This window comes from Lactuca virosa, chromosome 5 (assembly GCF_052849685.1).
Source record: "Lactuca virosa cultivar CGN04683 chromosome 5, Lactuca_virosa_CGN04683_v6, whole genome shotgun sequence".
In the NCBI taxonomy this organism is placed as follows: Eukaryota; Viridiplantae; Streptophyta; class Magnoliopsida; order Asterales; family Asteraceae; genus Lactuca; species Lactuca virosa.
In genome coordinates, this window is record NC_136430.1 from 91,691,464 (window position 1) to 91,763,552 (window position 72,089).

The 72,089-nt window shown below is 40.6% G+C and overlaps 1 protein-coding gene and 2 non-coding genes across 3 annotated transcripts; 2 read left to right on the forward strand and 1 right to left on the reverse strand.

Moving 5' to 3' along the window:
* Nucleotides 1-26,558: 26,558 nt before the first annotated feature.
* On the reverse strand, nt 26,559-27,740 carry LOC145111472 (uncharacterized). Its single transcript, XM_079047744.1, has 3 exons — nt 27,366-27,740; nt 26,907-27,217; nt 26,559-26,802 (listed from the first exon to the last, which is right to left on the reverse strand). The coding sequence occupies exons 1-3, from the start codon at nt 27,738-27,740 to the stop codon at nt 26,559-26,561; spliced, it is 930 nt and encodes a 309-aa protein (XP_078903870.1).
* Nucleotides 27,741-52,121: 24,381 nt separating this feature from the next.
* LOC145117859 (small nucleolar RNA R71) lies at nt 52,122-52,228 on the forward strand. Its single transcript, XR_013712853.1, has one exon. It is a non-coding gene; the product is annotated as a small nucleolar RNA R71 (small nucleolar RNA).
* Nucleotides 52,229-62,390: 10,162 nt separating this feature from the next.
* Nucleotides 62,391-62,497, forward strand: LOC145118010 (small nucleolar RNA R71). The gene has a single exon (XR_013712996.1). It is a non-coding gene; the product is annotated as a small nucleolar RNA R71 (small nucleolar RNA).
* Nucleotides 62,498-72,089: the final 9,592 nt, after the last annotated feature.

The window sequence follows — 72,089 nt, forward strand, 5'->3', positions numbered from 1 at the left end:
GAAGAGTGGAAAGGTTGAAGATGATGAGTTTCAAGTCTAGATCACTTGATGAACACACGAAGTTTTGGATGATCCTAAGAACGATTTTTGGTGTTGAGATATGAGTCGATGATCCAAGAGTGTTATGAAAACATGTAATAGCACTTGAGTTAGAAGGAAATACTTACCAATAAGTGAATAAATGACTCAAGAACACATCAAAGTGTGGCTGAAAGTTGAGAGAAAAGAGGCCCTTAAGAAGTGTATAATGTTTGATGGTGAAGCCAATGATCAAGGAAAAATCCCAGGCATTTCCTTATATGGAGGGTTGCTGGAGCAAGTGGATAAGGTGAAAGGATGTTTCCCTTGGTTTGTGTGATGTGGATAAGGTTGGACCAATGAGAAAGTGACACATAGGAGGCAAGTGGGCACACTTGACCCACTTGTGGTGTAGAATACTCTTCTTATTGTAAAATAATGATTTATAATTAATAAATCCTTGAAAAATAATTAAAATAATAGTTCTGGGGGTTGAAAATGATAAAAATATGAATTTGGTGAAAAAATCCCGTCAAAAACGTCAAAAACGGGCTTAGGAGGCGAAACTAGTCGAAAACCGGACAATAGGAACCGAACCTGCGAGGTTCGGCTCTTAGGAGCTAGGAACCGAGAGGAGGGAAGAAGAAGGACCGAGAGTAGGAAGGAAGATCCGAAGATCCGAAGGGGAGGCCGAAGGTCCGAAGTTTCGAAGGGGATGCGAGGGTCTCGCAGGGGGAGCCGAGGCTCGGTCCTCGCTGCTGATCTTCGGTCCGCTGAGGTTTCGGTCCGAGAGGCTTCTGACACTTTCGGTTCTGACAGGAGGGTTTCGGCTCCTAAGGGGAGTTTCGGTTCCTAAGAGGACTTTCAGTTCCTAAGAGGACTTTCTGTTCCTAAGAGGAGTTTCGGCTCCTAAGAGGAGTTTCGGTTCTATAAGGCTGTTTTTCGAGAAATCTTATCGTTTTGCGTGATTTTTGACCAAGTTAAGGGTCGGGATGACCCGGATGACCAGAAAAAGTTTGAGAGAGATTTTGGGAGAGATTTCACATACTTGGAGAGATTTGGGAGAGATTTCACATGCTTGGAGAGATTTCACATTCTTGGAGAGATTTGGGAGAGATTTCACATACTTGGAGAGATTTCACATTCTTGGAGAGATTTGGGAGAGATTTCACATACTTGGAGAGATTTCACTTTCTTGGAGAGATTTGGGAGAGAATTCATATACTTGGAGAGATTTGGGAGAGATTTCACATACTTGGAGAGATTTCACATTCTTGGAGAGATTTGGGAGAGATTTCACATACTTGGAGAGATTTGGGAGAGATTTCACATACTTGGAGAGATTTGGGAGAGATTTAACCTTAGCCTTTATTATAGCATAATCTCGCAAATGCAAGGTTCGTGAACCCCGTTATGCTTCGTTAATGATCGTTTTAAGTCCCCGAAAGGGTCCTTAGTCGTGTTTTGATGCATTTAACTCCCTCTTTAGGGTTTTTACGTTGTTATCACATAGAGTCTTCGAGACACATGAATTTTTGATATACGAATTCACATTTTTATACATAGAAATACTTTTTAACATACAAGTACTAGTTAAGTTTGACCGGTTTGACTTGTTGACTTTGACTTTGACTTTGACTTGGCCGAAATTGACGGTTGTCACACTGGCCGACCTCACCCCAACATATCGGGGTCCTGCACTTCCTCCCGTATAACATCTCGAAGGGAGGACGGTCAATACTCGCATGATAGCTATTGTTATACGAGAACTCTGCCAACGGAAGGTAGGTATCCCAGCTACCTCCGAAGTCTAAAACACATGCCCGCAGCATGTCCTCTAGCGTCTAGATGGTCCGCTCGCTCTGACCATCCGTCTGCGGGTGAAAGGCGGTGCTAAAATGCAGACGATTACCTAACTCGTCATGAAACTTCTTCCAAAACCTGGAAGTGAACCGCACATCCCTGTCGGAAATCACTGAAACTGGCACTCCGTGCCGAGCTACCACCTCTCGGATATAGATGTCGGCCAACTTCTCAGCCGAGATGCTCTCCTGGATCGGTATGAAATGGGCACTCTTGGTCAACCGATCCACGATTACCCAAATCGAATCCACTCCCCGTGCAGTCTTGGGAAGCTTGGTGATGAAATCCATGGTAATATCTTCCCATTTCCACATGGGAATATCTAACGGCTGCATCTTGCCGTGTGGCCTCTGGTGCTCGGCCTTGACCTTCCTGCAGGTCAAGCACCGCTCCACATACCATGCTACGTCCCGCTTCATGCAGGGCCACCAATAATCAAGACGAAGATCTCTATACATCTTCGTCGCTCCGGGATGGATAGAAAATCTGGATTTGTGTGCCTCCTCCATCAGGATGTGGCGCACGCCTCCATGATAAGGGACCCACACCCTACGGTGAAGAGTCAATAACCCTCGGCTATCATAGTCGAAGGAGGAAACCTGACCCACTATACGCTCGCTCTTCCGATGTTCCTCCTTTATAGCCTCCTGCTGAGCCTCCCGGATCCGCTCCAACAGTGGAGTCACCACTGTCATCCTCAGACAAATGTCCCTGATTGGCGCTGCCTTGCGGCTAAGCGCATCAGCCACGACATTGGCCTTCCCCGGGTGGTAGAGGATCTCGCAATCATAATCCCTAACCACATCAAGCCACCGACGCTGCCTCATGTTCAGGTTCGGCTGATCCATGAGGTACCTCAAACTCTTGTGGTCTGTGTAAATGGTGCAACGAACACCATAGAGGTAATGACGCCAAACTTTGAGGGCAAAAACAACAGCCCCCAGCTCCAAATCAAGCGTCGGGTAATTCGCCTCGTGGGGCTTCAGCTGCCTCGAAGCGTATGCAATAACATGCCCTCTCTGCATCAGTACCGCGCCCAAACCTGAGATGGACGCATCACAATATACCACAAAATCCTCTACGCCCTCTGGCAGGGCTAGGATCGGTGCCTCGCACAATCTCTGTCTCAGTGTCTTGAATGCGGCCTGCTGCTCAGGCCCCCAATGAAAGACCACGACTTTCCTCGTTAGCCTGGTCAGGGGTACGACTATCTTGGAGAAATCCTGGATAAATCTCCGATAGTAGCCGGCTAATCCTAGGAAACTCTGAATCTCAGATGGAGACCTCGGAACCTCCCATCTCATCACGGCCTCCACTTTGGCCGGGTCCACCGATATCCCGTTCTGGTTGACAAGGTGCCCGAGAAAATGCACCTCGCGCAACCAGAACTCACATTGGAGAACTTAGCATACAAGCTCTCCCTTCTCAAGGTCTCCAGAACCTCTCGCAAATGCTCTTCGTGCTCCTCCTGCGTCTTGGAGTAAACCAAGATATCATCAATAAACACTATCACAGACCGGTCTAACATCGGTCTACACACGCGGTTCATGAGGTCCATGAACGCGGCAGGAGCATTGGTGAGCCCGAAGGGCATCACCACGAACTCGTAGTGGCCATAGCGCGTCCAGAACGCAGTCTTCTGTACATCCTCCTCTCTGACCCTCATCTGATGATACCCTGATCGCAAATCAATCTTGGAGAACCAAGATGCTCCCTGTAGCTGGTCAAAGAGGTCATCAATCCTCGGGAGTGGGTAACGGTTCTTCACCGTTACCTTATTCAGCTCCCTATAATCTTTACACATCCGATACGACCCGTCCTTCTTCTTCACAAACAGAATCGGGGCTCCCCAGGGTGAACTGCTCGGTCTAATGAATCCCTTGTCTAGCAGCTCCTGCAGCTGCGTAGACAACTCCTGCATCTCAGGAGGAGCCAACTGATACGATGCCTTTGCTATCGGAGCCGCACCAGGGACTAGTTCAATCCTGAACTCTACCTACCTCTCCGGAGGTATCCCAGGCAACTCCTCGGGGAATACGTCCACAAACTCTCTTACCACAGGCACATCGCTCACCGTTGCCTTACCTATCTCCCGGGTATCCATCACATAGGCAACAAATCCTGCGCAACCCTGCTGAAGGTAACGCCTAGCTCTCGCTGCTGAACATAAAGTTGGTCCTTGCTGTGGCCTCTCGCCCTGAATCACCAGCTCTCCCCCACTTGGGGTCCTGATCCGCACCAACTGCTGCGCACAGTCAATCACTGACCCATTGGGGCTTAGCCAATCCATACCGATAATAACCTTATTCCCCCGCAAAGGTATGGGAACCAGATCTACTAGATAACGCTCCTCAAACAGTCGCAGGACGCAATCTCGGTAGACCTCTGATGCTCGCACTGACCGGTCGTCCGCAATCTCGACCTCTAGAGGGCAATCCAACATGCCCGACGACTCAGGAAACTTCTTGCTAAGCGCAAGAGAGACAAACGATCGGGTAGCACCCGAATCAAACAATACCTGAACTGGGATACCGTTCACATGGAACGATCCTAAACAGAGCACATACATAGCATATCAAGATCACATCGCCATAACATAAAAGCATAAGAAAGGAATCATACCCGTCACTACATCAGGTGCAGTGCGTGCCTCCTCGGCTGTCAACTGAAATGCTCGGCTCCGCACCACTGGAGCCTCTGTCTTGGCCTTCCGGCCATCTGCAACCCGCACTGTCACTGAAACCGGCGCCACTACTGGCGCTGCTGCTGACGCTGCTGTCAATCTCGGGTAGTTGGCCTTTTTGTGGCCCCTCTGATTGCAATGGAAGCAAATCAGGTCTGTCATCTGTACTGTGGGGGCGGGGGCAGTACAATCCCTGCCAAAGTGCCCCGTCTTGCCACACTTGTAGCAGCCTGACGATCCCGCTCTACAAGCTCCCTCATGCGGCCTGCCGCACTTCCTGCAGCGACTCTGGCCCGGCTGGCCCTTCGACCTAACGTCGGATCCCTTGGGTTTCTTCCCCGAAACCCCTGTAACCCGCTCAGACTCAGATTTCCTCTTCCTCACGTGCTCCAAATTGAGCTCCCTCTCCCGCGCCCTGGCAATCATGGACTCCAGGGTCGGGCAGGCAGAGTAGCTGACATGCTCCCGAATATCAGCCCTCAACATATCATGGTAGCGGGTCTTCCGCATCTCCTCATCCCCCGCATATTGGGGTACCAACAATGCTCTCTCCCGGAACTTGGCGGTGATCTCCGCCACGGTCTCCGTAGTCTTCCTCATATCCAAAAACTCTCTGGCCAGCTGCTGAAGCTCTACAGCCGGCGCAAACTCAGCCCTGAATCTGGTCACGAAATCTGACCACGTCATAGCCTCGACGGCTGGGGCTCCTAATGAGTCACCAATCGACTCCCACCAGTCTCTAGCTCTATCCCTCAAACATCCCGCAACAAATCGGACCTTCGACCCTTCCGGGCAGAAGCTCGTCAACTGCGCAGACTCAATGTCTGCGATCTATCTCCTGGCAGCGATGGGGTCTTTCACCGCGTGATAATCCGGCGCACCACTCCCACGGAAGTCCTTAAAGGACAGTGTGTGCGTACTCGTCTGGCTAGACGCCATATCACTCCTGAATGCCCGGAGGCGATCCTCCATCAGCTCAACAATCCCCTCCTTGATCGACCCGAAAATGATCGGGGTCGACTCAAGAATGCCTCTCGTGATCTCAGACGCGATGAACTCGCACAGCCCGTCATCAACCTGCTCGGATCCTGCACCCGAGCCTGATCCTGATCCTGATCCGGAACCTCCTGCTCCATGTCGTGTGGTCACCATACTGAAAAATACACGCATAAATGTCAGGGTCATACATACTCTCGAGAGGTCTAACACACTCACCAAGTTTCCCGGTTCTGTCTCAACCTTCCTTGATTCGAGTACGGATCCTCTGCTTCCAGTAATACGGGCCCATACTACCTTCCACATCTATCCGTACTTTCCTCAAGGACTGTCTCGACTTTGCCAAGTCCCTTAACCAATATCCCTTTCCAACTGGTCTCAACCCAGGCTCTCCTAGGGCACTCTCCGACCTACTCTCCGCCATCAGCTGCACTAGGAGTCCCTACTTCCCTTCCCTAACTAGCTTGCGAGTACTGTTACATATCCGCCCACTAGTTAGTTAAAGTTAGCCAGGACCCCTTAAGCACAAAGCAAGCAGCATTCGTGCATCGAGTGACCACATCAGGCATAACCTAATCAGGCTATCCTACTGCTGACTAAACAGTCCTAGCATACAGCTCGTACAACAGGCATATAAGGAATCCTTCCTAGATCCTTAGCCCTAATCTAGCATGCAGTTCTCGGAATCATATATATCAGGCATACAAGGCATCCTCCTAGATCCTTAGCTCTAATCTAGCATGCAGTTCTCAGAATCATATATATCTGGCATACAAGGCATCCTCCTAGATCCTTAGCCCTATTCTAGCATGCAGTTCTCAGTATCATGCATCATGTAACTTATTATAACAAGTATGGGTATCTTGGGGAAAACTTGTTGGATATAGTGTCTAAGTCCATAACTATATTTGGTATGTACTTGACCCGACCCGGCATGGTCCATTTGGGTTGCACTTCACCCGAACAATTTATGGATAATCGTTTGAGAATAGTATAAGTTATGATTTATTAATATATTATAAGTCCTAATATATTAATATAAAATCATATTATTTAATTAGTATTGATCTATAATTAATTTAGAATTAATTTAGAGATCAAAAGTATGACTAATTAAATATGGGCTCTTGTATTTATATAGTGTGGGCTAATGCTTATTTGGAATGGGCTAGGCTTGCATGGAAAGTCCATGGATACTCCATGGAGCTTTAACCCATGGATCTCATGGAAATGAAAAGACATGGGTATTAGGGTTTACATGGATGTAACCCTAATCCACCACACTATATAAAGGAGGCTTTGGTTCTTGAAATTGCACTAGTTGATGTGTGTAAACTAAGAGGGCCGATTTCAAGAAGTTTGTGACTATTCTCTCAAGTTTCCAAGTTTGTGGTGATTTGTGACTTCCATTTGAGGCATCCACATTATTGGTGCTAGGCTCTCAAACTCCAAGCAATCAACTACTACTACAAGGTAAGCAATTCTACTAGTTTTATTTGATTCAAGTACCCCATGCCATGCTAGTTAGGATAAGAACCTTGGAAAAATAATTATTTGCATGTATCTTAGTCAAACATAGATCCAAGGTTTCTAGGGTTGCATGTACACCATAGGAGTGTTAGAATGCTGAAACTCCATCAGTGGTATCAGAGCCTGGTTTGTTTATTTGATACTTGATGCAAAAAAAAAAAAAAAAAAAAAAAAAAAAAAAAAAAACTTGAAAATTGAAGTTTTGTTCAAAAGCTCGTATCAAAATTTCAAGTTTTGTATATGTACTTACGATTCTTGAAATTTTTGATATGAACATTCATAAACATATGAGTTTAGAAGATCATAGAAATTATGTGCTAATAATTGATTAGATTAATTCTTGATCTTTATGTGTTTTAATGGAGTCCATAACTAGTTCTTAAGTTATGGATAACCAAAAGTCACATTTATAAATAACCATTAAAAGAACACATGGGTTACAAAAAATGAAGAGTCTTCATTTTTAATAACCATTAACTCATAAGTTCTGAGAAATGAAAAGTTTTGAAAGTTTACAAAACTTGCCCTCAAGTTTTGGAACATGTAAAGTCATATTAAAAACTTTAGTTCCAACCCCTAGAATTTTAAAAGTTAAAATTCAACCCTTATACTTTATAATATTATAAGTTTAATAATATTTATATATGTATAAGATCAAGTCGTCTTACCGCTAGTACGCCTCATTCACGAAGCCGGTCTATAAGGGGGTATAAGGTTGTTGCCTATAAAATGGCAACTTAATGGGTGTCCACTCTCACCCACCGCTTCCTTGATCGGTGGAGGGTCGTTAGCCGAACGGGTAGGACAAGGACTTATAAATTCTCATTAAAAGTATAATGATAATACTAAAGTAACTAAACTTTATTGAATTCCCAATCTTAGTTATTTTAGGAAAATGTGAATAAGGTGCTAATCCATGAAATTATACTTTACACTTTGTTTAAGTCGTTAGTGGAGCGTGTGTGGTTAACCGGCACACTAACATGAACTTAACAAGGTAGGTAAAGGGTGACTTAATGTTTATCATAGTATCGATGGAGCGTGTGTGGTTAACCGGCACATCGATGGAGGGGTAATACATTAAGGGTACCAAGTAATTTGCATGGTTACTTCACACCTTGTTTTGTGATCCTCGACATTCCAGTCACAAAACTTGAAGGGCACACTCGAGATTGAAACATGCCATTGAAGAAAGTTCAATGAATCTCAAAGAATCTAGGAGTTTCTAAACCAATTAAAACCTAATTAAATATTTCATTTTTCATGGTGGAAATTGGTGAATCGTCATTCACCTACCTTCAAATATCTTATAGCTTAGATTACGGCATCCCTCTTCTAAGTTATAAAATATTGTGTTGGGTCCTAGCCTTAATATTACATTTGGGTGTTTTGTTAAGGACTATCTCTATATCTAATCTAATCTATTCCCTCTTCTTTTCAGATGTCTTCCAATAACAATGCTTCTGGCTCAAACCCTACTAGCTCCTTCTCTCTCATGAATCTTTGTGGGAGAGTCATCTTTGATGGGTCCAACTTTACAGATTGGATCAGAAACATCAGGATGGTCACTCGGTATGAGAACAAAGAATATGTTCTCGACAAGGAGCTGAAGGTACCCGAGCCAACTGCTACTCCTGAAGAGCTTGCTGAATATGAGGTACATGAAAGAGATGCTACAAAAGTGGCATGCATCATGATGGCCACCATGACAGCCGAGCTCCAAAAGTCCTATGAGGACTATTATCCTTTTGAGATGCACCAGGACTTGATGGACCGCTACCATCAGCGTGCTCGTCAAGAGCGATATGAAATAATCTCCTCCATGATAACAACCCGAATAAAGGATGGTGAACCCATCACGAGCCACATGCAGAAAATGCAAAGGTATGTGGACCGTTTACTGAAGCTGAATGTGAACTTCCCTGAGGAGTTAGCAATAGACATCATTTTGTACTCCTTGCCATCGTGTTATGATCAATTTCGCATGACATATCACATGAACAAGGAAGAAGTCACCCTCAGCAAACTTCAAGGACTCTTGAAGACCGCCGAAAGTGGTATAAAGGGTAAGTCGGTTGTTACTACTCCTACTCCTACTCCAACTGCGGCCAATGTCTTGGCAATCGGGCATGGCAAAGGGAAGAAGAGAAAGAACCCTTCTAAGGGTACCAAGGGTAAGACCCTTGAAGGCTCCTCTTCAAGCAAAACCAAGAAAGGTTTTGTCACTCCTTCTGCTAACCCTAATAAGGCTGAATGCTTCTATTGCCATGAAAAGTCGCACTGGAAGTGAAACTGCCCAAAGTACCAGCAAGATTTGAAGGATGGGAAAGTAAAACCCAACCATGCAGGTATATACACTATATTGTCTAATAACTCACCTCATTCTAAGTCTTGGGTCCTTGATACAGGTTGTGGTATTCACATATGTTGTGATTTGCAGGGACTAAAAAGAAGTGAGAATGTGGAGCAGGGAAAGATAAACTTGATCATGGGAAACAGGAAAGCTTCACCTGTCACCAAGATAGGAGTTTATTCCTTAGTGCTAAATAGTGGGTTTACATTAGATTTGAATAAATGTTATTATTCGCCAGAAATGGCAAGAAATGTTATTTCCTTTCATGCATTGTATAAACAAGATTTTACCTTTTATTTTGATAATAATAATGGTAGTATTGATGCTTTCTTTAATAATGTTCTTTATTTTAAAGCATTACCTTGTGATGGCGTGTATGAAACTGTATCTGTTGTAGATAATCTAGGAAATAATGTATTGTGTATTAACTCTTCCATTAGCTTAGATAAAGCATCCTTATGGCATTGTTGTCTTGGACATGTAAGCAAGAAACGCATAGGCCAACTCCAAAAGGATGGAGTCTTGGAGTCATTTGACCTAAAGTCAGATGATAGTTGTGAATCTTGTTTGGTTGGTAAAATGACAAAGTCACCTTTTACTGGCACTTGTGCTAGGGGTGAAGGTTTGTTGGACCTCATACACACGGATGTGTGTGGACCCTTCAGAACTGCCACAAGAGATGCTAATCGGTTCTATGTGACTTTTACTGATGATTTTAGTAGATATGGATATGTCTACCTAATCAAGCATAAGTCAGAAACCTTTGAGAAATTCAAAGAGTTTAAGCAAGAAGTGGAGAATCAGTTGGGAAGGAACATTAAGATGCTTCGATCCGATCGTGGTGGTGAGTATCTTAGTACTCAGTTCCTTGACCATCTTAAGGAATGCGGGATTGTCTCACAATTGACACCTCCTAGGACACCACAGTTGAATGGTGTAGCTGAGAGGCGCAATCGGACCTTGTTGGACATGGTTCGTTCCATGATGAGTCGAGCTTCGCTACCAATCTCATTTTGGGCGTATGCCTTAGAGACTGCCGCCCATATCCTTAATCTAGTCCCTACAAAGAAGGTTGCCAAAACACCTCACCAGGTGTGGACTGTAAAAGTTCCCAATCTAGACCACATCAAGATTTGGGGTTGCGAGGCTTTCGTGAGACGCGATACTCACGATAAGCTCGAACCCCGAAGCGAAAGGTGTATTTTCATTGGCTACCCACATAAATCCTTTGGTTACATCTTCTACAGACCCAGTGATAATGTGGTCTTTGTAGCAAGAAGAGGATTCTTTCGAGAGAGAGAATTCATGAGCCAAGGAGACAGTGGGAGGAAAATTGACCTTGAGGAAATTCAAGAGTCAAGTGGTGAAGGAACCTCAAACCCTAGCCCTCAACCTGAGGAGGAAACTCCTGTTGAGCCGACTGAAGAATCTATACCTCTGAGGCGTTCCACCAGAGTTAGGAATGCACCTGAGCATTATTATGGTTTTCATATTACTGCAGAAGGTGAGACACTTATCAGTGATAACACACTGGTAAATCTAGATGAGCCTAACAGCTACACGGAGGCCATGGCAGGCCCTGAGGCTGCTAAATGGAAAGAGGCTATGGATAGCGACATACAGTCCATGTATGGCAATCAAGTTTGGAACTTGGTTGACAATGTACCTGATCGTAAGATGGGTGCAAATGGATCTTCAAGAAGAAGACCGACATGGATGGTAATGTACACACTTATAAGGCACGACCGGTTGCAAAGGGTTATTCTCAAACTCCGGGAGTTGATTATGATGAGACCTTTTCACCAGTGGCCAAGATTAAGTCTATTAGGGTTCTGTTAGCCATTGCTGCATTTCATGATTATGAAATATGGCAAATGGATGTCAAATCCGTTTTCCTTAATGGAAAGTTGGCTGAAGATGTTTACATGGTTCAGCCAGAGGGTTTTGTCAGTACAGAGTACCCCAGTAGAGTGTGTAAGCTCGAGAAATCCATTTATGGATTAAAACAGGCACCTCGCAGATGGAACCTTTGCTTTGATGAGAAAATCAAAGAATTTGGCTTTTCAAGGAGTGAAGATGAATCTTGTGTCTATATCAAGGCTAGTGGGAGTATAGTCAGCTTTTTGGTACTGTATGTGGATGACATACTACTCATAGGAAATGACATCCCTGATGGGTTTTTGAGCATTCTAACACTTCCTAAGTGTACATGCAACCCTAATAACCTTGAATCTATGTTTTCTCTATATACATGCAAATTTCTTTTCAAGGTTATTTCCTAACTAGCATGGGATGGGGATTACATAGAACATAAAACTAGTAGAAATACATACCTTGTTGTTGCTTGGATTCCTTCAAGACTTTGTGAGCCTAGCACCCCAAATGTTGTGCTTCAAATGCTTCACACAACACCACAAGACTTGGAATAACTTGAGAGAATACTTCTAGCACTCAAAATCGGTTATGCCCTCTCTAGTAACACTAGGTCACGATTTTGCTAGCCATAGGGTTCCTTTTATAGTGTTGTCACAATTAGGGTTTACACATGAATGCCCTTAATTGTCATGACTCTTGATTTCTCATGACCCATGGGTTTGTAACTCCCATGGACTATCCATGGAGCTCCATATGGTTATAACCAAACCCATAAACCATGGATCATTAATCCACCATAAAAGAATTGATGATTGTCATAATCAACCCTATATATTTAATTAGTCTCACTTTGATCACCAAATTAATACTAGATTAATACTTGATCAATACTAATTAAATAATACTATTATTAATATATTAGAACTTATAATATATTAATAATCATAAGTGCCTTATTCTCTCATCTAGTTTATCCAAGTATTGCAATGCCATGCAACCCAAATGGACCATGCCGGGTCGGGTCAAGTACATACCAAATAAAGTTATGGACTTAGACACTATATCCAACAGTCTCCCACTTGGATAAGTCTAATAACTATATTTGCAAATATGACTTCAAAATCCGACTAGCAATCGTAGCTCTTTCAAAGTCTCTCGGAACTGAGATGATGATGATACACCATTTAAGATAAGTGATCATATAATCCTCTGTTCTCATGATATCAGCCGGACAAACACATGGAACATGGTCTTACTTATTGTCCAGCATTTGTTTCTCGATCTCTGATTTGTTTCGACATAGAACTAAATTGAACACATCAATTAGGTTCTGACCGGGCCCGGTACATAAGTCAAAACCAAATCATCGAGGGGCCCATATATCGCTTCTATTTTTAGAAGGAACAGATAAAATTCGACTGATATGCTTGTACTAACTACTTGTTGAATTATTCACAAAGGCACGTTTTATGACATCGAGTTACCAATGCGTTTTCGTGCAATCAATGAATAACCAACTCATAGTCAACAACTCATATCTCTAGGTTTGAAGATTTATATGATATTACCGTCTCACGATCACTCGAGATAAATTCCATGAAGTGATGCAAGTGAGCGTGGGTTGGATCCAATACTCAGCCCTTATGAGTACTCATGAATGTTGTAGCAACCATTGCATTGTCCAGAGCACTTTTAGACAAATCATACAAGCCAAATTCATGACAGTCTTAAATCAATACTTACTTCCAAAGTTTGACTGATTGTGGATGGTTTGAATAATAACATAATTATTCTGGAAGTAAAAACATGCAAAATTGAAACATAGTAAACAATCAACACAAGATAGTAACACCTTACTCATAAATAAATAACAACTTTTATTTATCATCAAATGTCAATTACATTTTACAAGTTTCAGGAATCTAATTATTGAAACTAATATCATCCTTCAGCCTAATGCGCCTCGCATGCTGTAAATGCTTAACCCTGCTCAGTCCCTTCGTGAGGGGATCTGCCGGGTTCTCATCTGATGATACCCTCTTAGCCACGAGGAGTCCTTCTTCTATTCGATGTCTGATGAAATGGTATTTTCTGTCAATGTGCCTAGATCTCCCGTGATCTCTCGGTTCCTTAGCCAAAGCAACCGCACTTTCGCTGTCACAGAAAATTTCCATTGGCTCCTTTATAGCTGGTACAACTCCAAGGTCTCCGATGAAGTTCTTTAGCCATATCGCCTCCTTAGCTGCTTCACTTGCTGCTATGTACTCTGATTCACAAGTAGAATCAGCTACTGTCTCCTGCTTGGAACTTTTCCAAGTAATTTCCCCTCCATTTAGGATAAAGACCCAGCCTGACTGAGAGCGGAAATTATCCCTATCAGTCTGGAAGCTAGCATCGCTATATCCTTCCACTCTCAAGTCATCACTGCCTCCGAGGGTAAGGACCCAATCTTTAGTCCTCCGCAGATACTTGAGAATGTTCTTTACCGCTGTCCAGTGTGCTTTGCCAGGGTTCCCTTGATATCTACTGACCATGCTCAAAGCAAAAGCCACATCAGGGCGAGTACAAGTCATAGCATACATGATCGAGCCCACAGCGGAAGCATATGGTATATGACTCATCTCAGCTATCTCAGCCTCTGTACTCGGACTCTGAGTCTTACTCAGCTTGGCATTACTCTGGACGGGTAATTCCCCTTTCTTGGATTCTTGCATGCTGAACCTCTTCAGCACCTTATCCAAGTAAGTACTTTGACTAAGTCCAATTAGTCTCTTACTCCCATCTCTCAATATCCTTATCCCTAGGATATAAGCAGCTTCCCCAAGGTCCTTCATAGCGAAACACTTCCCAAGCCAGGACTTAACCTCCTGCAAGGTTGGGACGTCGTTTCCTATGAGAAGTATGTCATCCACATACAACACCAAGAAGCTAACTATGCTCCCACTAGCCCTGACATACACACAAGACTCATCCTCACTCCTAGAAAAGCCAAACTCTTTGACTTTCTCATCAAAGCAAAGATTCCATCTGCGAGATGCTTGTTTCAATCCATAAATGGATTTATCAAGCTTACACACTCTATTAGGGTATCTTGTATCGACAAAACCCTCTGGTTGAGCCATGTAAACATCCTCAGCCAACTTTCCATTAAGGAAAGCGGTTTTGACATCCATTTGCCATATTTCATAATCATGAAATGCAGCTATAGCTAGCAAAACCCTAATAGACTTAATCTTCGCTACTGGTGAGAAGGTCTCATCATAGTCAACTCCCGGAGTTTGAGTAAAGCCCTTCGCAACCAGTCGCGCTTTATAAGTGTGTACGTTCCCATCCATGTCGGTCTTCTTCTTGAAGATCCATTTGCACCCAACTGTCTTACGACCTGGTACATTGTCAACCAAGTTCCAAACTTGAGTGTCATACATGGACTGAATCTCGCTGTCCATAGCCTCCTTCCATTTAGCAGACTCAGGGCCTCCTATGGCTTCCCTGTAGTTATTAGGTTCATCCAAATCTATTAGTGTACTATCACTAATAAATGTATCACCTTCAGTGGTGATGTGATAACCATAATAAAAATCAGGTGTGTTCCTCACCCTAGTGGAACGTCTTGGAGGTACAGACTCATCTATCGGATCAACAGGAGTTTCCTCCTCAGGTTGGTCGATAGCATTTGAGGTTCCTTCACCACTTGACTCTTGAAGCTCTTCAAGGTCAATTTGCCCCCTACTGTCCGCTTGGCTTATGAATTCTCTCTCACGAAAGACTCCTCTTCTTGCTACAAAGACCACATTATCACTGGGTCTGTAGAAGAGGTAACCAAAGGATCTCTGTGGGTAGCCGATGAAAATACACCTCTCACTTCGAGGTTCAAGCTTATCATGAGTCTCACGCCTCACGAAAGCTTCACAACCCCAAATCTTGATGTGGTCCAAATTGGGAACTTTCCCAGTCCACATCTCGTGAGGTGTTTTGGCAACCTTTTTAGTAGGGACTAGATTAAGGATATGGGCGGCAGTCTCTAAGGCATACCCCCAGAAAGAGATTGGTAACGAAGATCGACTCATCATGGAACGAACCATATCCAACAAGGTTCGATTGCGCCTCTCAGCTACACCATTCAACTGTGGTGTTCTGGGAGGTGTCAATTGTGAGACAATCCCACATTCCTTAAGATAGTCAAGGAACTCAATGCTAAGATACTCTCCTCCCCGATCGGATCGGAGCATCTTGATGTTCCTGCCCAATTGATTCTCCACTTCCTGCTTAAACTCTTTGAACTTTTCAAAGGTTTCTGACTTATGCTTGATCAAGTAAATATATCCATATCTACTGTAATCATCAGTAAAAGTCACATAATAGCGATTAGCATCCCTTGTAGCAACTCTGAAGGGCCCACACACATCCGTGTGTACAAGGTCCAACAAACCTTCACCCCTATCACAAGTACCTGTGAAGGGTGACTTTGTCATTTTTCCAAGTAAACAAGACTCGCAACTATCATCTGACTTGAGGTCAAATGATTCCAAGACTCCAGCCTTTTGGAGTTGGCCTATGCGCTTCTTGTTAACATGTCCAAGACGACAATGCCACAAGGATGCTTTATCCAAGCTATCTGAAGAATCAATATACAACACATTATTTCCTAGATTGTCTATAACATTCACGGCTTCATATACACCATCACAAGGTAATGCTTTAAAGTAAAATACATCATTGTAATAAACATTAATAGCACCATTTTTATTATCAAATGAAAATGAAAAACCTTGTTTGTACAAGCCATGAAAAGAAATAATATTTCTCGCCATTTCGGGCGAGTAACAACACTTATTCAAATCTAACATTAACCCATTATTAAGCAATAAAGAATAAACTCCTATCTTGGTAACAGGTGATGCTTTCCTGTTGCCCATGACTAAGTTTATCTTCCCGTGCTCCACTTGCTCACTTCTTCTTAGTGCCTGCAAATCAGTACAAATGTGAATACCACAACCTGTATCAAGCACCCAAGAATTAGCATTAGATGAGTTATTAGACAATATTGTGTAAATACCTGCATGGGTGGGTTTAACCTTCCCATCCTTTACATCTTGCAGATATTTAGGGCAGCTTCGCTTGAAGTGTCCCTTATCCTGGCAATAGAAGCACTGTGCTTCCTTTGGGTTTTAAGAAGGAGTAATGGGACCTTTCTTTGTCCCACTTGAAGAGGAACCATCAAGAGTCTTACCCTTGGTACCCTTCGAAGGGCTTTTCCTCTTCTTACCCTTTCCCTGCCCAATAGCCAGAACAGGGGCTCTTGAAGGAGTAGAAGTAGCAACCGCTTTACCCTTAAGGCCATTTTCAGCTGTCCTTAAGAGTCCTTGAAGTTTGCTAAGTGTGACTTCCTCCTTGTTCATATGATAGGTCATACGAAACTGATCATAACTTGGAGGTAAGGAATGGAGAATGATGTCAATCGCCATTTCCTCAGGAAAGTCAACATTTAGCTTTAGCAACCGGTCAACGAACCTTTACATCTTCTGCAAGTGACCGGTGATGGGTTCACCATCCTTCATCCTTGCGGTTATCATGGAGGAGATGATTTCATACCTCTCCTGACGCGCGCTCTGATGGTACCTTTCCATCAGATCCAGGTGCATCTCATAGGGGTAGAAATCTTTATAGGATTTTTGAAGTTCAGGAGTCATGGTGGCCATCATGATGCATGCTACTTTAGTAGCATCCTTTTCATGTGCAACAAACTCCGCAAACTCTTCAGGAGTAGCAGTGGCTTCATTCACAACCTTAAGCTCCCTATCGAGGACATATTCTTTGTCCTCATAGCGGGTAATCATTATGATGTTTCTGATCCACTCATTGAAATTGGATCCATCAAAGATGACCTTACCACACAAGTTCATAAGGGAAAAGGAGCCTGTTGGATTTGAGCCAGAAGCATTGTTGGAAGACATCTTGAAAGGAAAGAAAGACAAGTTTCATTAGATTAGGAATCCTTAATAATTCACCCAAATGAAATATTAAGGCTAGGATCCAACAAACTATTTATAGTTGGAAGAGGGATGCCGTAATCCATACTATAAAATATTTGAAGGTAGGTAAATGACGATTTACCAATTTCCACCATAAGAACGAAATATTTTATTATTAGGTTTTATTGGTTTTGAAACTCCTAGATCTTTTGAGATACATTGAACTTTTCAATGGCATGTTTGAATCTCGATTGTGCCCTCTCAAGTTTGTGACTGGGATGCCGAGGATCATAAACAAGGTGTGAATAACCATATAAATTGACTTGGTACCCTCAACAATATTACCTAATCGATGTGCCGGTTAACCACACACGCTCCACCGATCTATAATAAGGTCAAGTTACCCTTTGCCACTCTTACTAGTCCATGTTAGTGTGCCGGTTAACCACACACGCTCCACTAACGACTTGGTAAGGTACAAAGTGTAATTTTATGGGCTAGCACCAATTTCACATTTTCCTAAAGTAACTAAGATTGGGAATTTATAATGTATAGTTACTTTATAATTCATTATACTTTTAACAAGTATTTAAAGTCGTATCCTACCCGTTTGGCTAACGACCCTCCACCGATCAAGGAAGCGATGGGTGAGAGTGGACACCCATTAAGTCACCATTTTATAGGCAACAACCTTATACCCCCCTTATAGACCGGCTTCGTGAATGAGGCCTACTAACGGTAAGAATGACATATTCTTATACATATCTATATAATAAAATTATAATAATAGTATAAGTATTGATTTTTAAACTTTTTAAAAATCTAAGGTTTAATTTGGAATTAAAGTATTAAAGTGTAAGACTTTTCAAATTCCAAAACTTGAGGGCAAGATTTGAAACTATTCCAAGTCTCTTCAATCTCTTCAATTTGTAACTTATGAGTTTTAATGGTTCATAAAAAGAAGACTCTTCATTTTATGAAACCTCTTTAGTTCTTTAATCATAATTAAAAGAAGTGACTTTTGGTTATCCATAACTTGAGGACAAGTTATGGACACCATCATAGCCATTAAGATCATGAATTAAACACACATGGAGGTTACACATAATTCCTATGATCTTCTAAACTCATATGAACACAAATTCATGTCAAGCAATTTCAAGAAAATCATATAAACATATACAATACTTGAAAATTGATAAAAGTCATGTAAAATGGGTTAACATAATCATTATCATTTTGAAAAACAAATTTTACAAGTCCAAAACAGATTGGGATAATGATCTTAATCCATTTCCAGCAACAAAACTCGAAAAAACTGCCCAACACGCTCCTACTCGCCGAGTGCATTATTCTACTCGTCGAGTAGGATGAATTTGTTCATGGACTCGGCGAGTCCTCCCCATGGACTCGGCGAGTCCAGTCGTCAGAGTGCAGAATTTTTCGATTTTTAAGCAGTTTTGCAACAAGTATACAGAAAACAATCCTAGGCTCTGACACCACTGATGGGTTTTTGAGCATTCTAACACTTCCTAAGTGTACATGCAACCCTAATAACCTTGAATCTATGTTTTCTCTATATACATGCAAATTTCTTTTCAAGGTTATTTCCTAACTAGCATGGGATGGGGATTACATAGAACATAAAACTAGTAGAAATACATACCTTGTTGTTGCTTGGATTCCTTCAAGACTTTGTGAGCCTAGCACCCCAAATGGTGTGCCTCAAATGCGTCACACAACACCACAAGACTTGGAATAACTTGAGAGAATACTTCTAGCACTCAAAATCGGTTATGCCCTCTCTAGTAACACTAGGTCACGATTTTGCTAGCCATAGGGTTCCTTTTATAGTGTTGTCACAATTAGGGTTTACACATGAATGCCCTTAATTGTCATGACTCTTGATTTCTCATGACCCATGGGTTTGTAACTCCCATGGACTATCCATGGAGCTCCATATGGTTATAACCAAACCCATAAACCATGGATCATTAATCCACCATAAAAGAATTGATGATTGTCATAATCAACCCTATATATTTAATTAGCCTCACTTTGATCACCAAATTAATACTAGATTAATACTTGATCAATACTAATTAAATAATACTATTATTAATATATTAGAACTTATAATATATTAATAATCATAAGTGCCTTATTCTCTCATCTGGTCTATCCAAGTATTGCAATGCCATGCAACCCAAATGGACCATGCCGGGTCGGGTCAAGTACATACCAAATAAAGTTATGGACTTAGACACTATATCCAACAATCCCAACCCTGCAGGAAGTAAAGTCCTGGCTTGGGAAGTATTTCGCTGTGAAGGACCTTGGAGAAGCTGCCTATATCCTAGGGATAAGGATTTTGAGAAACAGGAGTAAAAGACTAATTGGACTTAGTCAAAGCACCTATGTGGACAAAGTGTTGAAAAGGTTCAACATGCATAACTCCAAGAAAGGAGAGTTACCTATCCAGAGTAACGCCAGATTGAGTAAGACACAAAGCCCTAGTACTGAGGCTGAGATAGCAGAAATGAGTCGAATACCTTATGCTTCAGCTGTAGGATCGATCATGTATGCTATGACGTGTACTCGACCTGATGTAGCCTTTGCTTTGAGAATGGTTAGCAGGTATCAGGGGAACCCTGGCAAGGCACACTGGACTGCGGTAAAGAATATCCTCAAGTACCTACGGAGGACTAAGGACTGGGTCCTTACCCTCGGTGGTAGTAAGGACTTGAGAGTTGTAGGGTACAGTGATGCTAGCTTTCAGACTGACAGGGATAATTTCCGCTCTCAATCGGGCTGGGTCTTTACTCTAAACGGAGGGGCAATTACTTGGAAAAGTTCCAAGCAGGAGACAGTGGCTGATTCCACTTGTGAATCAGAGTATATAGCAGCAAGCGAGGCAGCAAAGGAGGCTATATGGCTAAAGAACTTCATCGGAGACCTTGGAGTTGTACCAGCTATAAAGGAGCCAATGGAGATTTTCTGTGACAACATTGACAGAAAATAGTGCGGTTGCCTTAGCCAAGGAACCAAGAGATCATGGGAGATCCAGACACATTGACAGAAAATATCACTTCATCAGACATCGAATAGAAGAAGGAATCCTCGTGGCAAAGAGGGTATCATCGGATGAGAACCCAACAGATCCCCTCACGAAGGGACTGACTCGGGCTAAGCATCTCCAGCATGCTCGGAGCATAGGGCTGAAGGATGATATTAGTTTTAGTAGTTAGATAATCTTGAAATTTGTAAAATGTAATTGACATTTGATGATAAATAAAAGTTGTTATTTATGAGTAAAGTGTTGCTATCTCTTGTCAATCGTTTACTATTATTTCTTTTTGCATGTTTTGACTTCCAGAATAATTATGTTATGGTTTATATCATATTATTCGAACTCTCCACAGTCGGTCATATGTTGGAAGTAGATATGAATCAAGACTGTCATGGGTTGGCTTGTAGAGGTCTAAGATGTTAGACAAAGCGGGGCTACAGCACTCATGAGTGCTCATAAGTTCTGAGTATTGGATTCAACCCACGATCACTTGTATCACTTCATGGAATTTATCTCGAGTGATCGTGAGACGGTAATATCATATAAGTCTTCAAACCTAGAGATATGATTTGTTGCCTATGAGTTGGTTATGCATTGATTGCATGAAAACGCATTGGTAACTCGATGTTATAAACCGTGCTTTTGTGTGTAATTCAACAAGTAATAGAGCAAACATATGAGTCGAAGTTTATCTGTTCCTTCTAGGATTAGAAGCAATATCTGGGCCCCTCGATGATTTTGTTTTGACCTATGTACCGGGCCCGGTCAGAACTAAATTGATGTGTTCAGTTAAGTTCTATGTCAAACAAATCGGAAATCGGGAAACAAATGCTGGACAATAAGCAAGACCATGTTCCATGTATTTGTCCGGCTGATATCTAGAACAGAGGATTATATGATCACTTATCTAAAATGGCGTTTCATAGTTCAACAGAGTTTAAAGAGCTACGATTGCTGATCGGTTCCTGAAGTCATACTTGCAACTATAGTTATTAGACTTATCCAAGTGGGAGACTGTTGGATATAGTGTCTAAGTCCATAACTATATTTGGTATGTACTTGACCCGACCCGACATGGTCCATTTGGGTTGCACTTCACCCAAACAATTTATGGATAATCGTTTGAGAATAGTATAAGTTATGATTTATTAATATATTATAAGTCCTAATATATTAATATAAAATCATATTATTTAATTAGTATTGATCTATAATTAATTTAGAGATCAAAAGTATGACTAATTAAATATGGGCTCTTGTATTTATATAGTGTGGGCTAATGCTTATTTGGAATGGGCTAGGCTTGCATGGAAAGTCCATGGATACTCCATGGAGCTTTAACCCATGGATCTCATGGAAATGAAAAGACATGGGTATTAGGGTTTACATGAATGTAACCCTAATCCACCACACTATATATAGGAGGCTTTGGTTCTTGAAATTGCACTAGTTGATGTGTGTAAACTAAGAGGGCCGATTTCAAGAAGTTTGTGACTATTCTCTCAAGTTTCCAAGTTTGTGGTGATTTGTGACTTCCATTTGAGGCATCCATATTATTGGTGCTAGGCTCTCAAACTCCAAGCAATCAACTACTACTACAAGGTAAGTAATTCTACTAGTTTTATTTGATTCAAGTACCCCATGCCATGCTAGTTAGGATAAGAACCTTGGAAAAATAATTATTTGCATGTATCTTAGTCAAACATAGATCCAAGGTTTCTAGGGTTGCATGTACACCATAGGAGTGTTAGAATGCTGAAAACCCATCAAAACTTACTTGAGCTCGGCTGGTCGCACGCATCACACACCTTGTTCTTTCTCAAAACCCCTTTGACTCAGATTTTAGAAAACCATTTTCTTTGTAAAAATCTTTTAAATCCCTCGGTTTGAGTCCAGACACCCCCGAGGGTGTGTCCGAATCCCTCAAACCAGGGCTCTGATACCAACTTGTAACATCCCAATTTTCAAGCCAATTTTTTTTTAATTAAGTAATTCTCAACATAGTTTACCAAAACACTTCCCATGGCATATCATTTGCAAACAAGAATATAACAATGTGTCTGAAAATCATAATGTCAAAGTAAAATCAATCAGAGTACAATCCCAGAAAACTCCATGCGGAAATCATGTGTGTGTGATGCGCTGCTACACTGTCGGCTCCTTCCCCTTAGACGAAGAGGTACCTGAAACCAAAACTAAAACTATAAGCACAAAGCTTAGTGAGTTCCCCCATCATACCACATACCATACAGATACATCATAGACATACTGCCGGACAATTCTGGGGTGCCCGACCTACCCAGTACGACCATTCTGGGGTGCCGACCTACCCATGTCAAGCCATTCTGGGGTGCTGACCTACCCATGTCAAGCCATTCTGGGGTGCTGACCTACCCTTCGGTCCTATCAACCGAACCTCGGGGGCTAATCCACCCCCTACTGCTATTATCACATATATCATAATATAAACATACTGTCAGACATATCTGGGGTGTCTGACCTACCCTTCGGTCCTAACAACCGAACTTCGGGACTATTCCCTCCCTACTAAGACTATCACATATAACATATCATGCTAGCATATAAACATATCATCACATACTGTCAGACATATCTGGGGTGTCTGACCTACCCTTCGGTCCTAACAACCGAACCCTACTACTGTCACATATAACATATCATGCCAGCATATAACATATCAGGTAGTAGCAAATCCAGATGATATCACAAAGACAATCATCTAACATACAACTCCTACTGGTGGGCCGTCATTGTGGCCGTAGACCCACCGCTACTGGAAGGTAACTCACCTCGAACGAGTAGCTGCTGATAATCTGTGCGGGAAATCTTTGTCTGCTGCTGCTCCGGAAATCCTCCGGCTATAATCCCCACAAAACACTTAATCAGAGTCTGATATCTATTCTTAGGGTAAAATGACCATTTACCCCTGACCAATGTCCAAGTCAAAGTCAAAGTCAACTTCCAGTTGACCCGACTCGCCGAGTTGGGCCACCAACTCGTCGAGTCCCTATCTCTTCACTGTCCCCCATCCACGTCTCTACTCGTCGAGTTTAGCAACGACTCGACGAGTTCTCCTTCTAACACAACCTCGGATGAACCCTCATCCGACTCGCCGAGCGGTATGAACACTCGTCGAGTCCATCTTCATCCTATGAACACGTCCTGTCCTCGACTCGCCGAGTTGTATGAACAACTCGTCGAGTTCATCTTCAAGAGTTGGGAGATTGCCTTGGACTCGCCGAGTCGGCTCATGCACTCGCCGAGTCCTATGAACTCCAGGACTAAGGCTTATCCCAATACGTTTGGGTCACTCCCCTGGACCCTCTAAAACCTTTCTTTCACTCAACTGGGTCTCTTGAACCATAACAGAAAAAAAAGGAAGTCAAGCCTCGGACTCGCCGAGTCCCAAGAACGACTCGCCGAGTCGATAGAGTCCCGAGTCTATTCCTTCGATTTCTGGTGTACAACTTTTGTCCAAATGATAGATCCAAGCCCCTAAGCTCGATCTAGCACATAAAGTTACAAACTTTACGTGCATACATGGGACTTTTGAGCCTAAAAAGCCCTAAAATGGCTTTTATGTTGCATGGGACCTTCCTTGAGTGCAAAAACAAACCCAATCTGCCTTGTGACTCTTCCCAAGTCCTAGATCCGAAGTTTTGACCCCCAACCATGCTTGCAATCATGGTTGGTTACCAAGAATGGCTTATAAAAGCCCTAAATCTCTCCAAAAAGGGATCTAGCAAATGAACATGCAAGGTATCGACTTTTTGTGGTCAAAACCCACAAAAATCACTCAAAAGCTAGATCTTGCACCAAAACACTTAGGGTTTGCTATGGAGGGTTTCTGGGAGCAATAGGGACGAGTGGTGGCTGAAAGAGATGATTAAATAGGGTGCAAACCCTCAGATTAGGGTTTTTGTCCAGTCAGAGCCTACTCGTCGAGTCCAGGACCCGACTCGACGAGTCCCATACTTAAATCCCGCGTCTCATCCCGCTTCTACTCGGCAAGTTGGGCCTTCAACTCGCCGAGTCCCAGGCCAAAAATGCAAAATCACTTAAATAAAATACATACCAGGAACCAGGTGCTACAGTACCAGATGAGTACGCCCAACGTACTCAGTTTGTTGGCATTTCATTATTGGACTTTGGCTTGGGCCTTGATTTGGACTTGGAAGATTAAGGTTAGTTAGGCCATCTAATTTTGGTAGTTTTTAGGCCAAGTATGTTATTGGGACTTGGGCTAAGGCCCATGTGAATGAGTTGGCCCCAATTGGAAATTGGGCCATATTTTGGGCCTTGGTGGATGCTTTAACTTTTGGGCCCATTGGATTGAGGTTATGGGCTTCACTATTGGACCAAGCTAGGGTAGGGGTAAAATTGTCTTTTTACCCCAAGTAGTACTTTTGGTTATGTTGTAGATCCCAAACATTAATTAGTTTTTATGTGGCAATTGATAGCTTGTCGAGCTGTAGGACCAGTAGTCAGGGATCATTCGTTTCTTTCGGCTTTTCGAGGTGAGTTTTCCTCACTGGGTTTAGCGGGTCGAAGGCACCAATACCGACCCATGTTTATGTTATGTCAGTATGCTAACTGTCTGCGTGACTCTGGCATGTTTTATGTGTTTATATGCTTACCGGGCGGGGCCCGATGACCAATTGTATGCTATGCATCTGTGTGATTATTGCATGTGTATGTGATTACTTGATATATGTTATATGTATGCTGGGCGGGGCCCGATCTATTACCGAGCGGGGATCGAAACCGGGTGGGGACCAAAGACGGGGCGGGGCCCATTATATGTTTATCGTATGTATGGTATGTGGTACTTTGGGAATCTCACTAAGCTTTGTGCTTACGGTTTTCTGTTTATGTTTCAGGTACTTCCAGTTCCAAGGGGAAGAGCTCGGGTTGACTGCATCGCACACACCATTGGGATTCCGCATATGATCTTTACTCTGATTTTTATGACATTTGATATATTGGGTTTGTTGAGATGTATGGATGATATTTGAAAATATTATTTTTATCTATTTTAAAAATGAAATTTTGGGACCATATTTTTGGGGTGTTTCATCTTCATACAAGCTTCGTTTCAACGTATTTTATAACCACACATAGCTATCGACGAGATCTACAACTTTCATTTAGACTCCGTCGACTAATTTTTACTTTATTTTTAAAGTTATATTTTTAAGAGGCTTAGACTGTTAAAGTCGGTTAAAAACTCATATCTCTCTCATATATCGATGGATAGGTATTGACGAGATCTTCAACTCTAGTTTCGATTGTTTTTCCTAACAATCGATCGATTTCAATTTTGGTTTTTGTGATAACATAGTCGTGCTGAAAACTTTGAAAAATCATAACTTCCTCGTATGAAGTCAAATTTAGACGTTCTCTACATGTGCGCTCTCGGTTTTACGATTACTACGATTTCCATTTAGATTACTTGTAACGTCCTACTTTTTTTAGTTATTAGTAATGGAATTTTATTTATATGAATATATCCAAAAATAAAGATATCATGACAGTGATAAAAATGTTATTGAGACACATACACGAGAGGTACTTTATAAGTAAGGTCCTTACGTTCTAATTCAAAATTGAGAAATACAAACAAATATATAGGTGATAATAAACTGCGTTATCTAGGAAAAAAATAGAAAGATAGAGAATCTCATATTGAAACAAAACGAATGTAATTCACTAATTCGTATTTCATAATTACAAGTCACAATTGAGAAGCAAGATATGTGAACTTATAAGGTAGCAAGTCTTAGTTACAAATGATCCCGATTGATTGGATATGGGCGACTATATTGGGATTTTGCGATCTTTGCATGTCATCAATCTTTCGATTGCAACCTCTCAATCGTCTTCGTATCTATACGACTGCTCAACACTCAGAGGGTGTTTGGCTAAGCTTTTTTTTGAACAGCTTAAAGATGAACTTTATTAAAAAAACTTGTAAGAATCTAGAGGAAAAGAAATTACAAAACATTACAAAGCAATGGGTTTTGTAACCACGTTGTCCAATTGAGTCTACTTTTAGAATTACTATTCGAAAACCAATCAAAAAATACATTGCAATTTTTTCAAAAATACTACTACTTTTAATTTTGGACGATTGAAATATTTGATTATTTCGATAAGTCCAAAGCATCCATATAGCGGTCAATATATCACCTCCAAAACCTTCCTCTTCGCAACCACCATATTCACTGTATTTGTCCATGTTAACAACTCAGCAACAGTGATCAACATAGGTAAAGTAACATCAAGACATATTTCAATCTGAGACCAAATCTGGGCAGGAACCTCACAGAACATAAACACATGATTTGTATCTTCAACACACCGATCATAAGTCGGGCGTAACAAAGAATGAACCTCAATACCTCTTCCACTGAGATTCAACCTAATGGGGATTTTATTTAAAAGGACACGCCAAATCAAAATATTAACCTTTATAGGAGCATATCTATTCCATCGAGTTGGTATATTACCCGGGTGAGTAATAACCTCATCGATATGAATCCGAGCACTCTTGACCGTGAATTGCCCTCAGTATCAAGATCCCAACTCCTACAATCACTACCATTACCGATATTAACATTTTCAAGCAAGCCACCCAACACCAATAACCGATCAACTGTATGACCACCATTTATTTGTCTAATCCAAGACCACTCCCAATTACCATCTTGATAGATGTCAGCAATAACACAATATTTATTAACTTCCAAAACATACAATCTAGGAAACTGGTCCATAAGCTTTGTATCTACAACCCAAATATCCTTCCAAAACCGAGTCAAGACACCATCACCAATCTTTTTTTCGCATAAAAACATGGGGTAAGATATGTTTGGTATTTAGCTTATCAAACAAACGCACTAAACTTCACCAAACTCCTCCCACTCTCAGGTTTTCATCAAAACAACCCAACCCCCCAAACGGCTCATGTATACTTTTAATCACCTTAACCCATATGGCTCCATTATCTGTTAGAAACCGCCACTTCCATTTTTGAAGCAACGCTAGATTGAAAGCTTTCAAGCACCCAATCCCCAATTCCCCTCTGTCCAAAGACGTCAGAGTTATATCCCATTTAATCCAATGTATTTTCTTTTCCGTCTCATCCCCTCCCCAAAAGTATCGAGCTCGTAACATTTCCAAGGTATTACACACCGTATCTGGAACTTTAAACAACGACATAAAGTAAATACTCAAACTCCCAAGCACCGATTTAATCAATGTCAACCGGCTGCCAATCGAAAGCATTTTAATTTTCCAATTTGCAAGTCTTTTTTTAAAATTTTCAACCACCATTTTCCATCCCTCCACCCTCCCCATTTTTGAACCTATAGGCAACCCAAGGTACAAAAAAGGTATTTTTTCTGTAGAGCAACCAGCACCAACCGCAAGGTTTTCCACTTTAGCAATAGACACTCCAATCCCAAAAAGATTAGACTTTTGTATGTTAATTTTAAAACCAGACTGTAACACCCCAATTTTCAGGTATGAGATTTATTCCATTTTTGCATGTTCTCCTCTGAAACGCGGCGTGGTGAAGCCTCACCACGACGTCTTGAGGAACTATTGGGCCGTGTGTTTTATGGACCAACACGACGTGTTGGTGGGCAAACATGGCGTGTTGGCGGCTGGTTGAGAAAACCCTAATTTTTAGGGTTTTGCACCCTATATAATCTCCTTAAGTCCCAAGGGGTGGTCCTTTATCAGCCTCCAACCCCCCCCCCCCCCTTATCGACCCTTAAGAACCCTAATCATCTTTCCCTCTCTTTTATGAGCTAGTGTGGTGTTTTTGGAGCCAAAGAAGAAAAAAGTTGGAAGAAAGAAGTAAGGATCTAACAAGCAAGCCCTCATCTTTCAGTTTGACACTTTTCTGGACCTTTGCAAGTGTCCAAGATCTGATTTTTATTCCTCTATGCTGCTAGATCTTGAGTTTTGTCCCTTTTCTTGTTGTTCTTGAGTGGGGGAATGGTTGGATTTCATAAAGTTAGCAACTTTATGAATCTATAGGTATAAGTGACCTTCTAGACTCTTGGATCTGGCCTATAGTCGAGTTTTGATGCCATGCATGGGGAGTAGGTCATAAATCCCCATTTTCACCTATTTTGGGTTCAAGACATGCATTGGACATGCATGTCTATAAAGCACCGACTTTTGGGATGGTTTTGGTGCTAGAATCTCTTCTGGAAAGGATGGGTTTCAGACTTCAAGGATTTAGTGCTTATTGGTTAAGCCCTTGAATCTTCAAGCATTGTGGTTGGGTTTTTGGACCCTTGGAGTTGCTCCAAAGGATAAAGTTGGAAACTTTATCCTTCTTGGTAGCATTTGGGTCTGGATCTGAGCCTTGGAGTCCCTGAAATCGAAGAAACCAGCTTAATGTATTAAGGTGCTGGAACTCGAGAAAACACAACGTGTTTTCAAGCCAAGACAACGTGTTGGCTGGAGTTTTCCCGATCGTCTGGATGCTATCGAAACATGGCTTGTTTGCTAGTAAACACGACGTGTTGGGTAAACATGGACTGTTGACCTTGACCGTTGACTTTGACTTTGAGCAAGTTTGATCTTGAGGGTATTTTGGGTATTTTGGAATTCTTATGGAAATTGGCCATTTGTTGGAACTAGGTATCGTGTAGAGAGATGACATTCGGAGTCGGGCCTCATCAGTTCTACTTAGTTTGCGAGGTGAGTTGTCCTCACTGTACTTGCGGGTCGAAGGCTCCAATACCGATTGGATTAATATCCTGTTATGCATGCTATTGTATTGTTATGATATGTTAGATCGGTATCCTAGTAGATAGGATGCTGCTATGCTTAGTGATCTGTAGATCTGTGTGACTGGCTGTAGACTGTTATATGATTATCTGTTATATGTGCACATGTTTGGTCGGTGGCTGAGGCTTCACTGCTTTGTGCGTAAGCCAACAGGCTGGGACATTCCAACCTGATGGTTGAGGGCCTAGGGTATTCTATTCTGAGGATGATTGGACCCATAGTATATTGACATTCCAACCCAATGGTTGAGGGACATGGGGTATTCCAACCCAATGGTTGATTGGGCCCATAATATGTTGGCATTCCAACCCGATGGTTGATGGGTCTGGGCTATTCCAACCTGATGGTTGATTGGACCCATAATATGCTGTTATTATATTTGTGTTATTGTTTATGTGTTGGTATTTTGGGGGAACTCACTAAGCTTTGAGCTTATAGTTTTAGATTATGTTTTAGGTACCTCAAGGGATCGCGAGAAGACGAAGGCATGATCATGCACCTCATCATGTTTTACTTTATGATTTTGGGATTTCTCTGATAATGAACTTATTTTGAAAACAAGATGTAAACAATGATGGTTTTTGGGTTGTTTAAAAAAAAGTTTAAATTTTCATGAATTTTGCGTATGTTACACAGACACCAGATAAAAGCAGTTTAGAATTCTAACCAAGTTAGTGATATTTTTCTCATCCTATTCTCCCAAAAAAAGAGCATCATCTGTATAAAAAAGACGAGACAAAACTAACCCATCTTCTCCAACTAGGGCACTGCGAAAGAAGCCATGCACGACCGCATCTTCCATGGCAACATGTAACCCTTCCATAACTATGATAAATAAGAAAGAAGATATAGGGTCACCTTGTCGAAGACCTCTTTGGAGACTAAACTCCACAGTAGGGCTACCATTAACCAGCACTGAAGAGCGGGAAGAATTCAAACACACACTTATCCAACCAATCCACTTATTATCAAATCCCATAAATTCCATAATCTTCAAAATGTACTCCCAACTAACTAAATCATATGCCTTTTCTAGATCTACTTTGAAAATCATCAACTTTTTTTTTTCTTATACCAGTCTATAATTTCATTTACCATAAGAGGGTCATCTAATATTCTTTAACAAACGCAGACTGTTCCGGGCTAATAATGCTATCAATCACCACCCTTAACCGATTAGCTAAAAGTTTTGCAATAATTTTGTATTGCACACCTATTAAACTAATCGGTTTATAATCTTTAACATAAATAGGGGCATCTTTTTCGGTATAAGTGTGAAAAAAGATGAATTACATCCAAAAGGGATGACCGAAGATGAATAAAAGTCGTCAACAAAGCTACACACATCTTTTTTTTATTAGCTTCCAATAACGTTTAATGAACCAAAAAGTGAACCCGTCCGGTCCCGGCGCCCGATCACTACCACACGACCACACCACATCTTTTATCTCCTCTATAGCTTATTTAAAAATATTTAAAAATGTTTTATCACTTTTTAACTTATAGCTTATTAGCTTATAGCGGTGTCAAAATGAAGTTTTTTAAAAAATTGTTTGGATTAGCTTATCCGATGTCAAAACGCTATAAGTTGATAAGGATTTTTTAGTGTTTGACAAAATGACCAAAAAAAGACTTCGTAGAGATGTTGAAGAGCTATAAGTTATAAGGAGTTTTGATAAGTTAGGGGTTAGTAACCTATCAAAAATGACTTATCTCCGGTTCATACCACTATAAACCATTTTTAAGAAATAGTCTATCAAGACATTCATTTTAACATATATCGGTCTGAAATTGATAATAAATTAAAAAAAACTCTTTTTTTAAGCTTAACCAAACACCCTCTCAATATTTGATTTTTTCTAAACATGTAAACCTAAATCACCTATCTCTCCTTGTCTTCTATGCATATTTTCTGTTTTAACACCTTTGATTTAGGTTACCGTTTTGTGATATCAGATTTTTATTATTGCATGATTTGGAAATTAGATAGAAACAAATTTGGGACAAAAGGATAAAATCATGCCCCCATAAATTATGCTTATTTGGGTCGTCCCTCTGGTCACCCTGGCCGGGTTTGCTGAACCCTGCTCAACCTTTTACACCGAGGTAAATATCAAGTCTAATAATGTTTCACAACCTTGAAGAGTCGTTTAACATGGTGTATCTTTATTCTTTAGAAACAAACTTCAAATAATTTGAACGAAATATGTTTTAAGGAAAATATATGTGACATGTGTCTTATAACACCCACAAAGCATATTCAACTCTATAAAGTTCATATATTGTCGCATCACATTACATTGAACTATAAAAAATTCAATTAAACATATTTAAGAAAACTCATTTACTACAAAATCTAATCTAATATATTTATTTAAGGATTGCAATTTGCAAAGTTTAATATAGATTTATGTTCGCTTTATGAAGAATCTGGATATGTGAGTATCTATTTTGTCAAGCAATGTATGTAATCTTTGTCTCTTTTTATTCATTAAATTGAGAGAGAAATATATGAACAGTTGCAATAAATAATAATCATTCACTAAATGTTTTGGTTAAAAATGATCCAAACATTTCATAAAAACCAGTCAAAATTTTTGGACATGGATTTCTAAAATAATCTCCTTTTTTAGATAGGGATTAGTGAAAATTTAAATAAGAGAAATACTAAAGATAAAGAAAATTCACAATTATAATTTAAAATTTAATTCCATTTTCAGCCATACTCTGTTGCTTGAGGAAGCTTTGATGCTTGGAGATGAAGGTCTCAACAGCAAGCTGAAACTCTTCGTTGCTCAGTTTATCCACCGTCTCAACTGATATCGCCGTTGAACATCCCTTGAAGGAGGTGACTAACATGTTACTTCTCCTCGCCTTCGCCGTCGCTGTCGACGTCGCCGACCGCCGCAGCTCTTGTTGTGTACGTCGGACTGAAATCTCGCGCTTCAACTTCGCCGATTGCGTCCTCGAAAACCAGTCAATCTGCTTTGCTGCTTGCTTGATTGCTGTTTCAACCGCCATATCCGACTCTGTTTTAACTCTTCCGTTCACTTTCTGGTCTCCTTTTTCTTCCATAATCGTCTCCTTCACCACCTCCGTTTCCGTTTCTTTCACCGGCGGACGTAACTCTCCGATTGAAGCGTCTCCGGTTATTTTCAGTTCACTCGACAAGGTTCGTTTCTCGTCGGATATTTCGGAATCATATCCGGAGACAGAATCACGAGAAAGCACATAACAAAGAACAATAATCACGTTTCCGACGAAAAACACGACGTGTTGATTCAACAAATTTGACGAAAATGCCAACAGATATTCTCCGGATATTTTCAATACGGAAGGGAGACGAGACGAAGACCACGAAATCAACACGACGGCGATAAAAACTTCGATCAGTTGAAACAGTCTAGCAATGTTGATAAACAAACTGTACCTGGTAACTGCATTGTCCTCCATTGTTGTTCTTCAGAGAAGAAGAATGAGCAAGAGAAGTTTGAGGAATCGGGAGATTGTTTGTATGGAAATTGGAAAGGGATCATATAAAATGACAAGAAAAAACACGCAGTAAAAGGGTTGCAGTGTGTGTGGTTGTTGGTGGTGGTGTGGAAAGTTTCCAAAGAGTGTACGAATTTATGAAGGCATGTAGATCCTTTCCATAATCTGTCCCTCAAAAAACAACATTTAGTTTTGAATATTTCAAAACCACCCCACTAACATATTCCTAATAGAATAATATCTTCAACGTTTTATATCAAATTTGGATTAAATATAATCTCTCAAAAAATCTATATTTAAGATTTTATAACAAAATTTAATTACTGCAAAATTCAAAGGAAAGCAACCATACATATTTAGCTTCTCTTTGATTCCATCACTAAATGAAGTCTCTACTCAAAACACATTTATCCATGCACATATGTGTTCAAATCTCAAAAGTAACTTTTAGAAACATATTGCAAAAAATATCCTTTTATGCATATTTCTCATTTAAGTATCAAAGCACATGTTACTCATTTTCTTTGTGTGTATAATAAACAAGTGATCTCAAATAGTTACATTGACGTATGATGATGTAAATACCATAATATTAATTTGACATGTAGAGTGAGTTTAAGATTTATAAAGTGTTGATAACTTTAATTACTCATTTGGGACGAATTGTTATTACATCTATGATCTATATTTGAGATGTTTTAAGAATTAAACATTATAGTTTCTAATAATGACAAGATTTGGATATTTGTTGGTCCCTCCTCCATAATGTAGGCATTCGGCCAACAAGCTATTAATTATTATTGTGATCTTAAATAAAAATGTATCGTATTATATTACATTGTAGGCTTGCAACCCATGCATGTAATAACATAGTTTTAATACTTGAAAGGACAAAAATATCGAATGCGAATATAAACGATTTTTTACACGTTTGTTTTGTCTACGGATAATGACTTGCAAGGGTAACAGACTTTCAACTTTGTTCACATTTAGTTATTGGTTTTTTTCATGCTTAATTTATCCCTGAATTATTTGAAATTGTTCACATTTTACCCTTCTGACCGGTTACGTAAATGTGAACAATTTCAAATAATTCAGGGGTAAATCAAGCACAAAAAAAGTTCAGTGACTAAATATGAACAAAGTTGAAAGTTCCTTACCCTTTCAAATCATTATCCCTATTTTAATATATTCATGAAGTCAATAGTCAAAACCATGAAACCATTTGACAAACTATAGAAATGAAGCCATCAAGCATTCCTTGTGCGTTCTTGGTTGTGCTTGTTTTGGTCTATACGAAGTTACGAACCCCGCCAAAGCTAGCAAAGTTTGAAAATTTTACTTCATCGACTTAAAGAGTTTGAACATGCTTGCTTTCCAGTCCCTCCCTAAGGGGCATGTTCCACCTTCTGGTCCATCATGGTGCACTTATATTCCCGAAAGTGGTGGACCACCTTGTCCTTCACGAGCTTCTTCAATGGTGTCATGGTTTAGCTTGTTTTAATATCATGGAGTAAACTTTTCATAATTAGTTATGTAAATGTTTATTCCTTTATTTATCAATTTATGGAGAAAGTTACAATATGTACAAATACATTTATGTTGTAGTTCATGGTTTTAATCATAGTCCATGAGATAAATTTTTAATTAGAGTTTTTTTATTCATTCCATGCTTTGTGCTTATATTTACAATTAAAAGTTTAGAGGTTATAAGATGTAACACCCCAAATTTTTTAAAACTTTTTCAAATGCTATGGTTATAAAAACATTTGGGTATTAACCCCCATTTAACAAAAACCGGTCCCACAAAAACAATTACAATTAAAACCTTGGGTGTTACCATTAAGCATCATACAACAATATCAATCAAATACGAATTACATCAATAACATTAAATAAGGAACTTAACAACTTCCACTCTATTCTCTATCCCTTAATCTTCTAACTTCCATCTATCAATTTTCTCCTTAATTGCAACCTGGAATACATGACATTAAGACAAAAATATCTCGTGAGCTACGTGGGTTTTAGACCATAAAACAATTTTGATCATTTTCAAGGAAAAACTCCTTTCATACATACCATTAAACATTTTCAATCATTTTCAAAAAAAACTCCTTTCATGCATACCATAAAACATTTTCAATAATTTTAATGAAAAATCATTTCATACATAAAATAACATATCATATCATAAGTATCATTTCTTATCTTATCATTTCATTAGCTTCTTTTCCATTTCATTTCCATTTCAATTTTTTCATTAAAGGCTAATTTTGGTATTAAACCGTTGCCATTTTTATACTTAGGGCCTAACAATATCCCTAAGTCTATACCAAGGTGGAAAGAACAAAATGTAACATCCATAAAATTTTGAAAATTTTAAAACTTTTACATAAATCCAAAAACCATCATTGTGTAACAAATTGTTTTCAAAATAAGTTCGACATCAAAGAAATCTCAAAAATCATGAAACACAATATGAGGAGGTGCACGATCACGCCTTTGCCTTCCCGCGATCCTCTAAGGTACCTGAAACATAATCCAAAACTGTAAGCCCGAAGCTTAGCGAGTTCCTAAAAAATACCAACACAAATACAAAACCAGAATAATATCACAAATAACATGCATTCAGAGCCTTCAGTCTGACTGGAACGCCCCACTGGTCTACAGTCTATCTGGTACGCTCACAGAACCTACAACATGACTGGTAGACTACCTTGGGCCTTCAGCCTATCTGGAATGTTCTCAGGGCCTTCGGCCTGACTGGTACGCCCCACTGGCCTTCAGTCTATCCGGGACGCCCTGGGTCTGTTGGCCTTCAGCACAAAGCAGGTCCGCCTCAACCCAACCGTACATAACATATCAACATATACATAACAATTAAACATATAACCAGTCAATCAGACAAACAAACAGATCTTATAGATCACTAAGCATAACATCATCCTATTATCTGGATACAGATCTAACAGATCATTACAATACTCAATCATGCAATAACCAGGATAACAATCCAAAATGGCCGACGTTTGTGCCTTCGACCCAACAAGTACAGTGAGGAACACTCACCTCACAAGTAGTGTTGAACCGGTAAAATCCAACTCCAAAACTTAGCTCCGGACTCAAATGCCTACAACCATTACGTGACCATTTCTATCAAAACCCCAAAATACCCAAAATGCCCTCAAAGTCAAACTTGGTCAACCATGGTCAAAGTCAAAGTCAACGGTCAAGGTCAACAGTCCATGTTGACCCAACTCGTCGAGTTCCTACAATATTCAGAAAGTCGGGAAAACCCTAGCCAAACTCGTCGAGTTTTCCCAACTTAACACATTCAGTCCTTTTTCATCAAGTCTAACGCTTTAAAATGTAGATCGGGTACCCAGGAGCTGGAAAACCACGTAAAGTTGCTAACTTTACGTCCATGGATGCCACAAAGAGGCTCCAAAACTCAAAGAAGGCTTAATAAGGGACCTAAAACATGAAGGAGGCCTAGAACTTGATAAAGCTTGAAACTTTAAGCCCAAAGAGGCCACAAAACATCCAGATCTGAAGTGATAACTTCATGAAAAGATCAACCCCATGAACAATCCCAAAATGAGCTAAATATGACAATAAACTTCCAAGGAAGAGATCTAAGCAATATATAAGAAAGTTGTCGACTTTTTACCTCAAAAGAACTGCAATACTCCAAGAGTTTCTAGATCTGAAGCCTTCCCTTCAATCTAGACACTTCCAACCTCAAGCTCCTTCAAAAGAACACCAAGAAATCACTCTTCAAGCTCTCACACACACACAAATAAGGGAGAGGATGCACGAACTCGGGTTTTCTGGACAGAGGAGACTGAGAAGTAGGCCACCTAAAGGGTATAAGTCCTTTAAATAGGGTGTAACACCCTAAAAATTAGGGTTTCTTAATCAGCCACCAACTCGTCGAGTTTTCCCCACCAACTCGCCGAGTTGGTCCAAAAATATGCACGACCCAAAAGCCATGAACACGTTGAGTTGAGGCCATCAACCCGACGAGTTCCAAGGGGAATTTGCCTTTTAAGGAATAAATCTCATACCTTGAAGTCGGGATGTTAAAACTCTCCCTCACTTGAACTAGGCTTCGTCCTCGAAGCCTGCTGTGAGGAACAAATCCGGATAATACTCCCGCATCTCAGCCTCAGCCTCCGGCTCCCAGGTCCACTCGGATCCCCTCCAATGCTGCCATCGTACATTTACCAAAGGTACCTCCGTGCTACACAGAACCTTTACCTTCCTTTCTAGAATAGCTACCGGCCTGTCGACATAGTTCATGTGCTCATCAACCTGAATATCATCCAATGATACCACTGCATCCTCGTCCAACACGCACTTCCACAACTGTGAAACGTGGAAAGTGCTATGAATCTGACTGAGCTCCTCCGGAAGATCCAATCTATAAGCAACCTTGCCAACCTTGGCAATAACCCGGAATGGTCCAATAAATCGGGGACCCAACTTCCCCCTCTTCATGAAGCGAATCACACCTTTCCAAGGTGAGACCTTCAAAACAACCATGTTACCGACCTGAAACTCCAACTCAGATCGGCGTTGGTCGACATAGCTCTTCTGCCGACTCTGAGCAGTCTGCAATCTCTGCCTAATCTGCTGAATCATCTCTGTAGTATGCAGAACCACTTCAGTCCGACCCATGACCCTGTGACCCACCTCCCCCCAACAGACTGGGGTACGACATCTCTGCCCATACAAAAGCTCAAAAGGCGGGGCACCTACTGGAGTGGAAACTGTTGTTGTAGGAGAACTCTGCAAGAGGTAGGTAGGAGTCCCAGCTCCCGCCAAAATCAATAATGCATGCTCGCAACATATCGTCAAGATTCTGAATGGTCCGCTCACTCTGGCTGTCGGTCTGCGGATGATAAGTTGTGCTGAAATGCAGCCTCGTGCCCCGTTCCTTATGGAACTTCTGCCAGAAACGGGAGGTGAACCGAACATCACGGTCTAAAACAATAGAGACCGAAACCCCATGGCGAGCAACAATCTTGCGAATATACACATCGGACAACTTCTCTGACGACGAGCTCTCCCGAATTGCTAGAAAATGGGCACTCTTGGTCAATCGATCCACGATGACCCAAATAACATCAAAACCATTTGCCGTCTTCGACAACTTAGTAATGAAGTCCATCGAAATATGCTCCTATTTCCACATGGGAACCTCCAGAGGCTGCAACTTACCATGCGGCCTCTGATGCTCGGCCTTGACCATCCTACAGGTCAAGCAGCTCTCGACGTACCAGGAAATCTCCCTCTTCATGCACGACCACCAATAACTCAACCTCAGATCCCGATAAATCTTGGTGGCCCCCGGGTGAATAGAAAAGCGAGACTTATGAGTCTCCTCCAACACAATCTGTCTGACCCCACCAGACACAGGAACCCACAACCGATCGCAACGGCTCAACAAACCACGACTGTCCGGCACAAATCTAGTGATCTCGCCCCTGATCCTCTAAATCTTCCAATTTTCTTCCCACACCCCCTCGACCCGAGCCTCCCTAATCACTCCCACAAGCAGAGAATCCAAAAAAATCCTCATACATGCCACCTCAACAGAAGGTCCAACAGACTTGCAGCTCAGGGCATCCGCCACCACGTTTGCTTTACCTAGAGGGTAAAGGATCTCGCAGTCATAATCCTTGACTACGTCCAGCCACCTGCACTGCCTCATATTCAGGTTCGGCTGATCCATAATATGCCTCAAACTCTTGTGATCCATGTAGATAGTACAGCGGACCCTATAAAGGTAGTGTCTCCAAATCTTGAGGGCGAAAACCACCACCCCCAACTCAAGATCATGCGTGTGATATCTCGTCTCATGCGGCTTCAATTGTCGCGCATCATAAGCTATCACCCGTCCTCTCTACATGAGGACTGCTCCTGATGCGTATAATTAGCTATACCTAATTTTAATATTTATAACCTAACTACCTTAACTAACTAAATTGCACCTAGGCAGTGTACCTAGTCAAAATTATAGAATAATAGGGTAAGTCGGGTGTCGATCACATGGAACGGTATTGTCTAATTAATTAATTACTACCAAATTAACCTAATTTTTAATAAGCTTTAAGTGGGTTTTTATCTGATTTTCAAGATCAGACTAACTTAACTCAAATTCAATCAATAATTAAAAACACTCTTGTTTAGTTCGAATCCACTTCTTCTTTATGGTTAGCTAACAATTATGGATTATCAAGTTGGTTATTATTGTATTAGTAATTTAAGTCTAAACTTACCAATATTAAACTAATTCATGTAAAACTATGTATGGTCACACACAATCAAACACAGAACCAGTTATGGATTATGAATATGCTATGTAAGATCATGCAAACACAATTATGGTCATAATTTATGTTCTCTAGCACAGCTAAATTTAATTACTTTAATTACTATCTAAGATTGGTCAAACCTAGCTCTAGTAATTTAATGTTCACTAAATCACTAGGTTTCAAGTTCATGTAATTTAATTGTCACTAAGCTACACATAACATGAATTTAAGCAACTAAAGAAACAAATATTAGCATGCTAGGTAATAATAATCAAACATAAGCAAACTACCAACTTAACAAATCCATAGCAAATTAAACTAAACCATAAGTCAGAAGCTTCATCTAGCTAAACAAGAGTAGCTAGATGCAGCTGCTCATAGCAACAAACAAACTAAAACAAATCATAGTATAAGTCATGATGAATGTACCAAACAAATAAACTATTGATGTACTCTTCTCTTACTTGGTGGTAAAAACCCTATTCCAGCACTTCTTCCCTACTGAATTTCGTCTCCAGATCTCCTCTCCACCGGCCAAAAGTCTCTCAAATCGTAATGGACTAAGGTATTTATAATTTCTGATTTTGTCGAGTTCACGTCGTGAGCCGATAAGCCTCACGTCGTGAGTATGAGATAAACGTGTTCGACAAGGACTCTTTCATCCGGATGCATATCTTCTAGAACACTCCAACTCACGTCGTGAATCTAGACATCTCACGACGTGAGTATAGCAGATTTCGTGGGTTTCTTTTCTTTTAAATCTTCAAGTCTCTAAAGTTTCAAGTATTGTCAATTTTGGTCCCTTTCTTCGAAAATTCTTCTACTTTGGCTGCAAATAACAATTTATCCTTATAAGTACCATAATTCTATGAAAATAACCAAAATATTAATAAAAATGTAATTAAATATTGCCTAAAAATATGTATAAATATGGCAATATCAAAATACCTCACACTTATGTTTTGCTTGCCCTCAAGCAAATCTAATTATTTTAAAATTAAACCTTTATCACCAACATCACATAGAACGATCCAACTCAAACTCAACCATTATGCCAATACCTCAACGCGTGCATTTGTGTCTAAAATTTTTCCTAAGTAACCCCCCTCAATTCTAAATACTCACAATCCTCATAAACACTCGCCCACTTCTTTTGAACAACACTCATTTTATGCATCCCTCCGAATCCATCCGCAAAAATCTTTTTAACCTCAATGTATTTTTGTAAAGCCACCCAAGCATACATAATCTAGAGAATTACAACTTTTTAGATACCACACTATGGAGCTCTTGAATTCTTCATTTTCTTTGATATTTGATATTTGATTTCTTCGAATTCACCACCTTCTTGTGTAATTCTTGGTATCTTCAACTTTTTATATTTCTTCAGAATTTTTGATTTTTGATCTTTAAACTTTGATACTTCTATAGCTCCAAAAATTCTTCAACTTTTCACTTTTTGGTAATTTCTCTTTCTCTTTTTTTATAAATATCTCACTTTTTCCACTCAAAACCTACATGCTTAATTAGGGGCGCTTAACTTCAACCTTTATCGGTTAAAGATATTAGTTTTCCTGGATACATTTCAAGTACAGGCTGGTAAACATATTGCATCCCTCAAAGTAAGCGGGGTTGTGTTTTTGTCCCATGATTTCACTAGAATAAAGGAGGCTACAAATGCACTATACCGTATATTGGCTCAACTAAACATTTGAGCTCTCATCGGATCATCCCACACAACACTAGCAACTTAAGTTTTGATTATTATTATTACTAGAATATTTATTTAGATTATTATTTCAAATCTATGTCCAAATTTCTTTAAATTTACTAAATTCTAGCAATTTACTTTTTTCAACCTAAACAATTACTTTTTCGACCTCTTACCCAACACTTATTACATACAATGCCCTCATTGTATGCGTAAACTAAATTAAAAACAATAAAAGGGAGAAAAAGGAACAGACTCCCCTGGTATAGCAGTGGCGTGATCGAACTCCAAACGTGTGGATGAAATGTGCATCACGAATATGGACTTCTTCTAAATCGGAACTTGGACCTTGAACTCGCGAAATATATAAAGTGCCAACAACATACGGAATCGAAACTTCAACCTTCAATAAAAGTGGTGCAAATCTCCAAGGTGTAAATAATAATGTGGGAAAGCATACGCCACATTGTACATCGAAGGAAACGAGCCATAATTGTCTTCATAATAACTCCAAATGTAATGGTGGTGATCCATGTAATGAATAGGAACGAAAAGGATTCAATACGGTGAAAATAGAAAACTCACGACGTGAGTAATATGTTCCACGACGTGAAGCCGCTGAAATGCGTATTCCGAAATACCTCGTAACCCAACTCACGACGTGAGGAATATAGCCTCACGACGTGAGATCTGGGCGACTGAAAATTAGAACTGCCCATTCTTCTTAATAATGTTGGTATTCCACCCTAATATCTGAATGGATAAAGACACTTCTAAATGTAGAATTTCTATGATATTTCACTAAATTCATCCTCTCTCTCGACTCACCCTACACTTATTTTCAATTGTGGGTCTCGACTCGTGACTCTAGACTCTAGATTCTAGACAACCCTTGGCTAGACACATACGCTCTCGACTCGACCTTATTTTCCGAGACTCCATAGCAAATCTGAAATAAAGCCACCAAAGGACAAATAAAAGTAACATAATAGCTTATAAGTCTTACAAACCATAATACAAGTTCAAAACCACAAAAAGCTAAACCAAATAAAATTAAAATAAAAACTAAATAGATAAGAAATCAATCGTCATCTTCTTCACCCCGTGCTCCACTCGTACCGGCTCCATCTACCCCTTGACCTCTATACTCACTCCACCTAGGGAAAATTTGGTAATGATACCCCAGGTGAGTATTAGATTTTCCGTAGTCCCTCCAATCCAATCGACACTTAACGAAAGTTGATCAAAATACCCGGTCATATCACCCCCAAAATTTGGTTCTCCCATGGGTGCAGGTTGATGCACCGACTGTCCTCTCTCTCCTCGTCCTCGCACATTCCTCCTCCGAGGCCTTAGCTGTGGTTGTTGCTCAGGCTGTCCACTAGGCTGCTCTCCATCATCACCCTCATCATCAGTATGCACAAGGCCCCAATGAGTCCCAAAATTCCGAACAACCCTCAATGTCTCCAAGTATCCTATAGTGAACTCGTTACCCTCCGTGCAAGTTAACGAGCGGGTAATCTCGGGAATGATTAAGTCATAAGAACGGGCCAATCGAGTGATGAAGTGGCCCCCACAGATAGGGCTCCCGGGGCGGGAACTTGTAGCAGAATCAGCCAAGAAACGAGCCAGAAAATATGGAATATTAAAACACACTCCCGGCTGTAAGATGCACCATAAAAAAACAAATTTTGCTTCATGACCTTATCCCCATGGCGCCTATGATTGATGGAGAAAGTGATGAATCAGTGTATCAAGCGGTGAATGGGGGATCTTATGCTGCTCTCGGGTGACACTCCGGAATTGAATATTCCGGATGCAATATTGTTCCAAAACTAAAGCCCCGAGGCCCCATTTTCATATCCTCGAGCCGCCTCCCTCAAAAACATAACAAATTCTGGAGTCATAGCTTCCTGAGTCTCGTATAACCCCATTCTCCAGGAAAATTCAACCAAACTGCATTCACGATATTCACCCCCGAGTATAAAAACTAAGGATTGCGGGAACGTAGGGTCTTGGACATTCTCATGGAATGCCACAGTTGCAAAGAATTCCATGCATAGTTCCTTATATACCCTCTCTTGGATACCAAATAAATTATGCCAGCCCTTGCACGTGAATGAAAATCCATTTCCCAAAAAAATATTTGTAAGAAACAGAGACAACCGATCAAGGATTCCGACCTCCCTCAATCTTGCCCAATGAATTGTAGGGGCAAGAGCAATTTAGCTATTGTACAACCACCCTAGCCTGTTGTTGCAACGTGTCAAAATATCTCGTGGCATGGTTGTTGGGAAAACGTAGAATGGTTGCAAACTTGCCACCCCTGTCGGAACTTCTCTTCTGGGAGCCATTGCTACAAAAATAAACATAAAACAAAACCAACAAAAACATCCCAAAAGATTAGTATTAAACAGAATCAGAAACTGAGAGTGTCCAGGATTCACGTCGTGAATCTCTAAGGAGTCACGTCGTGAGTTCGTAATCAAAAGTCAGAATCGGTCCATTCTGTGTGCAAATCGTGCGAATCTAATGTTTACGGTTTTATGCTAGAACAATTTCAAACTCATTCCATACGCATGCAGCAAAATCTTCATACATTAAGGGTATTGATTTTGATATTCAAATGAAATGCAAACCCTAACCCCTAAATCTAGCAAATAAATCAACAATAAACAATGCAAAGAAGATTAATTTACCTAGATTGGAGGATTACGTAAGCACAAGAAGAATAAGAGAAGATGCCGGCCGCAATCGAAACAAAGCGGGGACCAAAATCCGTTTTCTCTTCGTGGGAGAATAAAGTAATGGTTTAGGTCAAATGGTTTCTGTCTTTTACTGTGGTCCCGTGCGTTTCTAAATTCACGTCGTGAATGTAGAGGATTGACGTCGTGAGTTTGTTTTGGGCTGAACACTTGGGCCATTCGATTAAAGATTAAGTGGGTTAGGTAATATAATGGCCTAACAAAAAGGTGTTCGTAATTCACACTATACTCACGTCGTGAACCATAATGATTCACGTCGTGAGTTCGTCTAGATCTTAAAACTTTAAATTTTAATTAATTAAATCACCTAATTTATTACCACTTAATTTTAGGGACCTCACACTAAGTGTTTTATTATGCAGAAAAGGTTGTAGATGATATTATTGATTTTCTTAGAAAAATAAAAATGCAAAAACTAAAAAGAAAAGAAAATCCAAACCAAACTCGGGTTGCCTCCCGAGAAGCGCTTCTTTTTCATGGAGTCGTGAGCTGGACTCTATGCCTCCTACATTGAGCTGTCAGAGGAATCCATCACCACCTGAATCTTTTGCTCTTTCCATAGCCTCTTGTACGCTTGAACTCGTCTAATGTACGCCTTATTTGAATTCTCCTTTTTAGCTTTTACTTCATCTACATCGAGCTTGCTTTTTATCCCTTTAGTCTCTAATTTTTCTTCACTTTTATTAAGCTCCATAGGAATCTTTTCTTCCTTTACCATTGGACTTGTCTCCTTGGAAGTAGCCTCGTCTTCATCACTCGACAATTCATCGCTTTCCTCACTCATCAAAGTTGTTGGTTTTGTGTAGGTAATGACTTCAACGAAGAACGGGACAGATGCTCTCGGTTTGGTGCGTTTTACTTGATGAATTGTCTTGATTTCTTCCTCCATTAGCTTCTCTAATTCTTCAAGATCATTATCTTCATCCATATTGAACACCTCACCTTTTACATATTCTCCTTGAAAACCATATTGTATTCCAAATGTCTCCTCATCATCACCAACCCTCAATGTAAGCTTCGATTCACGAACATCAACTAAAGCTCTAGCAGTATTAAGTAGAGGGCGACCAAGAATAATTGGGACATTCACATCCTCCTTCATATCCATAATCACAAAGTCAACTGGGAAAACAAATTTCCCAATTTTAACAAGGATGTCTTCTACAATTCCCCTCGGGTGAGTCACCGAACGATTGGCCATGTGGATGGTCATCTTTGTACCCTTCATTTTCTGAATATTCAGCTTTTGATAAAATGAATATGGCATCAAATTTATGCTAGCCCCAGAATCGGCTAAAGCATAAGTCTTCAAGTTGTTACCAAACTCACATGGAAGAGTAAGGCGTCTAGGATCTCCCATCTTCGTAGGTATGTATCCCAATACCACTCTTGAACTTTGCTCACTAAGAATTACTTTAGAGTTCTTCTTTAATTGTTAACGAGTGTCCATAAGATCTTGTAGGAACTTCGCGTATTCTGGAATTTTTGAAAGTGAATCGATATAAGGGGTATTAATAGGAATACCCTTTATTTGCTGAATAAATTCCAGATGTTCCTTTTCCAGTGGACTGAGTTGTGCTCGAGACGGAAACGGCAAAGGCGGTCTGTAAGCCGGAACGGAATCTGAATTTTTCTGTTCAGACCGAGCTCACGTCGTGAGTATGGCGGGCTCACGACGTGAGTCTGGTGTTTCAGCAGTAATTTCGTTTTCAAGCTTCGACTTCTTTGGCTTTGGTCCGGATGGCTTTGGTTCCACTTCTAGTGCTTCTAGGAACTCAGAGATGGCCTCTTCTTCAGTATCAATCATCATTACATGGGATTGCGCATTCTTTTCGGGAAATTGTGAGGATAATTTATTGCTCACCAAAGTAGTTAATTGACTAACTTGGACTTCTAAATTATGGATCGATGCTTGATGATTTCTTAAAGAGGTTTGCTGGTCAATCATCATTGTGTGCTGTTCTTTCATCATTTTCATGTGTTCCTTTAGCACTGCATCGGTGTCATCATGCCTTTTCTCGGAAGCTTCCATAAATTTGGTCAAATTTTTTTCCAAATCTACTTTCTTTTCGGCTGGTGGTTGCATTTGAAGGTGTTCTAGAGAGAGAAACTAGAGAAAAGAGAGTGTGTGAGTGTGTGTGAATCTCATGTAAAGGATCATCATTCTATTCATTAATACATTGAGATTCACATTATTCTTCTTCTCCCTCTCTTCTATTTGATCTGATATCATCCGTTTGATTGGGATTCCGCACCATCAAATGGATCTGATTGATACACAAGCAGATTTGGGGACTTACAAGTGGTATCAGAGCTTGGATTGTATCAGTCATTTTTGTCAGATCTGGAGCATATTTGATCTTATTTTTGAAAGATTCTTGCGTTTTTGAATAGATCTCTGAAAATTAGGGGGGGTTTGTTCTTCGCGTTTTTGATAAAAACGAGTTTTTGATCGAGTTTTGGAGCAAAAAGAGGTGAAAAACGCTGTTTTTCACGTAATCTGCGAAGAGTTTACGGTCTTTGAAGGGTTTACGGTCGGCGGCGGCGGCGGCTAGGGTTTCCCGGAGTTTACGGCCGTAAACGTGTTTACGGTCGCCGGAGTTTGCGGCCTCGGCTCGGAATTCGGCTCGGTGAACGGCTAGGGTAGCCGGCTCAGCAGCAGCAAGCCTCGCTTCACATTAAAAATAAGGAAACAGATTTGGGGGGTGCCGGGGATCGAACCTGCGACCTCTGGTTCATCAGCAAGGCACCTTACCAGCTGATCTAGCCTGCTAGATGGAATAACACTTCGAAATTTTATTCAAAACCACTCCCTGCCGCTTCCAAATTTCGCAAATTGACACTTTTAGCCCAAAAATTGATTTTCTTTTAATTTTAAATTCCTTTTTCAACCAAAAATTTTAGTTTTTAAATTTTGAATTTTATTTTTGATTTTTTACTTAAAATTTTGACTTTGACTTTTAAAGTTTGACTTTGACTTTAAACTTTGACTTTCTCATTTAACTTTTAAATTTTCAAATTTAGCTTTTCAGTTTGACTTTTAAGTTTGACTTTTCAAGTTTGACTTTTGAGTTTGACTCTTTAAATTTGACTTTTAAGGTTGACTTTTGAGTTTTTAGTCAAAGAATTAAATTTAAAAAAAAAAAAAAAGAATTCCGAATCCATTCCGGTAAATAAAGTTTCATGTACTCCAGCTTGTGAAACTACGATCAAATTTCTTCGGGAACAAATTGATTTATTAAAAAGAGAAGTTGAGGACCTGAGATATGAAGGATATCAACTCAGGAAAGGACAGAAACCCCTTAAGGCCCAGTTAGAGACAAAAATAAAAGATTTTAAAAGAATTCAGACAGAATACAGTGAAAAATGTGAGCTTTATGATTATGTTAAGAGACAAAATGATGAGTTAATTACCGAGCTTGATACATTGAAAAGACAATTTGAAACTGCAAATTTTGATTTTAGAAAATTTGATGGATCAAGCGAGGTAGTTGCCAACATGATTGATCACTGCATGCAGTTCAAACGAAATCAGTCAAAGGGTTTAGGATATGATAGTGTACCTCCTCCTTATAATCATACATATCAGTATCAACCCCTATCCAAGGATGAGATTGCCAATGAACCGTTTATGGTTTATGGCAAGCCATCTGGTTTCGTTTCAGGCGGACTTATTAATGTTGAAAGTTCTAACATTTCTACTTCCCCTGCAGATCAACCATTAGATCAGGCAAAGCGTGAAGCTGGAGATTCTGTTTCTGTTTCTGATAACAAAACTGAGGCTGAACCTGATGTTTCTATTTCCAATGAACAACCTTCTGTTTCTGATATTAAAGTTGATGATACATCTTGTGATGCCTTTGATGCTTTTGCATCGGATCATGTTGAGTTAATTTTTTTTGACATATTTGATTATTTGTTTGAAAATACTGATGTTCCTGTTTCTAGCACATCTACTTCATGTGCAGGTAAAGTAGAAGAGGATGAGAACAAGGAGAACACCACTGAACAAACCAACATCTCCTTGAGCTCTGAATCTGTTGCTTCGAACTCAGCTGCTTCTGATCAACCTGCTGTTGAGAAATACAGGCCACCAAATCAAGTGAAACAACCGACGGCTTGTTGCAAGTGTGCATGTGGGAAAAATCAGAGACAAGGCAAGGATACGCCACCAGGGGCAGGAAGAAACTACTTCACAGTGAAGAAAAAGACTTGTTTTCACTGTGGAACACCTGGACACATTGCCCGAAACTGTCCAAATCGCGCATACGTTCCCTACTACGCACATGGATGGCAAAACGCGCCAAGAGAGAGATATTCCAAAAGAAACCCCTCAAGGTCACGTTCAGACAATGATGACTGGAATGCGCAGAAGAGCAAGAATCAAACTCCAAAGGACAAGAATCAAAATCCCAAAGTCAAGAAGGAAATGCCGGCCAAGAAGCCAAATCCAAGAGATGCTCCCGTGAAGCCAAAATCAAAGTCATCTCAACGGCCGACATCAAGTTCAAAATCAAGTACCGAGCCACCCATCAGATCGAAAAAGAAATGGGTTAAACCCAACTACAAATAGGTTCCAAAGGCTCACTCTCCCAAATCAACTAATGACTCTAATATTTCTTCATCTTCTGTTTGTGATAAACATGATATGTCATGGGAGAGAGTACCGTGCAAGGATGACAAAGGTCGACCCAGTTTCAAAATGGATTGGGTTCCAAAGACCAACTAATCCCGCTCTGTGTCGGAGCAGCTATGGAGGCATATCATCAGACTTCGGTTTGTTGGTAGTGGCTGTTCCAGGCACATGATAGGGGACATCTCTCAACTGTACAACATTCATAACTTTGTTTGGGAGTATGTGTCCTTTGCGGGAAAGGAAGAAAGGAAGAGATCACAAACGGGGTTAGTGCTTAATGACATGAAGAATTTTCGGATCTGTTCTGAGATTACGCGTGCTGTTCTCAGACCTTCTGGATGCAAATTCAATCGGTGAATTACGGTTTGAGTTTTCTTCTCTATACTCCTGAGTTTTTCTTAAGCTGATTCGCTTTAAAGACTAATTTTTGTTTTAGGATAGTTTAAATTTGTGCATTTACTTTCGTTTCTCTCCTATGAACAAATTTAGGGGGAGAAATAAAAACAAAACAAAAATTAGAAAATTTTAAAAAATCCAAAAACATTAGAAAATCAAAAAATCAAAAAAAAATGTTGGTTATGGAATGTGCTTGAGGGAGATGTTTTGGGAAGTAATATAATCATGTGATAACAGGCAATCTGAATCTGTGTAAGGGACTGAATCTGAATTGTCTAGGCTCTGTGTTCGATGCGCTGGTAGGCACGAGAGATTAAAATGGACTTGACTAGGCTTTGTGAACTTAAGGAATCTAGAGACTTGAAAAATCTTGACCTAGATAGATCCATTTAGCCTGACAATACGGCGCTCAGATAGGTTGAGCAGGGAGATATACATGATAATCCACCGGTCACATTAAAGTTATCCGTATCTAGAACTGTGGTTTAACTCTTCCTCGATGTACGGACTTTGTCCTTAATTCCGATATTGATGGGGCGACTGGGGAATTCCAATAAAGTAGGCTGTAGGAAATTATTTTCTTGCTTTATTTCTGTTAGTCATATGTTGCCTCCTCTGCGTGATTGAAATACATCCGACCTGGACTGCAACATATGCAACTCTATTTCTATGCATCTTATATCTATGCAATTCTTTCTATCTGTTAGCCATATACTGTCTCCTTTGCGTGACTCACAATCCGACCTGGTACACAGTATATGCACCATTCTACTTCTCAATCCCTCTAAATCTGGTTAGTCATATGTTTCACCCTCTGCGAGATTGGAAGAGATCCGACCTGGGTGTATAGCATATGCATTCTAAATCTGACTTCTCTCATAATAATTGTCTGCTCACCTAAAGTAAGGAGTACTTTGGAAGTTCTTGATTATTGGGGTATGTCAGGAAGCGGGAAACATGTTCTAGTACATTTAAAATTGAACAATCACTAGGTTGTCTGTAGATCTCGCTGCTCAATTTAGGTGGACAACAATATCTTTGGTCGTCGTCAGCTGAATGGTCCTTAAGGAATATTATCTAGGAACTTAGGATCACATTGTCTTGTCACTTATAGTATGTCCTAATTTTGTCACAATCTCTCGTCTTTAAGTGGAACACAATACCGGCGATTGACCAGATCTATTCATGAAGGGAGAGGTACTGATAAACGGATAAAGGCTGTCTAAAAACTTTGATCCCAAATCACTCTTAAAGTTAGATATCATTTTTATTTTTGTTAAATTTGTTCATAGTTTCTTCTAATTTAAATATTAGGGGAGAATTAAAAATTTTAAAAACCAAACAAAAATCAGAAAATTAAAAAAAAAATCCAAAAATAGTGTTATTTCTGTTTTATTTCTTTTTCAGAAAATATGAAAAATCCAAAAAAATATTGTGTGCTAAATTTTCTTTTAGTTTTGTTTTGTCTTGAAAAGTAAATTCAGGTGAAGATGAAACTCATGGAAGTTTGTGTCGAAGATTTCTGAGCCAAGGCTTCATCCGTGATCATCGAAGAATTCTCATTCGAAGGAGCAAGAAATGAAGATTATTCTTTCGACATTCAATCCTTCAACCCCAGAAGCAAGGTGAAGCTGCAATTGAAGATTATGTGACGGATTGCATTGAAGCCTCCTCAATCAGCCTGCTGCTATCTTGTACCTGCTGAAGTAATCCAAAAGATTTGTTCTCTCTGATGTTCTCTCTGAAGATTCTCAAACTGAAAGCGCTATCTTTCAAGAATCAGTACGTCAAGCCTCCTCACCCAATGTGCGTTCAATGTCAAATCTTGAAGAAATGCCCAAGTGCTCAAGATGAAGTCATTCATTGAAGATAAATGCTGAAGCCAAGCTTACAATGAAGATGAACAAGAAAGCCAGCTACTTTTTAGGGGGAGCTTGTTGGGTCATTTAAGAAAAGAAAAGAAAGCTATAAACCAAAGGGGAGATTGTTGGGTCAAAAATATGGTTTATACTTTGCTTTTCTAAGCATTTATTGTTTTTATTATTTGGGCCAAAAATAGTATAGGATTAATTGTAGCTTGGACCGAGCATTAGATTATTTTTATTTTGGGCTTGGCCTTAGGTCCATATATATAGGGTGAGGAGTGGATGTGAAGGATGAACACATAGAATAGAGGAGCTTAAGTGTGTGCATTTGAAGGTGTTCTAGAGAGAGAAACTAGAGAAAAGAGAGTGTGTGTGAGTGTGTGTGAATCTCATGTAAAGGATCATCATTCTATTCATTAATACATTGAGATTCACATTATTCTTCTTCTCCTTCTCTTCTATTTGATCTGACATCATCCGTTTGATTGGGATTCCGCACCATCAAACGGATCTGATTGATACACAAGCAAATTAGGGACTTACACCCAATACCACTCTTGAACTTTGCTCACTAAGAATTACTTTAGAGTTCTTCTTTAATTGTTGACGAGTGTCCATAAGATCTTGTAGGAACTTCGCGTATTCTGGAATTTTTGAAAGTGAATCGATAAAAGGGGTATTAATAGGAATACCCTTTATTTGCTGAATAAATTCCAGATATTCCCTTTCCAGTGGACTGAGTTGTGCTCGAGACGGAAACGGAAAAGGCGGTCTGTAAGCCGGAACGGAATCTGACCTTTTCTGTTCAGACCGAGCCCACGTCGTGAGCATGGCGGGCTCACGACGTGAGTCTGGTGTTTCAGCAGTAATTTCGTTTTCAAGCTTCGACTTCTTTGGCTTTGGTCCGGATGGCTTTGGTTCCACTTCTAGTGCTTCTAGGAACTCAGAGATGGCCTCTTCTTCAGTATCAATCATCATTACATGGGATTGAGCATTCTTTTCGGGAAATTGTGAGGATAATTTATTGCTCACCAAAGTAGTTAATTGACTAACTTGGACTTCTAAATTATGGATCGATGCTTGATGATTTCTTAAAGAGGTTTGCTGGTCAATCATCATTGTGTGCTGTTCTTTCATCATTTTCATGTGTTCCTTTAGCACTGCATCAGTGTCATCATGCCTTTTCTCGGAAGCTTCCATAAATTTGGTCAAAATGTTTTCCAAATCTACTTTCTTTTCGACTGGTGGTTGCTATTTTTGGTAGATGCCTCGGCCTGTCGGCTTATATTTTTCTTCCTTTTGCCTCTTGTATTCATCATATGGCAGCCACTTTTTCTTTGGTTTTCTCCAGTCCTCATCATACTTATCCCCACTCGAATAACAAACTTGAGCCTTTTTGTACCCGTTATCATCTACGCTGCAATCCTTGGTCAAGTGTGGACCATTACGCCTTTCACATCCAACTCTTATTGCATGAATTGATTGGTCCATTTGGGTCAATCTCCGATCCATATTATTCAACATCCCCATCATAGCAGCCATTTCTTCAGATTGTGCACCCCTACTGCCTTTTGTTCCATCTTATCTTGGGTTGTGGTACTCACGAGAGTGTTTTACGAATTCTTCAATTAGCACCTTGATCTGATTAGGATTCTTCTTCGTGAGAGGGCCTTGCAAATCAAGTAGTTGTCTAGTCATGACATTGACCCCATCAAAGAAAATAGACATCTCTTGCTAAATATTAAGGTCATGTTGAGGACAATTCCTTAACAATCCTTTGTAACACTCCCATGCCTTGTATAGTGATTCCCCCGGCTGTTGCTCAAAGTTGGCTATTGCCTTCTTGAGTTTTGCTATCTTGGATGGTGGGAAAAATTGGTCTAGAAACTGCTCACGCATTTGAACCCAAGTAGTGATTATACCAGGTGGGAGTGCTTTCAACCAGTCTTTTGCAGCTCATTTGAAAGTAACTGGTAGCATCCTTAGCAAGACAGTATCTCTATTGATATTTGGGACATTGAAATAGTCAGCAATGTCGTTGAACTCTTCTAGATGTTTGAAAGCATCCTCATGATCCTTTCCATAAAACAGAATATCCTTTAGTGCATTAAGGATGTGTCCCTTCAACTCGAATGTGGCAGTGGCAGGAATCGCGGGTTGTACTAATCCCGGACCAACATCTTCTCGAATATGCTTCTTGTAAGCTCCCATTGTCATTTCTTCAATGTTCGCCATTTCGTTGCTTGGCTTGTCTTCGGGTTCGCTCGTATATAGTCCAAACTCGTTCTCGGACTCGTATTCAGACGCGTTTGGGATAGGTATTTGATCTAAACTTGCAATCTTGCTCTTTTCCTTCGTAGATGAGCTTGATTCTCCCGTTTTCTTCCCTGAATTCTTTGAGAACACTGACTTGAACTCTTGTAAGGGTGTCTTCTTTGGTGTTTGATCGTCTTTCACGTTCTTATCCTTCTTTTTGTGAAGGGTCGACTCTAGATCTTCAAACGGTGGTACCAAAGGTGTGCTAGAGCCTCTGGTCATGTACTACTATAATAAAACAAAAAAATAAAAACGTAAAACTGAACTAAAATAGAAAAGCAAACTAAAAACAAAGAAAACTGGAAATCACTGGATTCACGTCGTGAGCCACTAAAGCTCACGTCGTGAGTTTAGTACTGCAAGAAAATAAACGAAACTGAAAAATAACTTTTTGCAGGTTTTACCCGACAAAAAGGATCGATTAATTTAAAGCAAAATAAATCAGTAATTAACTAAGCCGTTCCCCGACAACGGCGCCAAAAACTTGATGCGTACAATTAGCTACACCTAATTTTAATATTTATAACCTAACTACATTAACTAACTAAATTGCACCTAGGTAGTGTACCTAGTCAAAATTATAGAATAGTAGGGTAAGTCGGGTGTCGATCACAGGGAACGCTCATCAACCTGAATATAATCCAATGATACCACTGCATCCTCGTCCAACACGCACTTCCACAACTGCGAAACGTGGAAAGTGCTATGAATCTGACTGAGCTCCTCCGGAAGAACCAATCTATAAGCAACCTTGCCAACCTTGGCAATAACTCGGAATGGTCCAATAAATCAGGGACCCAACTTCCCCCTCTTCATGAAGCGAATCACACCTTTCCAAGGTGAGACCTTCAAAACAACCATGTCACCGACCTGAAACTCCAACTCAGATCGGCGTTGGTCGACATAGCTCTTCTGCCGACTCTGAGCAGTCTGCAATCTCTGCCTAATCTGCTGAATCATCTCTATAGTATGCAGAACCACTTCAGTCCGACCCATGACCCTGTGAGCCACCTCCCCCCAACAGACTGGGGTACGACATCTCTGCCCATACAAAAGCTTAAAAGGCGGGGCACCTACTGGAGTGGAAACTGTTGTTGTAGGAGAACTCTGCAAGAGGTAGGTAGGAGTCCCAGCTCCCGCCAAAATCAATAATGCATGCTCGCAACATATCGTCAAGATTCTGAATGGTCCGCTCACTCTGGCTGTCGGTCTGCGGATGATAATTGTGCTGAAATGCAGCCTCGTGCCCAGTTCCTTATGGAACTTCTGCCAGAAACGGGAGGTGAACCGAACATCACGGTCTGAAACAATAGAGACCGAAACCCCATGGCGAGCAACAATCTTGCGAATATACACATCGGACAACTTCTCTGACGACGAGCTCTCCCGAATTGCTAGAAAATGGGCACTCTTGGTCAATCGATCCACGATGACCCAAATAACATCAAAACCATTTGCCGTCTTCGGCAACTTAGTAATGAAGTGCATTGAAATATGCTCCTATTTCCACATGGGAACCTCCAGAGGCTGCACCTTACCATGCGGCCTCTGATGCTCGGCCTTGACCATCCTACAGGCCAAGCAGCTCTCGACGTACCAGACAATCTCCCTCTTCATGCACGACCACCAATAACTCAACCTCAGATCCCGATAAATCTTGGTGGCCCCCGGGTGAATAGAAAAGCGAGACTTATGAGCCTCCTCCAACACAATCTGTCTGATCCCACCAGACACAGGAACCCACAACCGATCGCAACGGCTCAACAAACCACGACTGTCCGCACAAATCTAGTGATCTCGCCCCTGATCCTCTCAATCTTCCAATTTTCTTCCTGCACCCCCTCGACCCGAGCCTCCCTAATCACTCCCACAAGCAGAGAATCCACAAAAATCCTCATACATGCCACCTCAACAGAAGGTCCAACAGACTTGCAGCTCAGGGCATCTGCCACCAAGTTTGCTTTACCTAGAGGGTAAAGGATCTCGCAGTCATAATCCTTGACTACGTCCAGCCACCTGCACTGCCTCATATTTAGGTTCGGCTGATCCATAATATGCCTCAAACTCTTGTGATCCGTGTAGATAGTACAGCGGACCCTATAAAGGTAGTATCTCCAAATCTTGAGGGCGAAAACCACCGCCCCAACTCAAGATCATGCGTGGGATATCTCGTCTCATGCGGCTTCAACTGCCGCGCATCATAAGCTATCACCCGTCCTCTCTACATGAGGACTGCTCCTGATGCGTACAATTAGCTACACCTAATTTTAATATTTATAACCTAACTACCTTAACTAACTAAATTGCACCTAGGCAGTGTACCTAGTCAAAATTATAGAATAGTAGGGTAAGTTGGGTGTCGATCACATGGAACGGTATTGTCTAATTAATTAATTACTACCAAATTAACCTAATTTTTAATAAGCTTTAAGTGGGTTTTTATCTGATTTTGCAAGGTCAGACTAACTTAACTCAAATTCAATCAATAATTAAAAACACTCCTGTTTAGTTCGAATCCACTTCTTCTTTATGGTTAGCTAACAATTATGGATTATCAAGTTGGTTATTATTGTATTAGTAATTTAAGTCTAAACTTACCAATATTAAACTAGTTCATGTAAAACTATGTATGGTCACACACAATCAAGCACAGAACCAGTTATGGATTATGAATATGCTATGTAAGATTATGCAAACACAATTATGGTCATAATTTATGTTCTCTAGCACAACTAAATTTAATTACTTTAATTACTATCTAAGATTGGTCAATCCTAGCTCTAGCAATTCAATGTTCACTAAATCACTAGGTTTCAAGGTCATGTAATTTAATTGTCACTAAGCTACACAGAACATGAATTTAAGCAACTAAAGAAACAAATATTAGCATGCTAGGTAATAATAATCAAACACAAGCAAACTACCAACTTAACAAATCCATAGCAAATTAAACTAAACCATAAGTCAGAAGCTTCATCTAGCTAAACAAGAGTAGCTAGATTCAGCTGCTCATAGCAACAAACAAACGAAAACAAATCATAGTATAAGTCATGATGAATGTACCAAACAAATAAACTATTGATGTACTCTTCTCTTACTTGGTGGTAAAAACCCTATTCCGGCACTTCTTCCCTACTGAATTTCGTCTCCAGATCTCCTTTCTACCGGCCAAAAGTCTCTCAAATCGTAATGGACTAAGGTATTTTGCCGAGTTCACGTCGTGAGCCGATAAGCCTCACGTCGTGAGTATGAGATAAACGTGTTCGACAAGGACTCTTTCATCCGGATGCATATCTTCTAGAACACTCCAACTCACGTCGTGAATCTAGACATCTCACGACGTGAGTATAGCAGATTTTGTGGGTTTCTTTTCTTTTAAATCTTCAAGTCTCTAAAGTTTCAAGTATTGTCAATTTTGGTCCCTTTCTTCGAAAATTCTTCTACTTTGGCTGCAAATAACAATTTATCCTTATAAGTACCATAATTCTATGAAAATAACCAAAATATTAATAAAAATGTAATTAAATATTGCCTAAAAATATGTATAAATATGGCAATATCAAAATACCTCACACTTATGTTTTGCTTGCCCTCAAGCAAATCTAATTATTTTAAAATTAAACCTTTATCACCAACATCACATAGAACGATCCAACTCAAACTCAACCATTATGCCAATACCTCAACGCGTGCATTTGTGTCTAAAATTTTTCCTAAGTAACCCCCCTCAATTCTAAATACTCACAATCCTCATAAACACTCGCCCACTTCTTTTGAACAACACTCATTTTATGCATCCCTCCGAATCCATCCGCAGAAATCTTTTTAACCTCAATGTATTTTTGTAAAGCCACCCAAGCATACATAATCTATAGAATTACAACTTTTTAGATACCACACTATGGAGCTCTTGAATTCTTCATTTTCTTTGATATTTGATATTTGATTTCTTCGAATTCACCACCTTCTTGTGTAATTCTTGGTATCTTCAACTTTTTATATTTCTTCAGAATTTTTGATTTTTGATCTTTAAACTTTGATACTTCTATAGCTCCAAAAATTCTTCAACTTTTCACTTTTTGGTAATTTCTCTTTCTCTTTTTTTATAAATATCTCACTTTTTCCACTCAAAACCTACATGCTTAATTAGGGGCGCTTAACTTCAACCTTTATCGGTTAAAGATATTAGTTTTCCTGGATACATTTCAAGTACAGGCTGGTAAACATATTGCATCCCTCAAAGTAAGCGGGGTTGTGTTTTTGTCCCATGATTTCACTAGAATAAAGGAGGCTACAAATGCACTATACCGTATATTGGCTCAACTAAACATTTGAGCTCTCATCGGATCATCCCACACAACACTAGCAACTTAAGTTTTGATTATTATTATTACTAGAATATTTATTTAGATTATTATTTCAAATCTATGTCCAAATTTCTTTAAATTTACTAAATTCTAGCAATTTACTTTTTTCAACCTAAACAATTACTTTTTCGACCTCTTACCCAACACTTATTACATACAATGCCCTCATTGTATGCGTAAACTAAATTAAAAACAATAAAAGGGAGAAAAAGGAACAGACTCCCCTGGTATAGCAGTGGCGTGATCGAACTCCAAACGTGTGGATGAAATGTGCATCACGAATATGGACTTTTTCTAAATCGGAACTTGGACCTTGAACTCGCGAAATATATAAAGTGCCAACAACATACGGAATCGAAACTTCAACCTTCAATAAAACTGGTGCAAATCTCCAAGGTGTAAATAATAATGTGGGAAAGCATACGCCACATTGTACATCGAAGGAAACGAGCCATAATTGTCTTCATAATAACTCCAAATGTAATGGTGGTGATCCATGTAATGAATAGGAACGAAAAGGATTCAATACGGTGAAAATAGAAAACTCACGACGTGAGTAATATGTTCCACGACGTGAAGCCGCTGAAATGCGTATTCCGAAATACCTCGTAACCCAACTCACGACGTGAGGAATATAGCCTCACGACGTGAGATCTGGGCGACTGAAAATTAGAACTGCCCATTCTTCTTAATAATGTTGGTATTCCACCCTAATATCTGAATGGATAAAGACACTTCTAAATGTAGAATTTCTATGATATTTCGCTAAATTCATCCTCTCTCTCGACTCACCCTACACTTATTTTCAATTGTGGGTCTCGACTCGTGACTCTAGACTCTAGATTCTAGACAACCCTTGGCTAGACACATACGCTCTCGACTCGACCTTATTTTCCGAGACTCCATAGCAAATCTGAAATAAAGCCACCAAAGGACAAATAAAAGTAACATAATAGCTTATAAGTCTTACAAACCATAATACAAGTTCAAAACCACAAAAAGCTAAACCAAATAAAATTAAAATAAAAACTAAATAGATAAGATATCAATCGTCATCTTCTTCACCCCGTGCTCCACTCGTACCGGCTCCATCTACCCCTTGACCTCTATACTCACTCCACCTAGGGAAAATTTGGTAATGATACCCCAGGTGAGGAGGTTGCTCCATATGCAAATGCTGTATTAGATTTTCCATAGTCCCGCCAATCTAATTGAAACTTAACGAAAGTTGATCAAAATACCCGGCCATATCACCCCCAAAATTTGGTCCTCCCATGGGTGCGGGTTGATGCACCGACTGTCCTCTCTCTCCTCGTCCTCGCACATTCCTCCTCCGAGGCCTTGGCTGTGGTTGTTGCTCAGGTTGTCCACTAGGCTGCTCTCCATCATCACCCTCATCATCAGTATGCACAAGGCCCCAATGAGACCCAAAATTCCGAACAACCCTCAATGTCTCCAAGTATCCTATAGTGAACTCGTTACCCTCCGTGCAAGTTAACGAGCGGGTAATCTCGGGAATGATTAAGTCATAAGAACGGGCCAATCGAGTGATGAAGTGGCCCCCATAGATAGGGCTCCTGGGACGGGAACTTGTAGCAGAATCAGCCAAGAAACGAGCCAGAAAATATGGAATATTAAAACACACTCCCGGCTGTAAGATGCACCATAAAAAAAACAAATTTTGCTTCATGACCTTATCCCCATGGCGCCTATGATTGATGGAGAAAGTGATGAATCAGTGTATCAAGCGGTGAATGGGGGATCTTATGCTGCTCTCGGGTGACACTCCGGAATTGAATATTCCAGATGCAATATTGTTCCAAAACTCAAGCCCCGAGGCCCCATTTTCATATCCTCGAGCTGCCTCCCTCAAAAACATAACAAATTCTAGAGTCATAGCTTCCTGAGTCTCGTATAACCCTATTCTCCAGGAAAATTCAACCAAACTGCATTCACGATATTCACCCTCGAGTATAAAAACTAAGGATTGCGGGAACGTAGGGTCTTGGACATTCTCATGGAATGCCACAGTTGCAAAGAATTCCATGCATAGTTCCTTATATACCCTCTCTTGGATACCAAATAAATTATGCCAGCCCTTGCACGTGAATGAAAATCCATTTCCCAAAAAAATATTTGTAAGAAACGGAGACAACCGATCAAGGATTCCGACCTCCCTCAATCTTGCCTAATGAATTGTAGGGGCAAGAGCAATTTCACTATTGTACAACCACCCTAGCCTGTTGTTGCAACGTGTCAAAATATCTCGTGGCATGGTTGTTGGGAAAACGTAGAATGAGTGCAAACTTGCCACCCCTGTCGGAACTTCTCTTCTGGGAGCCATTGCTACAAAAATAAACATAAAACAAAACCAACAAAAACATCCCAAAAGATTAGTATTAAACAGAATCAGAAACTGAGAGTGTCCAGGATTCACGTCGTGAATCCCTAAGGAGTCACGTCGTGAGTTCGTAATCAAAAGTCAGAATCGGTCCATTCTGTGTGCAAATCGTGCGAATCTAATGTTTACGGTTTTATGCTAGAACAATTTCAAACTCATTCCAGACGCATGCAGCAAAATCTTCATACATTAAGGGTATTGATTTTGATATTCAAATGAAATGCAAACCCTAACCCCTAAATCTAGCAAATAAATCAACAATAAACAATGCAAAGAAGATTAATTTACCTAGATTGGAGGATTACGTAAGCACAAGAAGAATAAGAGAAGATGCCGGCCGCAATCGAAACAAAGCGGGGACCAAAATCCGTTTTCACTTCGTGGGAGAATAAAGTAATGGTTTAGGTCAAATGGTTTCTGTCTTTTACTGTGGTCCCGTGCGTTTCTAAATTCACGTCGTGAATGTAGAGGATTGACGTCGTGAGTTTGTTTTGGGCTGAACACTTGGGCCATTCGATTAAAGATTAAGTGGGTTAGGTAATATAATGGCCTAACAAAAAGGTGTCCGTAATTCACACTATACTCACATCGTGAACCATAATGATTCACGTCGTGAGTTCGTCTGGATCTTAAATCTTTAAATTTTAATTAATTAAATCACCTAATTTATTACCACTTAATTTAGGGACCTCACACTAAGTGTTTTATTATGCAGAAAAGGTTGTAGATGATATGATTGATTTTCTTAGAAAAATAAAAATGCAAAAACTAAAAAGAAAAGAAAATCCAAACCAAACTCGGGTTGCCTCCCGAGAAGCGCTTCTTTTTCATGGAGTCGTGAGCTGGACTCTGTGCCTCCTACGTTGAGCTGTCAGAGGAATCCATCAGCACCTGAATCTTTTGCTCTTTCCATAGCCTCTTGTACGCTTGAACTCGTCTAATGTACGCCTTCTTTGAATTCTCCTTTTTAGCTTTTACTTCATCTACATCGAGCTTGCGTTTTATCCCTTTAGTCTCTAATTTTTCTTCACTTTTATTAAGCTCCATAGGAATCTTTTCTTCCTTTACCATTGGACTTGTCTCCTTGGAAGTAGCCTCGTCTTCATCACTCGACAATTCATCGCTTTCCTCACTGATCAAAGTTGTTGGTTTTGTGTAGGTAATGACTTCAACGAAGCACGGGACAGATGCTCTCGGTTTGGTGCGTTTTACTTGATGAATTGTCTTGATTTCTTCCTCCATTAGCTTCTCTAATTCTTCAAGATCATTATCTTCATCCATATTGAACACCTCACCTTTTACATCTTCTCCTTGAAAACCATATTGTATTCCAAATGTCTCCTCATCATCACCAACCCTCAATGTAAGCTTCGAATCACGAACATCAACTAAAGCTCTAGCAGTATTAAGTAGAGGGCGACCAAGAATAATTGGGACATTCACATCCTCCTTCATATCCATAATCACAAAGTCAACTGGGAAAACAAATTTCCCAATTTTAACAAGGATGTCTTCTACAATTCCCCTCGGGTGAGTCACCGAACGATTGGCGATGTGGATGGTCATCTTTGTACCCTTCATTTTCTGAATATTCAGCTTTTGATAAAATGAATATGGCATCAAATTTATGCTAGCCCCAGAATCGGCTAAAGCATAAGTCTTCAAGTTGTTACCAAACTCACATGGAAGAGTAAGGCGTCTAGGATCTCCCATCTTCTTAGGTATGTCTCCCAATACCACTCTTGAACTTTGCTCACTAAGAATTACTTTAGAGTTCTTCTTTAATTGTTAACGAGTGTCCATAAGATCTTGTAGGAACTTCGCGTATTCTGGAATTTTTGAAAGTGAATCGATAAAAGGGGTATTAATAGGAATACCCTTTATTTGCTGAATAAATTCCAGATGTTCCCTTTCCAGTGGACTGAGTTGTGCTCGAGATGGAAACGGCAAAGGCGGTCTGTAAGCCGGAACGGAATTTGAATTTTTCTGTTCAGACCGAGCCCACGTTGTGAGCATGGCGGGCTCACGATGTGAGTCTGGTGTTTCAGCAGTAATTTCGTTTTCAAGCTTCGACTTCTTTGGCTTTGGTCCGGATGGCTTTGGTTCCACTTCTAGTGCTTCTAGGAACTCAGAGATGGCCTCTTCTTCAGTATCAATCATCATTACATGGGATTGAGCATTCTTTTCGGGAAATTGTGAGGATAATTTATTGCTCACCAAAGTAGTTAATTGACTAACTTGGACTTCTAAATTATGGATCGATGCTTGATGATTTCTTAAAGAGGTTTGTTGGTCAATCATCATTGTGTGCTGTTCTTTCATCATTTTCATGCGTTCCTTTAGCACTGCATCGGTGTCATCATGCCTTTTCTCGGAAGCTTCCATAAATTTGGTCAAAATGTTTTCCAAATCTACTTACTTTTCGGCTGGTGGTTGCTATTTTTGGTAGATGCCTCGGCCTGTCGGCTTATATTTTTCTTCCTTTTGCCTCTTGTATTCATCATATGGCAGCCACTTTTTCTTTGGTTTTCTCCGGTCCTCATTATACTTATCCCCACTCGAATAACAAACTTCAGCCTTTTTGTACCCGTTATCATCTTAGCTGCAATCCTTGGTCAAGTGTGGACCATTACGCCTTTCACATCCAACTCTTATTGCATGAATTGATTGGTCCATTTGGGTCAATCTCCGGTCCATATTATTCAACATCCCCATCATAGCAGCCATTTCTTCAGATTGTGCACCCCTACTGCCTTTTGTTCCATCTTGTCTTGGGTTGTGGTACTCACGAGAGTGTTTTACGAATTCTTCAATTAGCACCTTGATCTGATTAGGATTCTTCTTCGTGAGAGGGCCTTGCGAATCAAGGAGTTGTCTAGTCATGACATTGACCCCATCAAATAAAATAGACATCTCTTGCTGAATATTAAGGTCATGTTGAGGACAATTCCTTAACAATCATTTGTAACGCTCCCATGCCTTGTATAGTGACTCCCTCGGCTGTTGCTCAAAGTTGGCTATTGCCTTCTTGAGTTTTGCTATCTTGGATGGTGGGCAAAATTGGTCTAGAAACTGCTCACGCATTTGAACCCAAGTAGTCATTATACCAGGTGGGAGTGCTTTCAACCAGTCTTTCGCAGCTCCTTTGAAAGTAACTGGTAGCATTCTTAGCAAGACAGTATCTCTATTGATATTTGGGACATTGAAATAGTCATCAATGTCGTTGAACTCTTTTAGATGTTTGAAAGCATCCTCATGATCCTTTCCATAAAACAGAATATCCTTTAGTGCATTAAGGATGTGTCCCTTCAACTCGAATGTGGCAGTGGCAGGAATCGCGGGTTGTACTAATCCCAGACCAACATCTTCTCGAATACGCTTCTTGTAAGCACCCATTGTCATTTCTTCAATGTTCGCCATTTCGTTGCTTGGCTTGTCTTCGGGTTCGCTCGTATATAGTCCAAACTCGTTCCTGGACTCGTATTCAGACTCGTTTGGGATAGGTATTTGATCTAAAATTGCAATCTTGCTCTTGTCCTTCGTAGATGAGCTCGATTCTCCCATTTTCTTCCCTGAATTCTTTGAGAACACTGACTTGAACTCTTGTAAGGGTGTCTTCTTTGGTGTTTGATCGTCTTTCACGTTCTTATCCTTCTTTTTGTGAAGGGCCGACTCTGGATCTTCAAACGGTGGTACCAAAGGTGTGCTAGAGCCTCTGGTCATGTACTACTGTAATAAAACAAAAAAATAAAAACGTAAAACTGAACTAAAATAGAAAAGCAAACTAAAAACAAAGAAAACTGGAAATCACTGGATTCACGTCGTGAGCCACTAATGCTCACGTCGTGAGTTCAGTACTGCAAGAAAATAAACGAAACTGAAAATAACTTTTTGCAGGTTTTACCCGACAAAAAGGATCGATTAATTTAAAGCAAAATAAATCAGTAATTAACTAAGCCGTTCCCCGACAACGGCGCCAAAAACTTGATGCGTACAATTAGCTACACCTAATTTTAATATTTATAACCTAACTACATTAACTAACTAAATTGCACCTAGGTAGTGTACCTAGTCAAAATTATAGAATAGTAGGGTAAGTCGGGTGTCGATCACAGGGAACGCTCATCAACCTGAATATAATCCAATGATACCACTGCATCCTCGTCCAACACGCACTTCCACAACTGCGAAACGTGGAAAGTGCTATGAATCTGACTGAGCTCCTCCGGAAGATCCAATCTATAAGCAACCTTGCCAACCTTGGCAATAACTCGGAATGGTCCAATAAATCGGGGACCCAACTTCCCCCTCTTCATGAAGCGAATCACACCTTTCCAAGGTGAGACCTTCAAAACAACCATGTCACCGACCTGAAACTCCAACTCAGATCGGCGTTGGTCGACATAGCTCTTCTGCCGACTCTGAGCATTCTGTAATCTCTGCCTAATCTACTGAATCATCTCTATAGTATGCAGAACCACTTCAGTCCGACCCATGACCCTGTGAGCCACCTCCCCCCAACAGACTGGGGTACAACATCTCTGCCCATACAAAAGCTCAAAAGGCGGGGCACCTACTGGAGTGGAAACTGTTGTTGTAGGAGAACTCTGCAAGAGGTAGGTAGGAGTCCCAGCTCCCGCCAAAATCAATAATGCATGCTCGCAACATATCGTCAAGATTCTGAATGGTCCGCTCACTCTGGCTGTCGGTCTGCGGATGATAAGTTGTGCTGAAATGCAGCCTCGCGCCCCGTTCCTTATGGAACTTCTGCCAGAAACGGGAGGTGAACCGAACATCACGGTCTGAAACAATAGAGACCGAAACCCCATGGCGAGCAACAATCTTGCGAATATACACATCGGACAACTTCTCTGACGACGAGCTCTCCCGAATTGCTAGAAAATAGGCACTCTTGGTCAATCGATCCACGATGACCCAAATAACATCAAAACCATTTGCCGTCTTCGGCAACTTAGTAATGAAGTCCATCGAAATATGCTCCTATTTCCACATGGGAACCTCCAGAGGCTGCAACTTACCATGCGGCCTCTGATGCTCGGCCTTGACCATCCTACAGGTCAAGCAGCTCTCGACGTACCAGACAATCTCCCTCTTCATGCACGACCACCAATAACTCAACCTCGGATCCTGATAAATCTTGGTGGCCCCCGGGTGAATAGAAAAGCGAGACTTATGAGCCTCCTCCAACACAATCTGTCTGATCCCACCAGACACAGGAACCCACAACCGATCGCAACGGGTCAACAAACCACGACTGTCCGGCACAAATCTAGTGATCTCGCCCCTGATCCTCTCAATCTTCCAATTTTCTTCCCGCACCCCCTCGACCCGAGCCTCCCTACTCACTCCCACAAGCAGAGAATCCACAAAAATCCTCATACATGCCACCTCAACAGAAGGTCCAACAGACTTGCAGCTCAGGGCATCCGCCACCACGTTTGCTTTACCTAGAGGGTAAAGGATCTCGCAGTCATAATCCTTGACTACGTCCAGCCACCTGCACTGCCTCATATTTAGGTTCGGCTGATCCATAATATGCCTCAAACTCTTGTGATCCGTGTAGATAGTACAACGAACCCTATAAAGGCAGTGTCTCCAAATCTTGAGGGCGAAAACCACCGCCCCCAACTCAAGATCATGCGTGGGATATCTCGTCTCATGCGGCTTCAACTGCCGCGCATCATAAGCTATCACCCGTCCTCTCTACATGAGGACTGCTCCTGATGCGTACAATTAGCTACACCTAATTTTAATATTTATAACCTAACTACCTTAACTAACTAAATTGCACCTAGGCAGTGTACCTAGTCAAAATTATAGAATAGTAGGGTAAGTCGGGTGTCGATCACATGGAACGGTATTGTCTAATTAATTAATTACTACCAAATTAACCTAATTTTTAACAAGCTTTAAGTGGGTTTTTATCTGATTTTCAAGATCAGACTAACTTAACTCAAATTCAATCAATAGTTAAAAACACTCTTGTTTAGTTCGAATCCACTTCTTCTTTATGGTTAGCTAACAATTATGGATTATCAAGTTGGTTATTATTGTATTAGTAATTTAAGTCTAAACTTACCAATATTAAACTAATTCATGTAAAACTATGTATGGTCACACACAATCAAACACAGAACCAGTTATGGATTATGAATATGCTATGTAAGATTATGCAAACACAATTATGGTCATAATTTATGTTCTCTAGCACAGCTAAATTTAATTACTTTAATTACTATCTAAGATTGGTCAAACCTAGCTCTAGTAATTCAATGTTCACTAAATCACTAGGTTTCAAGTTCATGTAATTTAATTGTCACTAAGCTACACAGAACATGAATTTAAGCAACTAACGAAACAAATATTAGCATGCTAGGTAATAATAATCAAACACAAGCAAACTACCAACTTAACAAATCCATAGCAAATTAAACTAAACCATAAGTCAGAAGCTTCATCTAGCTAAACAAGAGTAGCTAGATTCAGCTGCTCATAGCAACAAACAAACTAAAACAAATCATAGTATAAGTCATGATGAATGTATCAAACAAATAAACTATTGATGTACTCTTCTCTTACTTGGTGGTAAAAACCCTATTCCAGCACTTCTTCCCTACTGAATTTCATCTCCAGATCTCCTCTCTACCGGCCAAAAGTCTCTCAAATCGTAATGGACTAAGGTATTTATAATTTCTGATTTTGCCGAGATCACGTCGTGAGACGATAAGCTTCACGTCGTGAGTATGAGATAAACGTGTTCGACAAGGACTCTTTCATCCGGATGCATATCTTCTAGAACACTCCAACTCACGTCGTGAATCTAGACATCTCACGACGTGAGTATAGCAGATTTCGTGGGTTTCTTTTCTTTTAAATCTTCAAGTCTCTAAAGTTCCAAGTATTGTCAATTTTGGTCCCTTTCTTCGAAAATGCTTCTACTTTGGCTGCAAATAACAATTTATCCTTATAAGTACCATAATTCTATGTAAATAACCAAAATATTAATAAAAATGTAATTAAATATTGCCTAAAAATATGTATAAATATGGAAATATCAGCTCCCAAGCCGGTGATGGATGCATCACAGAAAACCACAAAATCCTCAATTCCCTCGGCGAGGATCAAAATCGGGGCCTCGCAAAGTCTCTGCCGAAGGGTCTCGAACGCGGACTGCTACTCAGGGCCCCACCGGAAATCAACCCCCTTCCTCGTCAGACGAGTGAGGGGTACTGCAATCTTGGAGAAATCCTGAATAAATCTCTGGTAGTAACCTGCCAAACCCAGAAAACTCCTGATATCTGAGGGAGATTTCGGAATCTCCCACTGCATTACCGCCTCGAATTTGGCCGGATCGACCAAAATCTCATCTTGGTTAACGAGGTGTCCAAGGAACTGAACCTCTCGCAACCAAAACTCTCACTTCGAGAACTTAACATAAAGCCCTTCTCGCCTCAAAACCCCTAGAAGCTCGCAAAGATGCTCCTCATGCTGCTCCCTGGTCTTGGAATACACCAAGATATCATTAATGAACACAATAACTGAGCGATCGAGCATCAACCTACATTGGTGAGCCCAAACGGCATCACCATGAACTCGTAATGCCCATAACAAGTCCGGAATGCGGTCTTCTCCACGTCCTCCTCCGTCACCCTGTCCTAATGGTACCCATACCTCATATATATCTTGGAGAACCAAGATGCTCCCTGCAACTGATCAAAGAGGTCATCAATCCGCAGAAGGGGATAACGGTTCTTCATCGTTAACTTGTTCAACTCCTGGTAATCAATGCACATTCGGTGTGAACCATCCTTCTTCTTGACGAACAAAATCGGCGCTCCCCACAGAGAACTATTCGAATGGATGAACTGCTTGTCTAGCAGCTCCTACAGCTGAGATGACAGCTCCTGCATCTCAGGCAGTGCCAATCGGTATGGCGCCTTAGCAATAGGAGCCGCACCTGGCACAAGTTCGATCCTAAACTCGACCTGCCTCTCAGGAGGCACACCGGGTAACTCCTCCGGGAACACATCAGCGAACTCTCTGACGACCAGAACATCTAAAACTAAAACCTGATCCCTGACCCGTGTATCCACCACATACGCCAAATAAACCGCACACCCGTGTTGAATATACTACCGAGCACTGGCTGCTGAACAAAATCTTGAACCTATCCTGGTGCCCTCTCCATAAATAACCCGCTCTCCCGCACTTGGGGTTCGAACCACTATACGCTGACCCTCGCAGTCGATCATGACACTGAAACAACTCAGCCAGTCCATACCCACAATCACGCAGACATCCCCCATAGGAAAAGGGATCAAATCAATCGGAAAGGATACCCCGAAGATCTCGATAACACAACCCAAATAAACCGAAGTAGCAGAAACCTCGTGTTCGTTGGCGATAGAAACTCGCAACGGACACTCTAACTCTCCTATGGGCAAAGCAAACTCCCTACTAAAGGACCGAGAGACAAAAGACCGACTCGCACCCGAGTCAAACAATACAAGAGCAGGCAAGCAGTTCATTGAGAACGTACCTAACAGAGGTACAAACATATGAGCATAAAACAACAATAATTAATAGGATAAGAGACAGAAACATACCAGTCACAACATCTGGTGCTGCTCTGTCCTCCTCGGCAGTGAGCTGGAAAGCGCGACCTTGAGCCCCTGGGGGCTCCGCCCTGCCCTAACTCTCGTCGGTGATCCTCAATGTGGCTGGCGCGGGGGCCTACGTCGACAAGCAATGGACAGTTGACCTTCACATGGCCAACCTGATCATAATGATAGCAAATCCTCATACCCTGAACCGGGGAGGACTGGCGACAGTCCCTTGCATAATGCCCCTCCTTGCCATATTTGTGGCACACACCCTCAGATCGACAAGCTCCGACATGAACCTTCCCGCACTTCCCACAAGTTCGGCCTCACTGACGACCAGACCTAGAATCGGCAGCTTTGAACCGATTCGGCGCCGGCTGCGACTGTGTCGGGGCCTGCCTCTGCTCTCTCAACTAAAACTCTATCTCAAGCTCACGCGGCCTGACGGCCTCTTGTAACTCCAGTAAGGTATCACACCGCTGAATCGAAACAAACTGCCTGATATCCGTCTTGAGCATGCTCAGATAACGGGTCATCTGAGCCTGCTCTGAAGCAAACTCAGGGAAAAACATCACCCTCTCGGTAAACATCTGGGTGATCTCCGTCACCGACTCTGATCCCTGCCTTAGGTCTAAAAACTCCTGAGCCAACCTATCCCGCTCGACCCAAGGAATGTAACGAGTACGAAAAATTCTCTCTGAACTGATCCCAAGATGCCGCGACATTCTTCTCATAAGAGTACGAACCCGTAACAAGTCTCCACCAATCTTTCGCTCCGGACCTCAGAAGGTTCAGAGCGCACCTGACCTTCTGGTCAGCAGGGCATGAACAAGTGAAGAAACACCCCTCCACATCAGATAGCCATCTCATGGCTACGATCGGGCCCTGGATCCATCGAAAGTCAGGGGCTTCGTATTATTGAAGTCCCGATACTGAAAAACTCGCCCTGTCCCAACACCTGTAGCCGCCACGGCTGCGGGGGCTGCAACAGCAGCCGTGTCAGCAATAGTTGCGTAGCGATCATCAAAGAACTCCATCATCACGGTCTTGATATACCCGAACGTCTCCGGAATCTAACCCCCGACAAAAGCAACCACCTCCTTACGGATGATCTCCCTGACGCGGTCCTCTGACAATGCTGGCCCACACTGACTGCCAGATCCCGATCCCGACCCCGGATCCGATCTCAAACCATCTCGTAGTCACCAGACTGAAAATACACCAAGAAGATATATGATAATCCACATAAATAATGGGAACCAACTCGCAACGAAGCCCTAGGGGTTGTGACTTCCTTGCTATGCATATGGGTCCTGTGCTTTCAGTAGTACAGGCCCATACTACCTTCCACACCTACCCGTATTTGTCTCAAGTATCATCACAACATCCTAACAATACTCATAAGTATAGACGAACGCTCAGTCCTCACTCCCTATAGGAAAGGCTAAACATCTCACTACTGGCCGACTGACCCCTCGCGACTCACCCATGAAACTTCCACCAACCCTGCAGCACTCGTGTATACTAGCCATACATAATGCTGGACCCTATAGACATTCGAATATCTGATCCTACCCTAAGCCCTTCATCAAACAAGAACAGGAAATAAGGCCAAACCAAACATTCTCAGGCTATAAGTGTTGGATTAGTGTCAAAGTCCATAACTATAATTGGTATGTATTCGACCCGACTTGGCATGGTCCATTTGGGTTGCACTTCACCGGAACAATTTATATGGATAGTCTTTTGAGAATACTATGTTTATGATTTATATTAATATATTATAAGTTCTAATATATTAATATGGAATAATATTATTTAATTAGTATTGATCAAGAATTAATTTAGAATTAATTTAGTGATCAAAAGGAACTAATTAAATATGGACTCTTATATATATATATATATATATATATATATATATATATATATATATATATATATATATATATATATATATATATATGGAATGGGCCAAGTTCATTTAGGTTGGGCTAAGCTTTCATGGATAGTCCATGGAATGTTTAACCCATGGATCCTATGGAAATAAAAGGTCATGGGTATTAGGGTTTACATGAATGTAACCCTAATCCTCCATACTATATAAAGAGGTCCTTGGCACTTGAAATTGGCGCTAGTGTGTGAGAACAAAGGGTGGGCCGATTTCTAGAAGTGCTTGCTATTCTCTCAAGTTTTCCAAGGTGTTTTTGGTGATTTGTGATTCCACTTGTGGCTTCCACACTATTGGGGCTAAGCTCTTAAAGTTCAAGACTTCAAGCTAGACCAAAAGGTATGTTATCTAAGTAGGCTTTTGTAGTATAGTTACTTCATATTATGCTAGTTAGGATGAAACCTTGGAATATTGAATATTTGCATGTATAATAGAGAAAACATAGATCCAAGGTTTATAGGGTTGCATGTACACCATAGGAGTGTTAGAATGCTCAAAACCCATCAGTGGTATCAGATCCTAGCCTTGTTTTCTTTTATACTTGATGCAAATTGCTGAAAATCGAAGTTTGTATGCTGTATGGTCAGCTGACTCGCTGATTCCATTAAGGGACTCGACGAGTCCATGCCTAAATTCATCCAACTCGCCGAGTTGGCTCATGCACTCGATGAGTTGGACCCCCTAACAACATATCTTCGAGTTTTAAGGCTGGAATTGGTCTAGAATCATTACCTTAAATTGTTTTGGACTTTTAAAACCTGTTTTTTGATGTGGTAATGATTATGGTAAACCAATTTCAAGGTTGTTATCAAAATTTCAAGTTTTATGTGAGTTTATGTAATTCTTGAAATTGTTGATATGATTGTTCATACACTTATGAGTTTTGGTAGATCATAGGAATTATTTGCAAAATTGTTTGTTAGTTAATTATTGATCTAAATGTATCTTAATGGAGTCCATAGTTTGTCCTCAAGTTATGGATCACCAAAAGACATTTCTTTTAAAGATCCATTAAAATGCATAGGTTACAAAAGCTGAAGAGTTTTGTTGTTTTAAGAACTCCATAACTTGTCCTCAAGTTATGGATGTTCAAGAGTCTCTTCATTAAAGTTTTTAAAACCTTAATTAAACTCATAAGTTATGAAAATCCAAAAGTTTTTGAATAGTTCAAAACTTTCCCTCAAGTTTTGAAATTTGTAAAGTTTCTCCTCATGAATACTTTAATTCCAAGTAAAACCCTTAGAATTTTAAAAGTTAAAATTCAACCCTTACACTTTATAGTATTATAACTTAATAATATATATATATATATATATATATATATATATATATATATATATATATATATATATATATATATATATATATATATGTATAAGAACAAAGTCAGTCTTACCGTTAGTAGGCCTCATTCACGAAGCCGGTCTATAAGGGGGGTATAAGGTTGTTGCCTATAAAATGGTAGCTTAATGGGTGTCCACTCTCACCCACCGCTTTCTTGACTGGTGGAGGGTCGTTAGCCGAACGGGTAGGACAATGACTATAATTCTCCCTTCATTATAAGTATAATGATAAATATAAAGTAACTAAACCTTTTATAAATTCCTAATCTTATTTACTTAGGAAAATGTGAATTTGGTGCTAACCCATGAAATTACACTTTGCACCTTGCTTAAGTCGTTAGTGGAGCGCGTATGGTTAACCGACACGCTAACTTGGATTTAACAAGGTAGGCAAATGGTAACTTAATGTTTATCATAGGATCGGTGGAGCGCGTGTGGTTAACCGGCACATCGATTAAGTGATAAATACTAAGGGTACCAAGTATATTTGCATGGTTATTCACACCTTGTTTTGTGATCCTCGGCATCCCAGTCACAAAACTTGAGAGGGCATAATCGAGATTGAAACATGCCACTGAAAAGTTCAATAAATCTCAAAAGATCTAGGAATTTCAAATCCGATTAAAAACCTAATAAATTATTTCGTTTTTCTTGGTGGAAATTGGTGAATCGTCATTCGCCTACCTTCAAATATTTTATAGCTTGGATTA

Excerpts from the sequence above, each read along its gene's own strand:
- LOC145111472 (XM_079047744.1), bottom strand. The coding sequence starts at position 27,740 with ATGGGGAGGGTGGAGGGATGGAAAATGGTGGTTGAAAATTTTAAAAAA. Across the intron at positions 27,218-27,365 it reads ATGGAGCCATATGGGTTAAG|ATTGGTGATGGTGTCTTGAC; the intron begins GTGATTAAAAGT and ends TGCGAAAAAAAG. Across the intron at positions 26,803-26,906 it reads CTCGGATTCATATCGATGAG|GTTGAATCTCAGTGGAAGAG; the intron begins GTTATTACTCAC and ends AATCCCCATTAG.